We start from the raw sequence: 51,320 nt of genomic DNA, 5'->3' as shown, positions 1-51,320 counted from the left end.
AGAAATAAAAATAGCATTAGCATTCCTGAGGGGATTTTGGTCCTCATAATATGTGAAGACTTCCTACAGAAAGTCTTGTATTGCAACTGTGGCATGCATTTAAAATAGTTATGCATAGTTTTACCATCATTTAAATATATTCAAATTTTTTAATATATTTCTTTTAGTATATTGTTCTCTGTCAGATGACATGATGTCTAGCTGTTGCTCTTGTGTTCCTGACATTCTGAGGAAAAGATTTTCTTGCTTCAGTCCAGTGGAGTAAACGTCCTTCTATGCACCTCTAAAATAATAATTCCATGTACTGATAATTTTATTGTTAACCATTAACATAATACACTCACCTAAAGGATTATTAGGAACACCATGCTAATATGGTGTTTGACCCCTCTTTCGCTTACAGAACTGCCTTAATTCTACGTGGCATTGATTCAACAAGGTGCTGAAAGCATTCTTTAGAAATGTTGGCCCATATTGATAGGATAGCATCTTGCAGTTCATGGAGATTTGTGGGATGCACATCCAGGGCACGAAGCTCCCGTTCCACCACATCCCAAAGATGCTCTATTGGGTTGAGGTCTGGTGACTGTGAGGGCCATTTTAGTACAGTGAACTCATTGTCATGTTCAAGAAACCAATTTGAAATGATTTGAGCTTTGTGACATGGTGCATTATCCTGCTGGATGTAGCCATCAGATGATGGGTACATAGTGGTCATAAAGGGATGGACATGGTCAGAAACAATGCTCAGGTAGCCCGTGGCATTTAAACAATGCCAAATTGGCACTAAGGGGCCTAAAGTGTGCCAAGAAAACATCCCCCACACCATTACACCACCACCACCAGCCTGCACAGTGGTAACAAGGCATGATGGATCCATGTTCTCATTCTGTTTATGCCAAATTCTCACTTTACCATTTAAAGCTCTCAATAGAAATTGAGACTCATCAGACGAGGCAACATTTTTCCAGTCTTCAACTGTCTAATTTTGGTGAGCTTGTGCAAATTGTAGCCTCTTTTTCCTATTTGTAGTGGAGATGAGTGGTACCCGGTGGGGTCTTCTCCTGTTGTAGCCCATCCGCCTAAAGGTTGTGTGTGTTGTGGCTTCACAAATGCTTTGCTGCATACAGTACCTTGATTGTAACAAGTGGTTATTTCAGTCAAAGTTGCTCTTCTATCAGCTTGAATCAGTCGGCCCATTCTCCTGTGACCTCTAGCATCAACAAGGCATTTTCGCCCACAGGACTGCCGCATACTGGATGTTTTCCCCTTTTCACACCATTCTTTGTAAACCCTAGAAATGGTTGTGCGTGAAAATCCCAGTAACTGAGCAGATTGTGAAATACTCAGACCAGCCCGTCTGGCACCAACAACCATGCCACGCTTAAAATTGCTTAAATCACCTTCCTTTCCCATTCTGACATTCAGTTTGGAGTTCAGGAGATTGTCTTGACCAGGACCACACCCGTAAATGCATTGAAGCAACTGCCATGTGATTGGTTGATTAAATAATTGCATTAAAGAGAAATTGAACAAGTGTTCCTAATAATCCTTTAGGTGAGTGTATATTAAAGTTATACTTACATATAACATATTAATATATTAACATAAAACAGGATAAGTGGTATTGAAGATGCATGAATTAATGAGTGAATAAATGAATGAATTACATTTATGGCTTTATTTTAATAGCTTAGATTACTTTTTATGAGGTAATTTCAATCTTAACTACAAAACTGAAAATAAAAAAAGTCAACCCTGGTCTTCTTGTTCTGATTTACCCAATGATTTAAATAAAAGCCTTTGCTAAATTAAAGTAGTTGTGATATAGTAGAGAAAACATTAAAATATGCAGGACCAGGGTTGAGAAACACCGTTTAAAATGACCCTCTCATGACCCACCTGCAGTACCTCCAGGGCCCACTGGGGGAGCACGACACACAGTACAGTCTACAGCAGTGTTTCTCAACTCTAGACTCCCTGTTCTGCACATTAGTCTTTTTTTAAAGCTCTTTCAAGACCCACTTTGACTTAGAAAAGACTGACTCAGCTGATTCTTCACTGTATATTCTTGATATACAGTATGGCTTGTTCTGAGATTTTGTATTATTTGTATCTAACACTAGAGGGCACTATGGATTAACAGCTTTTCAGCTACAGTAAACAAAAACAGCAGAAGAAATGCGCATTGCGTTTATACCGTTGGCGCGAATATGTGAATAGAGAGACGTGTGTATGTAAGTGAGTGTGTGTGTGCGGTTTGGACGACGTTTTAACCGATTGACAGAATCTAATTAGTGATATTTTTACCTCAAAACTGGATAGAGGATGAAGAGAAGTTGATCTAATCATAAACTACCTCATGCTAACTTCAGTCAGCTGTATTACACATAAGCTGTAATATTTCAACTTTAGAGCCATTTTTATTTGAATGTCGACGATGTCGAACATCAAGCCTAAGAAAACAATGGTGAGTACTGATTTAACGACTAAGCTTATTTTTTAAGCATCTAATTGAGGCTATACGAGCTGTGAATATTAACTGTGAGCTGATTGTGCTGCAGGTGAGCAGTGGACTGCAATCACACATTTCTGCATTCTTCTCCAAGGTAAGCTCTTCATCCCTCACACCAGGAAGCAAATTCACTTCATTATAACCATATCAGAAGTGACACACTTCACGGGTTGTAGGTTGATTGGTTGGGTGTAAAGGACTTTCTGTAACTGTACTCACTGAAGTTCAGGGCTGGTGAAGTGTCTTTCTTGTTCATTCATTCATTCATCTTCAGTAATTGCTTTATTATCCTGGTCAGGGTGGCGGAGGATCTGGGTTCTATCCCAGAGACCCTCAGCATGAGGTAAGTCTACGCCATGGATGGGACATCGGTTCATTTCAGATCACAAACACGCACACTTAGACCCACGAATGGTTTCGACTAGTCAGTCTAGCTACCGTCTAACTTTAGAGAGAGGTTACCAGGGGAAAGTTTCCAGCTGAAAAATGTGCGGCATTACGCAGAGCGCTTACATTTTTATCTCATTATACATTTGATCAGTTGAGGGTTAAGGGCCTTGCTCATGGCCCCAACAGTTGCAACATGGTCGTGCTGGGATTTGGATTGGGGCTCTTCCTTAACCACTGAGCTACTGTACCCCCGAGCGGCAAGATTCAAGCTACCAGCATGTTTTACAACATGCCAAACGTTGCAACTTGGTGGACCTTCTGATTAATTGTCCAACTTCTTAACCACCGAGCTACTCCTGCCCTTCTTGTTTTGCTTGGTGGGAATGAGTCTGAGGAGAATGTGGGGAAAAAAAATCCACAAACTTACAGGTTTGAGTTAGGGACCCAGGAGCCGTGGTGGCATTGGTGCACAGTGAACCACAACGCAGACTGCTGACTGGACTCGTGTTTCTAAGTATTAACAATAGCAAAGTTTGTGGTGACTAATGAGGTGTGTATTGTATTTATTTATTTAGCTGCTAGTTAATTTGACTATCACTTGCCTGACAAGGATAGATTAGATGATGGTAAGATTAGAGTGACACCCTTTTTAGCTCTGTGCCAACTAGATTTGATTTACCTGCAGCACTCTGAATGCTGAAAATTTTGTAAATCATATGTTTTTTATTTAATTTAATTGGGCTTGGACAATATGTATATTTGAACAGAAGTCTGATCTATCAAATCCAAATGCCAAAGAAATAATTAAATTGATAATAACTTGGTATTCTTACTTTGTACTTTAATTTTTTTCTTCCCACAGGTGCTACCAAAATCCCCAAAAAGAGGTACTGCTTTGGGGGCAAATGTAGATATCTACAATGCAAAGCAAGAAACAAGGTTCCCGCTCTCCCCCTTCACCATCCCTGAGACACCTGAAAGTGAAAAAGAATATCACTGCCAAACTCCACCCTTTTCTCTTGGTCAATGCTCTCCTGTGTCCCGTAGTCCACGTTCCCGAGCTCTCACCTGCAAGACGAAGCTCTTGTCCAACAGGTCACTGCAGCCACAAAACAAGACGAGCCCAAAATCCGGGGACACTGTTAATGTAGAGAATGTTATTGGTCATTTTAGTTCAGTGAAACGGCCGATGCACGGGTCAGAAACGTATCAGAAATCCAAGCGCCCCAGAACAGGGCAGCTAGTCAAAAGTTCTGAACAGGAATCAAGCTTAGAAGGAGATGACTTGAACAAATTTCTTCAGATTATTCGTGAAACTGGTGATTTGCACACAAAAAAATCGACGATAGACTTCCCGAAGAGCATGCATAAAAAACCTGGGAAAGCTGAGAAGATTTTATCTGAGAAGAACTGTTCAGTATTAACTTTGTCTGATAAGATACTGGGAAATATGACATCACAGAAAAAAAATGGTACTACGGGGTCGGTCACGAAATTACCACAAGTCAGTCATAAAAGCAGCTCCGGTGCAGATGAGAAGGAGAATATTCCTCTCGGTACAGAACAAAGCATGGACTTCAACAAAGTATCCAGTGAGAATCAGTCGGATCTCGTGGTGTCCTACACTTCATGGGTATGCAACAATGATGCTGGTGAAAATGAGAAGGTATCGAAACAGGCTACGAAGCTTGGTGACGATAAAAAGACCATCACAACTGCTGAGGAGAATTTCAGTTTGCTGGACGACAGCTGGTTCAATGACGAAATGGAGCAAAGTCTGGTAGAGCCAGAACATAAAAAGTCCAAACTTGAGTAAGTATTTGCTTATTTTTCTTTGCATTTATAATTACAAGAGTTCTAGTGAGGTAATGCCTCACATTAAAATTCTATCACTTAATGTTATTTATTAAATTAGTTACCATTAACATGTCTAATACTGTAGCCCTTTGTCAGAAGTAATTGAATGGTAGTTCTCTCTATAAGATAAATCACAGGTTTATATTTTATGGTCTTGTTCTCATATGTTTATTTTTTTTCGATAAATAAACGGGAATTGTGTGGTGTATTCTCTACAAAAATGGTTTTACAGCTTTGTGTAGCTGTAGCTTGTCTTGCTTTGATGTGTTGAGGCTTATGTAAGGAAAAACTTATTTAACATTCATGGAAGAAGTCTTCAGTGTCAGCACTTTTGTAAAGGACAGCGGTTAAGTCCTTTGTTTCCCTTAACTGACCCGCATTTATTGCTTATTAACATCAAGAGAGTCTCTTGTGAGTGAACGTCTGTTTATAACTGTTATAAAGGACTTGATAACAAAGTATTGTTGACTTTAAAGTGTTAACTTTAGAGTTTTATAAGAGGAATAATATAACAAATGTCCATAACGCAAGTAACATTAAAAAAAAAAAAAAACTTTGTTAAACAAATGTTTTAATTGAATATTTATGTAAATGAACCACGATGGAATCTGTTTTGTTTGTAGTGCTGCAGGATTTGGGGATAAAAAAAATAAAAATTAAATCATATTGCGATTATTTTAACGTGTATTCTAGAGCTTATTTTGATAGCCGATCCATCTATCGCAGTGTTTTCCACACATAGAGTATACTTGGGCTGGCCTCCCAGGTATATTAATGGCGGGCAAAGTATATTTGCAGACCCTTATTAAAAATCTGTCCAGGAGAACAATAATATCTATAATCTATTAATTAGTAGCAAACAGTAGACCGCTCTCGCCCTAGCAGAGTAAATATGTACATGAGCGGCAGCGCGAGAGAGGTGTACTGTCCACTATTTATTAATCCATCACAGATGGTAAAAAGAGTAAGAAGGGCGTACTAACGGGTGTGTATGTGCCACACAGAGAAACACCAAACACTCAGTAAACGGCTCTTCTTTATAAGACCCAGGAAGATTAATAAAACTCTAGCAGCACCGATCTAAGCGGCAACACAACACTGGCCATTGACCGATTAAAGGGAAAAAAAAAATAGGGTCCTTCACACACTATGAAGGAATAGGGCTGATGTCATAGCTCTTAGGCCTTAAAAACAGCTGTTTGTACTGAAGTCCTGCTGGTGTGTCGACAAAGGAGGATTTATGATGTCATGTAGAACCAAAGTTGTTGTTATTTTTAAAATGTGTACATCGTACTGCTACCATAATATGGGAACGATGTCGCAAAAATGCACAACTCACAAAATGCGCTGATTATTATTATTATTATTATTATTATTATAATTATTATTATTTTTTTTTTAAATTATTATTATTATGTGGTCACAAAGCCTAAAATAAGGCATCTGATCTTTGTTTTAAATCTGTGCTATTTTATTTATTTATTTATTTTTGCTCAGTCATGTGTGTATAACTGGTTAAAATGAAATAAAATTCAATTCACCGTATTGGCTAGATTGTGCTGAAAAAAGAATATATCTAAAGATAACTACATACTACATAATCCTGACAGCATATACTGTATATTTATTAAAACATACAGTAGTAATGCAAGAAAATTCTCTGGTGTTTCAGGACTACATGCTCTGAAACATTACCATCTTTATATACAGTGTTTAATTCTTAATTTTTATTACTTCGTCTCACTCACACTTTTTAGAAGAACTTACAAGAATTTTATTCATTAAAGTGTTTATCGTCACACTTTTACTCACTTCTCTACATGAACCAATCGACAATTAAATTTGTTGCCAACTAATTTGATTATTGATTTTAGTCTCTAGTGTTATACAGCGCTATAGCACACCTAAAGTACATTATTGCTTTTCCCGTGATATGTAACTATTTACATATTTGTTATTTACAGAAGTGCTTTTCCTATTTGCTTTGAATGTAAATAAAATAAGTAAAAGTTCCCTTTGATATTACTAATGATGTATGAGAAGAAACACCATTTTCATTAGTTGAATATTTATTACCCCAATAATTTAGACAATAACAGGGATAGCCCCATATAACAAAAATTGACAATGTCAGTAGCGGGTGTTTGTTCATTTGCCGCAATGACAGCTTGACAGCGACGTCTCATGCTCCTCACTGGCCTCATGATGTTGTCCTGGGGCAATGCGTTCCACTCTTCCACAAGTGCTACACGCAGTTTTGCCATGTCACGTGAGGTGGGGTACGATCATCCAGTCTCTGCTTCAACTGGTCCCGACGTGCTCGGGTTCAGGTCAGGGGACATTGATGGCCATACCATATGAGGCACTCCAACTTCCTGAAATCGAGCTGTGATAATACTTTACCACATCGTGGCAGAATTATCATCCATGAACAAAAAGTTAGGGGTGTGCTGGCGGAATTGGGAGATGATGATGGGTTCTATGATGTCTCTGAGGTAAGAACGTGCAGTGACTGAGCCATGTACAACAACCCAATCTGTTTTGCGCTAACTGTTGCACCTCCTCCACCAAAGCAAACCCTGGGGACCATGTTGACCTCAGCGTGTCGCTCACCTTGCCGTCTCCAGCAACGCTGACTACAATCATTTCTGTGCACAGGGCAGTGTCACTTGGTGTCAGTGGAGTTACCTGCAACGGTCTTCTGCGAATGGTTTGTCTGGAAACCCTAGTACCCCTCGCATCTCGTAAACGGGCCTGAAGCCTTGTGGCAGTTTCATAACAATGTCCGACCATAGGACCTTAGGTACTAGTCATCGTTGCGGTCTGTCACTCGTGGTGCACCACTCCTGGGTCTGTCATGAACTCTGCCAGTAGTTCTGTGTCTTGATGCAAGTCTGCTGATGACACTTTGAGACACACCAAGTTTACGAGCAACATCTGATTGCCTTCCGCCCATGGCCAGGTGGCGCTGCTTGTCCATTAAATGACGTCATGTCGTGTGTTCATAGCTGTTTGAATGATGAACTTACTGACAGTACCAGCTTTTTATACCCACAGAAGCAACGGTCCTAATTAATGCATTATTTAGATTTGCATTGGGTAAAAAAAATTTTTACGCAATATTGCTTTGTGCAGATGTGCAGCTCTTACAGCTTTTACAACCATGTTGCTGTAACTTTCTTTGACTTTTAGGAAGAAGAGAAGCATTCCTGAGCATGTCGTCCTGGCTTCTGGAGTCCATAACCGGTATTGGGTTCTAGATGTGCAGGAAACCACTGGAGCCCATGGCTACGCTGAGAAGCATTTAACCATCACTTGCTCAAAGTCTTCACACCCTACTGAGACCTGCATTTTAAAAGATGGCTGGTAGAAAACCTTACACTGTAGTGACACTGTAGAGGGATGTGGTCTTAAAGTCTGTTTTTTGTTGTTCATCATGTGTTTGTGTTATTTCAGGGAGGACACTCCAGTTGCTCATGGAGACATTATTCATCTGGAAGGGGACTGTGTTTCTGGCCTATGGGAGATTAACAGGAACTCTGGTTTCCTGATACTTATTCCTGACGTGCTTATCTCAGGGACCAGCATAGCTGGCAGTGTCCGCTGTATGAGACGAGGTGTACTTGGAGAGATGTTTAAGGTAAGACGAGTGTTTATAGTTATGAAGGACATAAGCAGTTTGATCTACTGATCTAGAGTATTCCTGGCATTAGATTTCTCAATGCATTTGCTTTGGTGAATTATAGCCAGATTGTTGCATATTATTTTACACTTAATAATCACTTTCTTCACTTTCAGAGTTTGGATGGTGGAAGCAAGCAGATGCTAAATGGGACCATAGTTCATGACATCTTTCAAAAAGCTGCCATGTCCTTAGACTTTTCTCCTGAAAAGTTAGAGAAACTTGCCAGTGAAGCCCTGCTCAGACCAAACTACCTTGGACAAATGTAAGGGGCATTAAACCATATACTGTAATATTATTAAGGGTATATCTTTTGCAGGAGTGGATGTAGTTTTAAATTCTTGCAAGTACTACTACCACGACCGTCGCCGCTTCGGATTGTTCGCTTCTATTTGTTTAGGAAATAAAAGACACTCATGCATAGTTGTGTATCGTTTAGAGAGAATCCCTGTTAGTCACCTTACGCTTAGCTTGTCTGAGATGTTGTTTGTGTTGTTGGAGTAAAACATCACCATGAAGCATCACAGCTTATTCCAATGAACATTTCACTTGGGAGATTTTGCAGTAGACACTAATAGACAATAGAGGAAGTTAATAAAGAGACAAAGTGTTGTTTAAGATGACATGACCTGAGCAGATGTGTTTTTCTGCTGGTTTTGAATGTGGACTTGTAGGTGGCAGGTAGGTGCTCTCCCCCTTCTTTAGTGCTGCATCCCACCATTGAATCTTTTAATGGTGCAGTACTTACTTTCACCCATGATTTTATGAAATTTAATTATATATATTAGGGGTTTGAATCATCAGGGACCATCCATTACGATATTAACATGATACATAGGTGCAATTAAATTTGTATTGAAATTCTTTAATTATCATGATTTTCTCAATAGCCTGTTTTTTTTTTATATATTGTTATATAATTTTTTATATAAAAGTATATGTATGTATTAATTAATGCATATATATATGTTTTCTGGCCAGGTACAGTCTGAAACTGACTCAAGCAGACATGAAGCAGGAGGTGGAGGAATATATTCCTGCGATTGCTGAATGGGCCAAAGATTATCTCTGTACCTCTCAACAGGCCAGGCAGAAACAGCTGAGTCTCAGACTGTAAGCATTATTCTCCTCTTTTATACACTGGATGGCAGATAATGGTTAATAGTGCCTTTCATTGCCTTTGTACATGAACTTGCCCAGTGAAAATAAAGTTGAATCTAATCAAATTTAATAGAACTTAATCAGGGCTGTTCGTTTAAATTGACTACTGATTTAAACCAGTGATAATTTTTTCCTATGTTGTAATGCTTTGAAACATGATTATTATTATTAGATAGATGGATGAATGGATTTTTTATTGTAATTGCATAGAGTTCAATAAAGTTAAGTCCCACTTCTTATAGTGCATGGGATATAATAAAAAGAAAGTTTAATATAAATAGAAGAGTGTACAAGTATTAAACTATTTTTTACAGATAGCTCTATGTACTTGAGACATACAAAGCTGCTGAGAAATTGCACATGTAAAACAATGTAATCCATACAATTTATACACTTTAAATATAAATAAGAATAAAAAAATAAATTAAATAAGCAGTTGCAATGTTGTACTTGAAAATATTTCACATTTGTTTGTTGAATAACAATGATCTCATGTTCCAGTTGGGGAATAAATATGACCGAAACTGCAGTTGAGTATGTAAAGTGTATATATATGTGTGTGTGTGTGTGTGTGGTGCAGGTGGTTGCTTGTTTGTGTTTAGTTCTGATTAGCTACGCTTTTGTCCTCAGTCCCAGTGATGGAGCTCTGAGCCGAGAGGACTCGAACTGCAGCATCACCGTCACTGATTTTGTGGACATTGAGGAGAACATCTGGTCTCCAAGGTTTGGTTTGAAGGGGAAAATTGATGTAACTGCAGGTGTTAGGATCCACCGGCGTGGCAAGAAGCATATAGACAAGATTGTACCATTAGAGCTAAAGACGGGCAAGGAGTCTAACTCCATTGAGCATCGCAGCCAGGTAAGAACATGTTCAACGATATAGACTAGGGCTCTTTTGATTATGATTTTTGGCTTTTAATCATTATGGAAACTCACTCTCAGCCACAACATCTTTTAAATAATGAGTTATGAAGTAATTTGTCCAAAAAGACTACTTGTTTGTCTTTGTTATCCATTACAAGCTTATGTCTTAAACAATTTTTATATTTTAGGTTATCTTATATACTCTTATGAGCACTGAGAGAAGGACAGATGCTGAGGCGGGTTTCCTCGTCTACTTGAAAACTGGCAATCTACACCCTATAGTGGGTAACCACATGGACAGAAGAGGTATTATCTTAACAGCATACACAAACAGATCCCAAATGTTAGAAAACCTAATTGTTTAGAGGTGTCTTACAAAGTCAGCTTTGTATAATCTGATCAGAGGGGAAAGTCTTTGGAAACTGTGGCACCCAAGACACTGTATTAGAGGGAAAACCTGATTAGAACATTGATATGAAACCAAGGTTTCTTTGTTTCATATGTGAATACTGATATTGATGATTTTTCTTGGTCTACACAGAGCTGATCAAGCTGAGGAACACTCTGGTGCATCATCTTAGCAACAGTCTCGTCAAGCTGGAGGGCAAAAATCAAATGGCACGTTTACCCGAAGTCATCTCGGACAAGCAGGCCTGCAAGTACTGCCCACAGAAAAGAAACTGTGCACTTTACAACAGGTACTGCACACCTCTTAGATCAGTTTGTATATATAATATTATATACATATAATCTGGGTAAGAATGGAGTTGCAGTGAGTATTGCTTTTGACCATACAGGAGAAGTATTAGGTTTAGAAACATATTTGTTGGAATATGTATGTTCATGGGCTATGGTATTAAAGGCTGAACTGTAATCAATAAAACAACAGTCTCATGGGCATTGTCTGTGGATCTATTTTTTTAGCTATACAGGAATAATAATGGATCCCTTAAAGTCAAAGACGTCAATTATGTTGATAAGAGCCTCTGCCGAGAATAGATACTTGTAGTTTTTTGGAGGTTTTTCAAGGCTACGCATGTTTTCTGTGTCCAGAGCTGTGGAGAAGGCTCACCGTCCTTCTGGAGACCCCGAGGCTTTCCTACAGCTTGAGAGTGACCATCTAAACCAGCTTCACTTACAGTACTTCAGCCATTGGTTGCTGCTCTGCAGCTTGGAGGCACGCACCATGGAGAGCAAGGGAGGACGCCGCAACATCTGGCTCCTGTCCGCTCAGGAGAGGTCGGCATTGAGACAAAGCGAATTACTATATTATTTGGAACTACATAGACATTTGGGAATGAACAATCAGCTAAATTTCTTTGTGGTCCCTCAGGGAGAAAAATGGTGGATGTGTCGGGAACATGGTATTGACAGGGAGCGTGACTACTCTCTCTGAGGGTGTGTACATACACCGCTTCAAGCGCAAGCAAGGAGACCATACACTCATCACACTGATAGTCGGGGACAGGGTGGTGATCAGCGATCAGGACTCCAGGTTTATCGGTATAGCCACTGGATACATCACCGAGATTACAAACACAGGAGTGATGTGTCATTTAGATAAGTAAGTCCCATTGTAGTTTCCTTATTTTATAGAAATTTAAATCTCATTGTTACATCCTCAGTGGTTTTTATGTTACTTTTTTTATGGAAGAATTTTATTTTAGACTATTCATCTCCATTAGGCAGCATCTTTAAGTAAAAAAACAAAAACAAAACTCTATTGTTTTAGAAATCTCTCTAAGAATTTTGCGGATATGGTATTCCGGCTGGATCAGGATGAGGGGGCTGGAGGATTGAGCACACATCTTGGAAACCTCTCCATGCTGATGGAGAACTCGCCAAACAGGTCTGCATACTAACAGACCGATAAGTGTGTTGGTATTTTTATGAGATAATTGCATTCTTGGCTTGACATATGTGATCTGTAGTGGCTCTGACCCTAAGGTTCTTTTCTGGCAGTGAAAGGCTGAGGCAGCTCATTGTGGAGTTTAAGCCTCCTCAATTCATCGATACCCTTAGCAGTGTACTGCCACGAGATGCCAAGGACACCGTTGCCAACATTCTGAAAGGTGTCTTGGTTTATATTCTTGTTTTATGATTTATGCCTGGGTTCTTACAAGCAGCTTCTGTTTTTCAAAAGCTTCGGGCATTGGGTTGCATGATATTCCTGTACTGTCAGACATTGACACATGTCATATTCTGCTTCTTAGGCCTCAACAAACCTCAGAAACAGGCCATGAAAAAGGTTCTGCTGTCCAAAGACTATACACTTATTGTTGGAATGCCTGGCACTGGAAAAACCACCACCATTTGTACTCTGGTAAGTATAAGACCTGTTTACTTCCGAATAGACCACTATTGCCAGTTACTTGCATATCTATAAATCTGTGAGATTTGTGAGAATAGTGTCCTTATATGATGTCGCTTTCAGTGCCTTTTCTGTATCTGTCTCTTCCTCAGGTGCGTATTCTGCACGCCTGTGGCTTCAGTGTACTCTTGACCAGCTACACGCATTCTGCAGTAGACAACATTTTGCTAAAGCTGAAAAGGTTTAAGGTGGGCTTCCTGCGTCTGGGCCGAGCTCAGAAAGTGCACCGTGACATCTTACCCTTCACTGAGGAGCAGCATCAGTCCAGGGGAATCAAAACCCTTGACCAGCTAGAGGATCTCTATAACAAAGAGGTACGCATACTGGAGGCTAAAAGCAGGCTGTGAAAGTAGTGAGGGAATTACAGTAACAAGTCTCGTGTGCTTATGCCCTTTTAATTAAGTTGCTGGAATACTATATTTGTATAAGTCGAAAAGTTGTAAATGTATGAAAAGTGCATTATGCTTGCAACTATATGACTGCACATAGTTTGTGAATGTGTTACTCAAAAAGCAGACATCTCATCTTTCTGTCCTCAGCTTGTTGTAGCCACTACCTGTATGGGTGTGAAGCATCCGATCTTCACCCGACGACGCTTTGATTTCTGCATTGTGGATGAGGCGTCTCAGATCAGCCAGCCTGTGTGCTTGGGCCCACTCTTCTACGCTCAGCGGTTTGTTCTTGTAGGAGATCACCAACAGCTGCCTCCTATTGTCCAAAACGCTGAGGCCAGGTACTGCTTGTAATTTTCAATAATGACCTGATTTGTATAAAGACGATGTATAGAGACAGTATAATGTATAGTATAGATTGTATAAAAATAATGTATATTTAAGAGGGTATAAAGAAAAGATAACTGAATGACATTAGAATACAACCATAAAATAAAAACAGCTTCATACAGTAGGTCAAGTGTGCTTTCACACACCAGGAATTATTTTCTGGCTTACAGGTGCTTCTGGTACTTATGTATTTTTAGTGCTGCATGCAATTTAATACAATATACTGTATGAGGGGCATTTAAGTCAAACTGGGACTTTTGATTTTGTAGAATAACAGAAAAACGTCCTTCAGTTCTCCATATAATCCCCTCTCACACCAATGCACTGATCCCAGCGTTTCACTAGTGCTTCAATACCATCAAAGTAGTTTTCTCAGTACACCAGAGCCATCTGGGGACGTGGCAATAGCTCCCGGCTGAATTCCTATGATGGGCAAGTGGTGTTTGTGAGTGATTGTGTGTAGGGAGTTCAAGGAGAATATTGTTGTTGTGGATTCTAAAAGGATTTTTCCCGTATGCTTCCTGACCCTGCAGGTGTCAAAGTCCTGGTGAGTGGACTGGGGTGCATCAGTCATCTTCTCAGCAACCTTGACATTTAATTGAACATTCATTTGTTCGATTTGGTGGATAAATGTACTATTTAATAAGAGCTATGATTTGTCAATTCTCCCCAGGGCTTTGGGCATGGATGAGAGCTTGTTCAAGCGTCTTGAGCACCACAGTCAGGCTGTAGTTCAGCTAAATGTCCAGTACAGGATGAACAGGTGGGGCACTACACGTCTGACATTAAACATTTTTGGGGTGTTTATAGTATAGCTCAAATTGACATGTTTTGTCTCTAGTCCAGAGACAAAAACAATGTCATATGCATATTCAAATCTGTGTAAGTTTCCGTAATAAACCATGTTTTAATTTAAAATACAAGTTTAATTGCATTTTAAATCAATTTTAATCATGATTGTGTTAGAGTTTGTTTGATTATACTCAGTTACTCAAGTAATGTATACTGGAATTATACAAGTAATGTATATAGTCAATTATGTATACATCAAGTAATGTAAGCGATGTAACTAAAATATCCTAAATGAAATTAAACAATTTAGCAAACTCATATGAGGGTTCACTATGTGTATGCAATATTTTGCTCAGTAATATAGACTACCCAGGCAATTTGCCATTTGGATTTGAATAAGCAAATATTTAATGTTTTAGCTGCCAAGAGTTCTTTAACACTAATTGGTTCAGTGAGTAAGAAGCTTCTCATTCTTAAACATATATCCTGTGGTCATTAAAATGATTCAGAAGGGTCAAATCATTTACCTGCATCAAGTGAAGAAATAAACAAACGAGAAGGTTGTAATGCATGTAATTAGGTTGGGAAATTACTGGAATAGTGGTCAAGCATAAATTTTGGGGAAGAAATGAGGTCGGAAAAATATCATGAATGAGATTAGAAGTTGGTAATTTCATCATAAAGCAATCTACAGGAATAATTTTCTCATACATTACCACTGAAGGTATTTGGGAAGTGCTGGAGAAGAACTTTTTTTATAGAAGACAGAAGGTTTCTCACTGTGGAAACTGCAAGCTGACAATCTTCTTGTAGCCTTCTCCTGCATTGTGGGCATCAATAACTTTTTTTTTTTTTAAGAGTCCTACACAGCTGCTTAAAGGAACCCATGGTTGTTGAGTGTCTGCAAGGTTTAAAAAGTATTTGAAATTGGCATTTACTAACGACAGCTGTTGTAAAAACAATCTGAGCTTCTTAGGGGGCCCAAACTTCCGTACACTGCCATTATAACATTTTTATTTTGGTTCAATTTATGGCATAATAACTATACTTTTAACTATGCATCAATGTTTGCTGAAAATATATATATTTTTCCATTTCCAAGAGAGACTGAGTTAACATCTTTGCAATTATTTTATTTTTTTACCAATATCTGTTGTTTATCAAGGGGTGCCTAAACTTTTGCATAAGACTGTATATAAATATAAAGATTGGGAAACTCAGTTTACTGCTCTGCTATAAATCCTGTTAATCATTTGCCATTTCTTATTTTCCCTGCAGCATGATTATGTCCCTGAGCAATGCCCTGATGTACGAGGGCAGGCTGGAGTGTGGCTCAGAGCGGACTGCCAATGCTCAGCTGCAGCTGCCCAGCATCGCCACACTAGAAAGTGAGCTGCATGTGTGTCCGCCTCAGTACACTGCCTGGATCTACACTGCACTCGAACCGCAAAAATCTGTCTGCTTTCTGGACACGTCTCAGGTCTGCTTGACAACTTCTGTTCTAACCTCATGATGTATTAAACAGTCAGGGAAGACCATTTTTACATTTTTAAAGCCCTTACTATGTTTAGGACACCACTCATGCAAAGAAATGTTGTGTAGTCTAATTGTTGCCTTTATTTTTGTTTGAAGTCTAATTAATTATGTCATTACAGGTTCCAGCTTTAGAGAGTGTGGAGAAAGGTGGAGTCAGTAATCACACAGAGGCCGTCCTGGTGCATGCTCTCATTAGCCTGCTGCTTAAGGTGATCTAGTACTAAATTTTATTGTAAATTATTCATCTAATATTACGGAACAGAAAAGCCATTTAGTCATTCAGTCTTTTGTAGGATCCCTCATCTATGTCATAACTTTAACCGAATCAGATTTTTAAGTCCTTCGCCAAGCACCCTGTATAACGTACATTTGTAACGTGGAAAGACTAAATAAAGCAGTTTATCTGGTGTTTGGTTTGGTGGAATCCTGAGAAAATAAATAGATGAAGTTATGAACCGTATAATGAATGTGGAAGAGCTTGCAGAGAAAAAGAGAGGCAGAAAGAAACCTGGGAAATTTTACACGGTCTCGGTGAAATGTAAGAATGCACCAACAAAAACAGTTGCACAGAAATTATTACAGAGCAGTCAAATGTTAAAAAATCTATCTAATACAGAATCAAATGTGTAGGTGTAGGTTCAGCTGTGAGAAGAGATGCCCCCTTGTGGAGTGTCTTCAGAATGTATTTTGGTCTGTTACCTACTTCGGTGTGGGTTAAGAGATCTTGTGAGGTAGTGTTGGGTTGTCTGTTAGTCAAAGCTATCGGTGATGTTTTCTTCAAATTCAATGGATCCACTGTGGCTGTGAGTTAGTCTAAAGGATACTGTAATTTACACCGAAATGTGTGACTCGGAATATACATCTCAAATTCAAATTTTATTGGTCACATACACAGTCATACTGTGTATACTGTGTGTACTGTGTAACATCTTACCTTGTTCCTGAGACACACTCAAGAAATTGGAATCCATCATTGTGAATACGTGGCAAAACTCACAAATCAAATGTGTATAACTGTGTATATAAGGAATGAGGAAGATCTTACAGAGAATAGAGAGAGGAAGAGAGAGACCTGGGACATTTAACACTGTCTAGGGGGAATATAAGACACTAACAAAACCTAACACTAAAAGGCAAATTTTTAGTTCTGTATCGCACGTTTAAAAATTTAACAGAAACTATAGGGAAGTTTTATTGATGTTTTAGGCTGGCTGCAGAGCAAGTGATATCGGGGTCATCGCTCCATACCGGCAGCAGCTCAAAGCTATCTCCACTTTATTGGAAGAGGATTCTTTCAGAGCTGTGGAGGTGAACACCGTGGACAAGTATCAGGGTCGGGACAAGAGCGTCATTATCGTGTCCTTTGTCAGAAGCCAGACAGATGGCAATGTAAGTAGTAAAAAAAACTCAATTATGAATTGCGTTTCCTTTGTCTGGGGATTCATGTATCAGAACATTAATTCATAAATCTTTTTAATATATATATATATATATATATATATATATATATATATATATATATATATATATATTTATTATTAATATTATTATTATTTTTTTTTTATATATAATTTTTTTTACATTTATAATGGAGAATGGTCAATCAGCCAGTGAATTTTTCAGCTTGATCAGCCATGACCTGTCAGTCTTGGTCATAACCGAGTCTGTTTCAAGTGCACAAACTTCTGAGTGCTGCAACAGAAACTCGTTTTTAAAATGTAAAACATTACCGTTTCTTTTTAATCCTACACAACGGCATCCAGTGTCAAAGATACGTGCTACTCAGTAAAGATGTAGCTTTTTCTTAAATTCAGTTAAATGTTCTTGTATGTCTATAAGTTAATTTATTGTTTAAATGTCACCCTTGATTTTTAAATGTGAAAACTATTGTTCCCGATCTCATAAGGAATTTACCACCCTTAAATACTCATGTTCAATTCAGTTGTAAAGCTGTTGAATACAGCTAAGATAAGAAACTTTAGTGTTATGAAAAGTAGTATAGAAATGGGATGTTTATAAAAATTGTGTTACTTACAGAATCGCAATATAAATCGAATAGACACCTGGGTATCATGATAAAATCATATCTTGTGGTAACTGGTGATTCCCAGAGGCACGTCACTCAGCGTCACTCACAATGTTCTTCTCAAGGCTGTGGTGATGGGGCTCTTGAAGGCATGCATGCACTCTTGCATACAAAGAACCTTTTAAACTCGCACATCAAACTCACAATAAAGAAAGTTAAACTACCAAATGATACAGAAGCATAGTGATCAATAATATTAGACTACAATAAAATCATATTTTCTAATACACTCACCCCCTCCCTGTGTGTTTGTGTTTTAGCTGGGAGAACTGCTTAAAGACTGGCGAAGGCTGAATGTGGCCATCACCAGAGCCAAACATAAACTGCTGATGCTGGGCTCGGCTCCGGCAATGCGTCTCTACGCTCCACTGGAGAAACTTCTCACTCATATGCAGCAGGAGAACATGATATCCTTTATATATATATCTGCTTTGGTTTTAGTGCTATGGAAACAAGGTTTACTTACACTGTGCTTTTTATTTTTTTTCCCTGTATAAGCTGGTAGTCCCTGATTTACGAAAGTTTGAGTTCTGCAAATACAAACGAACGCGGTTCTACCTTCGGTTCAATCACAGAAGTAGCTTGTGTATTATCCAAAAAAATAGACACTGCAATGCACTGGATACCAATATTTACAATAATTTCAATGTGGAAGTAAATGTATAAAATGTCCAATGTCCGGTATATTGTATGTGTGGGGGAGCGGAAGAAATGAGTCGTCCTTCCTGGTTTTATCCAATCAGTCCGGAGGCACAATGATGGAAAATGGCTGTCCTGTGAAGCTGTCCTGATGGTGAATAATCCCAATTTTAGAAAATCCTTAACAAAACAAAGTTTACAGTCTAATACAGTGGAAAACAGCTCTGAGACAAAATGGCATCCGGGATTCCCCTCACGATTTAAAGGCGCAGAGACAACACTGTTAGATTTGTATGAGATTCATTTCCTTAGGTGCAATTATGTTTTTTGGCTAAAAAAAACGTAATTGTTGGGAAAGGGTCCAGATTTAGTCAAATGGATTGGTATGCATTGTATATTTGTGCTAAAGGCGTAGAAGACTCACTTTGTCCGACTTAAGAACATGCTCGCGGAATGGAACTAGTTCGTAAGTCATGGACTACCTGTATATATGACTCATAAGTCGTCTTTGCAATTTAATAGATTGTAATAGATATATTTAGGTTAAAATAGAGAAGTGATAGCTTCCACTGTTATTTAGTCTAACTTTTAGCGAGGTGGTGGTTAAAGTACTTATAATTTTTAAAATGGTTCTGGAATGGTTTCATCAAAATGACTAACCTTCATCTTCCATCCAGCTGATGCCACCACTCATTGAAATCTGCCTAAGATGCACCAGAGCTAATGTCCAGCCCAGAAAAAAAGTGAAGACAGTCAGTAAATGAAGAAGCGTTTTGTAGATCATATTTTCATACTTTATTTTAAAAACTACAGGATTATTGTAGGCCTAGAAGGACAATTAAACATGTTTTAAAAATTACTGATAACATTATACTCCTTAACTTGAACTACATCTGCCAGCTGCCACCTGCTGCTCATGAAGCACTACCTCGCATCAAATTGTGACGTTTATTGGATCCAAACACTTCTGTAGCTTTTTATTGCTAACTCCTAATGCAGGCTTATAATGTTAGAAGTTTCTTTATACCTGAATGGGAGTTCTGAATATAAGTACATATACCTCATGTTTAATGACCGACTGTTTTTGCTGTGATGTAATTCTTACCTCATTTTACAAAGTTTACAATGTTTTATATTCCGTTGTGATTTTTTATATGCTTTTAATGGAGATAATTTTTTAAAACAAATATACTTAATGTATTTTGTATGTAAATAGTCTTTTGAGATTTTGTGTTTTCCTGTAATAAAGTTATTTAAGTATTTATTTTCTAGCTTTGTCATAAATTGTTTTTTTTTAACAATAAATTTTTATGAAATGTAAATTTTTACCAAACACATTTCCTATAATTAGTTACTAAATTATTCTGCTGGCCTAAAATGTATCATTAAAATTATCAATGAGTAAAATTAGTTTTACATTCCTATCAGTAATCAGTGAAATATTGATAGGGCTATATCATTTTCTACAGTTTGAGGATTCCTCGAAGTAAGACAACTGCTTGTCCAGCGATGTCAACTCTGTCTCCTCGCAGTTCCAGCTCGAGTTCACCACCACGTCTAGAGCACTGGTAGGCTGTCACACAAACAAAAACCAAGGCTGTGAATTAAGTCGGTTTTAAAAAATTGATCATCCTTTTCTGGATGTCTAAAATGAGTTATCATTCCAAAATTTGTATTGTGTTCAAACTTAAGTATAATCTGGATTTTTCTGAATTGATTTATTATATTTGTCTTTTCATAGGACCTCATTTCTATTAATGTAATAGCAGGTAATATGTAAGGGTTACCCGCATGTTTATAAAATGTATTTTTAAAACTAGGATTTAAAGACCAGTGTTTTGTACAGGGAGATGATGGCCAACCATGTCCCTGATCAACCATGACCCTGATCAGAATAAAGCAATTACTGCTGGTCAATAAATTGATCCATATTATTTAAGTGAGGAGCCTAAATATTTTTTTAAAATATTTGAAATTTATTATTTGTACATAGTGGTGCATAATTTGTGCCCTACCCTGTTAATATTTTTGAAAATCAAACCGATCATCATAAAAAAAGAAATTTAAGTTCTAAACCGAAAAGAAGGTTTTGAAAAATGTCTCAATTTCTGGCAAACCAAAAGAGAGGGAAGATTTTAATAGGCTTCATTACCTAACATTTTCTTCTTTCCCAGTTTCTCAGACCAGTAAGCAGCAAGAACTGTATGTGCAGAGCCTTAAGGGGGGAAAAACGAAAGAAAAAAATGTGAGGTTGAAAAAAAGACGTTTAGTCAAAGTAGACCTATAATGTATAGCATAAGAAAAGTTTATTATGCAACTTCAATTTTAAAGTGTTTAAAAATTTTTAAGTATCATTAACCCAGTAGTATTACTAGCATTACCACGGTAATAGTACAAACCCGATTCCAAAAAAGTTGGGACACTGTACAAATTGCAAATAAAAACAATGCAATGAAATGGAAGTTTCAAATTTCAATATTTTATTCAGAATAGAATATGGATAAAATATCATATAATATCATCCAAAGATTCAATTAATTTGGAAAATCTCTGTGCATAAGGGTCAAGCCCGGAAGACCATACTGGATGCCCATGATCTTCGGGCACTTAGACGGCACTGTATCACGTACAGGAATGCTACTGTAATGGAAATCACAAAAACATGGGCTCAGGAATACTTCCAGAAAAAACACAATCCATCTTGCCATTTGTCGTTGCCGGTTAAAACTGTATAGGTTAAAAAAAAAGCTATATCTAATCATGATCCAGAAGCGCAGGTGTTATCTCTGAGCCAAGGCTCATTTAAAATGGACTGTGGCAAAGTGCTTACACATCTGGAAAGGCACCATCAACGCTAAAAGGTATATCCAAGTTCTAAAACAGCATATGCTCCCATCCAGACGTCGTCTCTTTCAGGGAAGACCTTGCATTTTCCAACATGACAATGCCGGATTACATACTGCATCAATTACAACATCATGGCTGTGTAGGAGAAGGATCCGGCTACCGAAATGGCCAGGCTGCAGAGCTTTCACCCATAGAAAAACATTTGGTGCATTATGAAGAGGAAGATGCGACAAAGAAGACCTAAGACAGTTGAACAACTAGAAGCCTGTATTAGAGGCTGTCCTAAACTTGAGCAACTTGTCTCCTCAGTTCCCAGATGTTTGCAGACTGTTATAAAAAGAAGAGTGGATTCCACACAGTGATAAACATGGCCTTCTCCCAACTGATGTGTTGATGCCATGAAATTTAAAATCAACTTATTTTTTCCTTAAAATGATAAATTTTCTCAGTTTAAACATTTAATGTGTCATCAATGTTGTATTCTGAATAAAATATTGAAATTTAAAACTTCCACTTCATTGCATTCTGTTTTTATTCACAATTTTGTGTCCCAACTTTTTCGGAATCAGGTTTGTGCATTTCAGTGTAGGCTGCTACTTTTCATGATACACGGTACTGTGCGTACGTTGTAATATTATATAATGTAGATTAAATGTGTAAAAATGGAACAAATGTTTTACGGTGACTTGCTGCAATTTAAAAAATTGGATGTTCATGTAACAACCTCATCAGCAACCTCATTTCCCTTCTCATCTGCTCCAACCACTCAGCATTCAGCATCACCAGTAGACTAATTACCTGCCTGATCTGCACCCGTTTCAGACTGGTTCATGAATTGAAGTTAAATGTGTTTTTATGGTTTAGTGATTTATACAGTAGGTTACTGTGTAGCTTAATAAACAGAAAACATTTATCTGAAGCTGGTCAGGTATAGGAACTGGACTGAAATGAGATTTAAAAGTGAGAAACAAAAATTCTTCAGGAAGCCTGGAGAACTATTTCTCAAAACTACATTAAAATGCAAGAAGGTCTCACTGTTGGAAAGTAAAATCTGAAGAAATGAGGGGTGGATTAAGAACACACATGACCTGCAGTAATGTTTTGGTTTTACATGATGAGTAATGAGATTATTATAATGAAGTGCCTGACATGCCTGTAACTGCTGTAACATGCATTGGACACAATGTTATCAACCCTGTTATACAGGGTTAACCCCAGCACATTATCAATTGTTATAATATTTAAGATCCAGTAATGAAAGTGATGTTCCTAGGTGACCCCAATGCATTATCTCTGGTACAAATTCAATGTTTTGTGCTTGGCAAGAATGTTGGAAATGCTACTTTTATGCAAGGGGTGGCACCCTTGACAGAATAGACTAACATGAACATCTGTATTTGTAGGCACAGGGACAATTATTTGTAACTCCCTACTAGGAGTGGTTTAAGAGTTAGAAGCTTACCAGTAACAGGATCTTCAGGAACTCCAACCCACGGTGCAAAGTTACGGGAGTAGAAGTCATATCCTGGCTGTGAGTTTGGTGCTGCTTTCACGGTGATGATGAGACTCTTAACCCTTCCACAATCTTCACTTTTCAGCAGAGACTCAGAGACCGGACTCAAGGAAGTAAGTACAGACCTTCAGCCAAAGGTCAGCTATTATTCTCATTGTGTATGAAGCGTTTACAAATGATTAACTTGTGAAGTCTGGACATTTTAGGAAACAGGATAGCCTACTTTTCGAAGAACAAACATTTTTTAGCTTGAAAGTAAACATTTCACTGCAAGCATTTCCCTGCTAATCATACTGTATGTGGTTGTAATGAATAGAAAAAAATAATTTAATAAGAAATAAGAGAAAATAATTTAAATTGTATGATTTATTAAATTAAAAAGAAACTTGATTCTTAATTTTCATTCTTGAAATGTCTGATTCTCCTGTACCTGTCACATGTATCCAGCAAACGCACTAGCAGCTTCTTTGTTGTTTTACAGTGACACACCTCCTGAATTGGCAGGTCTCCAACAGCAGCCTATACATTTTGAGAAAATAATTATAGCAGTCTATGCTGTTTTTTTAGGTAAACAAAACAGCTTTTGAACAAGATCTTTAAAAAAATTATAAAAATCTAATCTTACCTTAAGAATGTCATTAAATTTCTTTTTGTCCTACATGAAAAATATAGACAAATATATCACATACATGCACACACACACACACACACTGAACAACCATAACCGTATAACTACCGACAGGTGAAATAAATAACATTGGTTTTTCTTATTGTAAAGGCAATTGTGAAAGCAAGTGAAACGACAGTTCTCAAGGTCTTTGTGTTTAAAGCGGGGAAAAAAAGCATTAAAATGGCTTAATGGGCCAAATTTTAAGCACCTCCAAAATAGCAGGTCTTGTGGAGTGTTCTTGAAATGCAATCCCTAATCCCTTATCAAAGGTGGTCTGAGGAATGGGTGAGAACGATCTCGCAGAAAAGGTACTAATTTCTGAAAAAGTGAATTGAACCTGTGATAGAAAGGTGTCAGAATACACTGCAAATTTAAAACATGCTGTGTATGCCCATGCTAAGGGGCAGGGTTGGCTCAGAGGGATAAGGCACTGAGTTACTGATTAGAAGATCGGCGGTTCGACCCCCAGCTCCAGCAGGTTGCCACTGTTGGGCCCTTGAGCAAGGTCCTTAACCCTAACTGCTCCAGGGGCGCCGTATCATGGCTGACCCTGCGCTCTGACCCCAGTTACGCTGGGATATGTGAAGAAGGAATTTTACTGTGCTTTAATGTATATGTGACAAATAAATGCTTAACTTAACTGAACCATTTCCACTGCTGAACACACCTACAAGGGGTATATGTGTATTAGAACCGTTCCATGGAGCAATGGAAGCATTTACTCCATGTGGATGGCTGGGTTCCTGCACACCGCTTGTCTGTTTTTGCTATACCGCTCTAAAAAGTTTTCTTGATTTCATTTCTTTTGAAATAATCCATTCTGACTGCTAACTTTATATTTTTTTCTTTTGCTCTGACAATGTTATTCAGTAAATTACTTCGCATGTATAGTTATAGACGGGAGAAAAACTCTGGTTTGCTTAACTGTGTGCATGTTCATGTCTTCTGCCACTGTGAGGTAAATGGAAACATTGCAAATTTGGCCACTGGTTCTCACAGTTAATATTTTTCCACTGATTACATTTGGTTATGGAGCTTGATTTTGAACACCCGTGGAGACCATGATCTCAGTGCTTTACAGTAACCATAGTGCATCTGGTTGGAATTCTTCTCCAAGCTTTTTCTACACAGTGTCTACCATCAGATTTATCTAGGTTAAATCTAAAGTCATTTAAAATTATTTGGACTTAACCTTCTATACCTGGAATTTCTCATTGATGATCTCTAAGTGGATCTGTTATTCTTACTGCCGCCTTCTTTGTCTTTCGGCTGTTCCCTTTCAGGGGTCGCCACAGCGAATCATCTGCCTCCATCTAACCCTATCCTCTGCATCCTTTTCTCTCGCACCAACTAACTTCATGTCCTCTCTCACTGCATCCATAAATCTCCTCTTTGGTCTTCCTCTAGACCTCCTGCCTGGCAGTTCCAACCTCAGCATCCTTCTACCGATATATCCACCATCTCTCCTCTGAACATGTCCAAACCACCTCAATCTGGCCTCTCTGACTTTATCTCCAAAACATCTAACGTGGGTTGTCCCTCTGATGAACTCATTCTTGATCCTATCCATTCTTGTCACCACCAAGGAGAACCTCAACATCTTCAGCTCTGCTACCTCCAACTCTGCCTCCTGTCTTTTCTTCAGCGCCACTGTCTCTAAGCCGTAGAGCATTGCTGGTCTCACCACTGTACATCTTCCCTTACATTCTCGCTGATACTCTTTTGTCACATAACACTCCTGAGACTTTTTTCCACCCATTCCAACCTGCCTGTACCCGCCTATTCACCTCCTTTCCACACTCTCCGTTGCTCTGGACCGTTGACCCTAAGTACTTAAAGTCCTGCACCTTCTTTACCTCTGCTCCCTGTAGCCTCACCGTTCCTCTTGGGTTCCTCTCATTCTCACACACACATGTATTTCATCTTACTGCGGCTAACCTTCATTCCTCTGCTTTCCAGAGCGTACCTCCACCTCTCCAAATATTATATATACGTATGTATGTGTGTATATGTGTATATATATGTATACACTTATGGAGACTACTTGTGGAGACTATTTTAAAATCTAAATATTTTTAGATATTTAGTGAAATGTGTACAGTAGGCTTTTTTTTATCAATCATTTACATTTACATTTAGGCATTTGGCAGACGCTCTTATCTCATTACACATCTGAGCAGTTGAGGGTTAAGGGCCTTGCTCAAGGGCCCACCAGTGGCAACTTGGTGGTTGTGGGGTTTGAACCTGGGATCTTCTGAACCGTAGTCCAATGCCTTAACCACTGAGCTACCCCTGGCCCAATCATCATCCTTAAAATCATATTTATTGGTTTTAATAATGTGGTGTCCTAGTATCTTTGTGGCATATATGTTTGTGTGTCTGTACCTGGACTTCTGGCTTATTAAGAGGAAAGTCCATCACTAATGAGTCACCCCGCTGATGCACCAGCAGCTCTCCACTCAGAGTCTCAAAGGCCAGCACAGAGTTGGTGTTTTCTAAGAAATTCTATAGCTTTAATATAGTTGTATTTATCATTCCTGAGCATTACTGCAAAATTATACAAATAAACTCCTTTTACTTTTCTCGTAAAAGAGCACAGCTGCTGAAGCCAGTGTTGCATGACCGCAAAGTCTGATCTCATTTGTAGGGGTGAACCAACGTAAGCCAAACCTTGCTCCTGTAAAAGTCCATTTATTAAAACAGCAGCATCATACCTGTTTAGATGTTGTAAATGCAGTGACAAAGAGATCACATTGCACAACAATGCCTGTTCAAGTATAGTTGAATTTGGATTAACTATGCACTAGGTAAATACTATTGCAAGAAAATGTTTGTACAGCATGTCATTATAATTTTGAATATGGATCTGAAAAATGCTGGTAATGGATGTAATTTTGCTGAAGTTGCACATAGTAGATGTCTCTTTGCATCAACAACTACTCATAAACTTTAACCTAAAGAACAACTGAGGTTGGAACTTGTCCTTAATAATCACACACACTTCAGATGTGGTGACTTGATTAAAAATTAAAATGTATAGGGTTACAACTGGAAAAAGCAGCCACAAACCCAGCAGTAAAATGTGCGACAAACATGACATCTTAAATGCATATAATTAACTGCATTGTCTTGCAGCGGTGAGTACCTGAACAAAAATCTTCTGTTGGTTTCAGACAGGTGATGAATGCAGTCTCAGACAAGTTCATTTCAGCTGCTATTTTCTGATAAAGCTCCTCTTTCAGTTCCTGGATATGTTAAAAACAATGCATGGTAAAACCCACTGCCCATATTGACTGTAGATAAATTTGTTTATTCTGTTTTACTAAAGACTTACATTCTCTAAAAGACAGATCGCAGCAGGGTTTCCTTTAAAAGGCAAATTAGTAAAGGCATCAACAGTATATACTGGAATCTCCATTAGTGATCCTTAGACGTCCCTAATATTCCTATATTAGAATTTGTAGGTGGACTGGATATCAACACCAGTACAACATGGATTTTGTGCTGCAGAATATTACACAACATGGAGTTTGACCTTGGGGTGTTGCGTAATTTTAAAGAGACAGCTCCCTGTAATTTCAATGACTTTTGTTTTGGAATGAGCTTTTGGTTTATACTCTTTCTGCAGCCTGATTATAATTTCTGTATTTCTAAAGAAAAGAGTGATTTTAGAGCAAGAATGAAGACTGTTATTGTGTTTTTGCAAAAAAAAAAACATTTTGATAAAAAAACAAAAACAAAGAAGGTGACCCCTTTATATTTCTGACTGCTGCCCATGCCGCTGAAAAATTGAGGAAACCAAGAGTGCTAACTTAAGTGTGTGTGTGTGTGTGTTTGTGTGTGTCTGAATGTAATTGATGTTCTACAATGTGCCATAGGATTGACTCTAGACCCATCAAGAACAATAAAGTAAAATGACTTAAGTTGAATAAAGTCAGGTCTTCTAATTTTGGATTTGCTTTATACACACACCATACAGTATATTAATATATTTATATTTCTTATAGGAGAAGGATCTCTTGCCGATCATAATCACACATGAACAATGGTGTGTCAGAAGGTTTTTTGGTTTATTAACGGAATGAAAAGATATTTAAACCAATCAGCCGTAACATGAACACACTGACAACAACAACAACAATAATAATAATAATAATAATATATGTACCAGTAAGCTGGTGAAACTGGAATAGCCAATCTAGCCAAAGGCATGTTTATTAATGCTACTGTCTATAATTAAACACATTTGCTATGTACTAGTATGTGTTATTCTAACCGCTTGTGCTTTTTATTTTAATCCATCTGGTTGGTGGCCTTTTTAAATTTTTCTTTATATTAATAATTTCTTTTTATGAATTTTATGACTAATAAATTTTATTTTATTATGCAAAAGCAATAAAATTTCAGCATAAACAATTAATGACATAAATAGTTTTAAACCATGATAAAGACATGCAGAAACAGGGTACCTGTAAAAGCCTGCTCATGCATTCGTCAAGCTGCATGTTTGTGTTTTGTTTAGTAAAATGCAACAAATAGTTCATACATAATACCGCTGCTCTTTTACTTACCAAGAGCTGAAGTTCCTGGTGAAGTTGACAAACTTTCTTCCATTAAGCTTTTGCTTGTTCCAACCTGGCAACTACAAGTCCGTTATGAACTGAACTAAATAATTTTTTAATTGGTAAATGTTTTTCTTGATAAAAGCCACAGGTATGCCTTGTTGAAAGAAATTGGCATAATAAAGTTTTGTGGAGTCATGTCCTAAGGAGCCAGAGCCACCAAGGTGGCACAATGGTCACCTACATGATATTGGCATAATGTTATGCATTGTAATGTTATGCCTGATTGGTGTAAGTTTTAAGCCAAATGCTCTGAGTAAACACAAAGTATGTATGCGTCACGTATATCTGCCACTACATCAAAGAGCATGAGCCATTTGCATGTTTTATACAGTAGGAATGCAGGAAAACTCATTCCTATAGGGGAAGATTTTATTGGCATTCAGCAGCAAACCATAAAAAGCAATTCCATGTAAGGAATGAAGAAGATTCTTGGAAAAGGAGACACAAAAGTCAACAAATTCGAGTAAAAATATCCAGAAACACTAACATTGTGGCTCGTGCTTTTAGTTATAGTGTCACTAGTTTTGCTGGAGTCCCTGCTTGCACTCTGCACACACTGTACATTGTCCTCAACCATTACGTGACAATAAGTACACCTAATAATCTGTGTTTCTCTTTCTATGTCTCCATCTCCTTCTGTCCTCCTCTTTCCCTTTCTCACTCTGTTGAGTTATTCTTCTTCTCTCTGGGCATCCCGGCTTGATCATGATGCTTTACTTCTCATCAGTTGAATGGAACTATTCATAATTTCACTATCCAGTATCATTGGGGAATTGATTCCATTATAAATCTGGTTTTTCTCAAGCTTCTTTCCTCGTTTTGTCTTGGTAAGTTTTCCCTCGCCACAGTTGCATCAAGCTTTCTCATTAGGGAGAAATTCAAAGATTTTATCTATAATCTTTTTCACACCAGTTAAGACAATATCTGTACAATATTTTCATGGATAAAATGCATGCTCCCTGTATATGTAAAATGTAAAGCACTAATTGTAAAGCGTAAATGTTGAACACTTTGCTGATGATGCTGTGTGTGTTGCCATTTTTAATTCATTTGCTAAAGGAGCATTAACAGTCACGTGGTTAACATACGAGCTTTGAACCCACGTCTGTGTTTGTAGTCCTTCATGCATTTCCACATCAGCTCATCTGCCTGAACAAACTTATAACTTACGGGGAGCTGGCATTCTTCGTACTTTTCTTATCTTACTTACTATTAGTATGCTCCAACAGGTGGTGGCTGTCTACTGATACACCAAGTTCTTTTCTGCGGTAAAAGTAATCTGTATCAACATGGACCACTCAAGTCAGAAGAATAAATCAGCCACCAAGAAAAAAATAGCTGTAGTAGGAGGTGGCTTGGTAAGATATTTTTGTCATGTTTCATTGAATAGTAAGTAGTATTTTATAAAGATACATTGGAGTTCTGATTGACCTATTTACTAGAAGATTTTAGTTTTAAAAATTGTTTGCATTTATAAAGAATACATATGCATATGTAAAAATATTGGGTAATTTAACCTATATATACTGGTATTGATATTGATAATAATGATAATAATAATAATCTCTATGTATACATTGCTGCATAATTAGTCCTTGTCCAGATTTTTTTTTTGTAGATTTAAAATACTTATTAATAAAAAATACAATTAATATTGTAAGTATAAACTAGATGTACTAATACAAAATGTGATGTACATAAAGTGTGAAACCGTGGACTACTGTATGTAAAATGTTTTAAAAAATATTATATTATTAATAATTAACTACTATAATTAACATTATAATAGATGTAAAGGAACTTAATGATGATGTCTTTTGAGACATATGACCAACCTGCCTACTTTCTGATTTAGGTTGGTGGCTTAAATGCATGCTTCTTGGCAAAAAGAGGATTTGAGGTTGCAGTTTATGAATCTCGAGAAGGTATTTTTACAGATGTAATTGTTACAAGCAAATAATTTTATAAGTTTAAATAAGTTTATACACATTTGAGTTAGAATGCATTTGTTAACAATTGAGATTTACTGATTAAATACTGTTATTATAATAAAATAATGAAAAGAAATTTCAACGATAATGATTAATTATTATAATTAATATTTTTATTATACTTAATATATAGATTAGTATGGTAAAAGTGTGTTGAATAGTAATGTTTGACTAATTTTAATTCATCAACAGATATTCGCTCTGCCGAAACCGTTAAGGGAAGAAGTATAAATCTAGCCCTCTCCTATAGAGGACGCCAAGCTTTAAAACATGTTGGAATGGAAGACAAGGTATTTCCATACTGACTGTGATAAATATAATACATAGTTTTTTGTTTTTTTATTAAACTGCATACAAATTTTATTATGTTTAAACCTGATAAACAATAAATTGAGCGTCTCTTCCACTCCCAGTAGAAGAAATACTTTTATAATCTGTTAATGTGAACTAAATGTAATCAATAGGTGGTAGAATAAAATAGTTTACATCCATACTTGTTAGATTAAGATCAAAGTTCAATCAAGTATAAATTTCATTCCTTTTATTCCCGTCTTTCTGCAGATTGTTTCCGAAGGTATTCCAATGCGTGCTCGTATGATCCACAACATGAATGGAAAACGTTCTCCTATACCATATGGAAAGAAAGGTCAGGTAGGCCAGCGCCAATATTACTTTGTCACAGTGCAGATTTATCAATCTTCGCATTTATTTGCATTAGGGCATGGTTGATTTCTTAGGGGAAAAAGACTCAGCTAGGGGTGATTTAAAAAAAACAATAAACTAAAGAAACTTCTATTAACAACATTAGTCTTCTCTTATTGATTGGAAAACCTGTCTCTATGTAGCTTAAAAGTCATTAACCTACAGGTAAACCAAGTGAATAAATTTCACATTTTGCAGGCCAGAGTCCAGCAAAGTTTAGTGATTTCACTCATTTAACAAAGAAAATAGTAAACCCTGATGATAACTGCTGAGTTGAATCATTTGGTATTTTTAAGCAGACACTGTTTGTAATCACCCCTGCTTCAAACAGTAGGTTCTGTATTAACAAAGATGTATTCCAGCCAGTTTTGGTCAATTTATGTATTACAGGTTTGTTTTACTTCTTTAATAACATTATAAGTGGCAAGCAAGACCATGGACATGAAAGTAAAATATGTTCTGTTTTGGCATAAAGCGATTTTATTTCATCAAAATGTTTTACCATCCAGATTCTATATGCAATACTATTATATTTATTATGTGCGGATATTAAATGTCAAATTGTTTTTTTTCAGTACATCCTTTCTGTCAGCAGAGCCAACCTCAATAAGGAGCTGCTAATAGGTAATCACACTTATCTGGCAAATCTGTTTTACTGGTGTTATACATTTGTAAAGTAACAAAATTTTTATAAAGGTAAAAAGAAATTACAAATTAAAAAGTGGCAAGTAACACCTTTCTTACCAAAATAAAACTTTGGTACTTACAGTGCCAGTACTTACAGAGGATAACAATAAGCTAACTTGGTGATATATTGTAATAGTAAAAAAGTTTGTGTGACTTATATACCATGATGCAAGGTTATGTTCCTGAAACTTTTGTGGACCTTATTGTCTTTGAATATTGTCTTACTCCAGCGGCTGAAGCATATCCAAACACACAACTGAACTTTAACCACAAACTGCTTGACTGGAGTCCAGAAACCGGGACCATGACCTTTCTTGGGTAAACAGTTTAGAATCAATTCAGAAATCAATGCCATTTAAACATATTATTTGAAGTATTACTGAACATGTATTGGGTCATATCAGTAAAAGAAAAGAAACGAAGGAAAGAACATCAAGACAAACAATATATAAATCTATAAAAACAATATTTTGAAAAGAATGGCTGATTAGGTAAGCTGAATAAAACTGAACAGGTAAGCTGAAATAAAATCAGTAGCAGCATTATATGACCATAATATGACCCAATATATGTTAAGTAATACTTATTTTTGTATTGTGTTATATTTTTATACTAGTTAGTAGTTTTAAAAATGAATCTCCACTTTAATAAGTCAATGTATTATGATGTGGGATGTGGTGGGCTGCTGGATCCAGCCTCACTGTCCTTGACCAGTTATAGGCAGAATCTGTTCATTTGAAGCGTTTTACAACATTTACCTCTAAAGCTTTTTCTTATTTTTTCGTAACTTTCAGCTCCACCTTTTCTTTTTCTCCCTTTTAATTCATGGAAATTGTTATTAATTTGCTCGGAGAAATTTGCTGTATCGAGAAAGGATCAATATCTCTCCCTCCGTAAAATAAAAGTGAAGAGGTGAAGAGGGCGTGTTTCAGAACACAGATGGAATAGACCAAACTAATTAATATTGAGGAAGGGCAATACATCCGCATGCGCGGTAACATAAAACACAAGCTCTTTGTCGGCGGCGCCCGTGCGATCGACGCACTCATTCATATGCGTAAAAAAGAGATGCAATATTATGGTTTCCGTCATTTTTTAAAATATATTTGCGTACTGACTGAGCCGGCCCACATTTGGCAGCGACCCACCGGGAAAACTCCTGGTGCTCCAGATGGCCAGTCCACCACTGCACACACACAAACACAGCGCCTGCGCGCATAAACGGAAACACTTATCTGTCAGGATTCATTTTTACTTTTTTTTGCATGCAAAAGAAAAATCCACTTTTTTCCTTAGCCTGTCGTTATGTGTGCGCGCGCGTAATTTGCTGGTTTACACTCTCTCTCGCCTTTAGTGTGTGTGCGCGTGCGTGTGTGTGTGTTTGTGAACCGGCACGGTATCAAATTATGTGCGCGCACACACACATAACGACAGACCCAAACACACGCACACAGCGCCTGTGCGCATACATGGAAACACTTATCTGTCTGGATTTTTTTCTTCTTTTTTTAAAGGTAAAGTGCAGGTTAATTTGTTTTATTTTTACTTTCAATTTTGTGTTAATTATTTTTATGTATTTATTTTTTGGGCTGTGGAACGCATAATTTCTTATGGGAAAATTAAATTTGGTTTACGAGTGTTTTGGAATATGAGCCCACTTCTGAAATAAATTATGCTCGTAATCCAAGGCTCCACTGTATAGTGTATATAGGTGTTATATATACTGTAGGTGATATAGTGTCTGAAAACTTTTGGCCACTACTGTAAATCTGCTTTGTTTTAAAAGGTGCCCACTCATGCAGAAATTTTATCACATGTTGTAATCTTCAACTGCATTTACTCTGTGTAATAAGTATAACTTCAGTGGAGCTGATGAAACTATTATGCTGTCTGCTTGTTGTAGCCCTGACGGTACTGAAAAGGAGGTCCAGGCAGATCTCATAGTGGGCTGCGATGGTGCCTTCTCCGCCACGAGGAAACAGTTTTTACGGCGCAATCGCTTTGATTACAGCCAGACCTACATTCCACATGGATACCTTGAGCTCACTATGCCTCCAAAAAATGGTGATGTAAGTAACGGAAACCCTCTCAGACCTGTAAAATTTTTAGTCATTGGAAATGAAAAGTAATTTCTACGTAGCTAGGTTTTTATTTATGACTAGCGTTAGTACCCGTTGTTGATGGGTAAAGAGTTTGTAGAAATAGTTAAAAGGTTCAAGCTAAAAATCAGCTCAAATGTTATCAGTGACATTATTATTTCAGGTTGAAGCCCACATACCTGTACATGTCTGCCTGTCTTTCTGTATGACAGAACTCTCTGTATAACTTATTAACACAAAGAAATAAAATTTTTGTAAGCTTTGGTATCTTACGCCTTGTTTTATGCTAAGTTGTAATTATTTTGTCATCAACCAAATACACCCCCTGTTCAGTAATTGGAGAGTGAATCACAGATAAAAAAATCGAATAAGGTTTAAGTTTGGTTTTAATACAACTTCAGGATGTTAAAATTTACTTGTATCACTTCAGCACTGTTATTTCAGCTTTAAAAATATTTAATTAATATTAATTAAAATATCTGTTCTAATATTTAATGTTTGTTTACTTTGAGCAAGGAGTTTATTTTTAAAGTAGATTATTAAATCTGGCACATAACTATGCATAACATCACTTTTACTCAACATTTTTTATTTCACTTTTTTATGCAAGTTAAAATTCAGGCAGATATCTGCAAAAGTTGCATAAAATTCTGTCCAGCGGTTGATTTAAGACGTGCCCACTGTTTGACACACGCACAGTATACTGTGAAAACTTGCGGTTTATAATCTGTCACAAAATTGCTCATTTAATTACGTTTATGGTGCAGGTTTAACTTTTGACAAATACTTAAGGAATGGCAACGTTTCATTCAATTCTGTACAACCGGTTTTGCGTGATGCTGTGACAAAATCTTTCTGGACAGACATACAGACCGAAATTTTACAGACTGGTTTTGGGTCCTCCAAGATATGAAATTATGTAGAGATAGAAAGAGCGAGTTAGGACCAACTTAAATATGGCGTTATATTCCTGCCACAATTCTGAGCGCGTGGTTTGACATTTTGAAAGCAAACAATGCACTCTATGCGCGTGCAATCTCTCCACTGCGCACTCAACAGCTTGATTCTGCGCGTGCAATGTCTCCCCTCCTCGCTCAACATTTCCTCCGCGCACGCGCGATTTCTCGATTCTGTGTACGCTCGTTCAACTTTGTGTTACAAAACTGCCACAAAACTAGCCAATCAGAGACTTCCACACACTACTTCTGATTGGCTGTTCCTTCTCTATCAGCTGGCAATATCGACCGCATAACGCATACTATAATTTATATAGTGCTTTTAAAATGCTCATTGTCTCAAAGCAGCTTTACAAAATCAAAAGAAAGAAAAAAAAAATAGATATAATTATATACAAATGAAAAGAAATTATATAAGGGAAGCAATGTAAATAAAGTTGTTTTGGTTATAAATATTATAAACAAATATTATAGTATTCATTTTTTTATTTGATGAAGTATTAGTAAATGCCAGTTTTGTTTGCCCATTGTGCGTTTTTATTTACGTATCTAATTATTCATATAGCTTATTGTTAGACTACATCGACTAAAATTCAAATCGGACAACTTGGTAGCTTTACTTATACACCTTTATTTACAACGCTTCCGTTAAGCGGGCGATAGTAGTGCCACTTGATTGGAGGAGAAACAACCAATCAGTAGTAGTGTGTGGAAGTCTGTGATTGGCTGGTTTTGTGGCAGTTTCGTAACACTGGACAATGTTGAGTAAGCGTACAGGCAGAGTCGAGTGCGCACAGAAAATAAATGTTGCCCGCGCGTGAAGGCAGAGTCGAGCGCGCGCGGAGAACATGTTGAGCGAGCAGGAGAGACACTGCACGCGCAGAATCGAGCTGTTGAGCGCGCCGTGGAGACATTGCACGCGCATAAAGTGCATTGTCTGCTCTCAAAATGTCAAACCACGCGCTCAGAATTGTGGCAGGAATATAACGCCATACCTAAACAGAAATTAAACAAAACCTTTCCTTTATTTATATAAATGGCTTAAATAACACTTGTGTGGTCCTTTACAACTTCAACTGACATCATAAAAAACATTAGATTTTAATATGGGGTTGTTTATTCCTAAAAGGTAAGCTAAACCATGTGGGGTAAAATATGAATATCCTATAAGTCAGCAACAGTGAGAACCACCTTTAGGAACAATAACATGAAAGTAAAAAATATATCTTTACTCATTAATCAGTCTCGTATCATTTTTGGCAAATCTTTATGACATTACTTCAGTTCACTGATGTTTGAGGGCACTTAAACTTACACCACTATTAAGGCCCTGCCTTCATCTCATTGGGTTTTTGGTCTGAGTTTTGACCTGTCCATTCCAAAACCCTAATTTGATCTCAGAGTAAAACACTTTCGAAGAGAGCCTCAAATAAGCTCAAGGTTTGCTATTAATCAATGCTAACAAACAAAACTTTGACAGAAATCTCAAAGCAATCAGGTGAACTACAAATCATGCAATCTTAATACATGGTCATCCATCTTTATGATAAGTACTGGATATCGATAACTTCTGACACCAAATGTAGTTATAAAATTATCACTGTTATACAGTTTATCCTACTTATTTTTGCTTTTATTTTCAGTTTGCAATGGAACCCAATTTTCTTCATATCTGGCCCAGGAACACATTTATGATGATTGCTCTCCCAAACATGGTAAGTGTTAATTATATTAATCACATTTGGAAAATTTTACACTCTTTCATATAAAGTGACTTCATGTTTCATAACTTTTCAACTTTTATTATTAGTTGAATAAGGGTTTCTAAAAGAAGGTAGATGTTTAAGTAGCATAGACAAAGATTTGTGAAGGAAATGTCATTGTTATAGAGGTTTTTAACTTAATCCTGATAATCAGATGATGTCATGAATAAGTTTGAGCAATATTAAAAATACTCTTTATATAGAACATTTATTACATAAGAAAATATATGCTTGTCATAAACCAACATTCTTGCTGAAGGGTTCTTGGTTTCTCAAGTGATCAACATCATTATACAATGATAGGTATTTATGATAATTCTGTCGATAGTGTTACAAACCTGCAAGATTAATTAATTCATTCACTATAGTAATAGTTTATCATTTTTGGTTATGACGTTTTCTTTACAGTTACATGTATATCATTTGGCAGAATCCCCTATTCAGAGCAACTTATAGATAATACAGTTAAGGACTTTAATTAAGGGCCCAGCAGGGGTAGCTTGGTGGTGCTGGGGTTTAAATCTATGATCAGTTGTCCAACATCTTAAGCTCTGAGCTACAGCACCCCAGCCCCAAAAGGGCCCACATTTTAATTTGTTTTATCAACAAATCTTAAATAAAAAAAAACAATATAATGCATTGGTCTAGCTTCTTGATTCTACATTATCTAGTTATTTTTTTGAAAGACCATGTTTCTTCTATTTGTTTTTTTTTGTAAACATGCACTTAAGAGTCTGGGTTCAACTCTCTTCTTGGGGTCTGTGCTCTCCTCCTTGTACTCCGGTTTCCTCCCACAATCCAAATACAAGCAGATTACTCAAATTTGTGTGCCCGTAGTGTATGAATGCATGTGTGAATGTTGACCAGAGATCCTACCACAATCATAAAAAATGGAAATTAACACAATGGTCACCATTTACATTCACGGTCCCTAGTTGGACTACAAATGTTTCAAGATGGATGAATGAATAGATGAACTTTTTTGGAGTTCCTTTTCATTTTGAGATAAGATCTTATCAAGATCACATTAATATGTATGCACAACAAACTAGACATCCCTGTGTATGAACTGGAGAAACAATAACGCATTAGGGCGAGCACATTGACATTTATCAAAATAAAACAAAAATAATACATATCAGTTTATATAATGCGAACAGTTTTGAGCATCCAACTGCAATGTGCAATAAATTTAGAACAGGACATGCTGTGTATGCTACAGTATATTTATAGTCTTTACCGCAATCTAAGATCTCAGAGTGTTAATTTGTGTTTTAAAGGACAAGACCTTTACCTGCACACTCTTCATGCCATTTGAGAAATATGACACGATTACCACGGGCGATGAGCTAATGAACTTCTTTCAGAAATATTTCCCAGATTCCATCGCACTCTTCGGAGCGTAAGAAATGTTCACTCTCTCTTCTTTATTCCCGGTCTGAATTGTGATTCTGTACTGTATATCAGGCTGTAATTCCAAGCATGCTGTCTAAAAAGTGTGAAATTGCTGGTGAGAAAATGTACAGCCTGCAGTTATGAGATTTTAATTGGCAAAGAACAGGGTGCTTCAGGTGCATTTGAAGATATGGAAGGTGTTGATGTTTAGGTTTTTTTCAATTTCCTCCTGAAATGCAAGGTTTGAATTCTGGCCATTAAAGCCAGGTAGTTTTAAACCCATCACAAGTAACTACTCTCTGTTTGAAAAAAGAAATTATTAAAGGCAAGATGCTGTATTTTACATTGAAATCATCATTTACAATTTGTATCAGAATATGGCATTGGAAGTTTGTTAAAATACATTTTTGTGCTAATATTATAAATGTATTGTTTTTAAATAATTACAGGTAAAAGAAATTCCACCCAATTTTTTTAATTGTATGTTCTTTAATTCAATATTGACTCATAGCTCATAGGAGCTGCGCACAGTGGGCTTCACTCAAGAATATTTTGGTAGAGCTGTGTGTAAAAAGTCTTTGTTGTCCAAACTAAATTAAACATTACTGCCAGATTTATAAAAGTTTCAGTAACTTTGATTTTCTTGGCACTCATGTGTATATTTATAAATGCCAGTCATCAATATGTGACGTATTTACATCACAAATGATTTGCATAATTTCAATGATTCTAAGACAATTCTATAAAACAATGAAATACTGATACTTTTAGGTCATTAGTATGAAATGACCATGTTTATTTTGTTTATATAATTTGTGTGCATTTACTATAAAAACATGTTAAAATATTAAAATTTTTATGAAAAATACATATATAATTAAACCAGTTTTTTAAGAGCCAGAGTGATAGAGTATAACCACACACTTGCTCTTTTTTATACAATGTATGAAACGTCTCAGTGCAGTTATATTAATTATAAGCAGTCTTGCAGTGCTGAAGCAGTGAGAGCTCATGCAGTTGTGGCTTTTCGTTGCTGGACAGGTGTTCAAGACCCACTACTGTTGAGTCCTTTGGCAAGACCCTGAATCCTGAACCCCATACAACCCAGCCACTGCCTACAATGCAATCCCAAGCCCATTTAGAAAATGAGAAAGGGGATCCAGCATAAAAGAAGTGCTGGATCTTGCAGATTCAATGATCTAATTTGGTAACCCATAGGATAAAAAGCGACAAGGGACAAAGCCCAAGAGAATAAAATGTTAATATTTGAAGCATGTCTTATGGAAATGTATACATGGAGATTTTATTGGTTACATGGATAGGACACCACATTTCTTATGTAAATGTTCCTGCAAATGACTTTTAAGGCCTAAATAAGGCCACATTTTATTAAAAGAAGAAAACTAACAAATTAACTCCTAATATGTTTTGAATTTGTCACTTATGGCACCATATTAATTTATAATGATGTTTCTCTGTAGAAGTGACATTTAAAACTTGTCCAAATTATAGAAGCAATGCAAATTTGGCCAACAAGCAGTGTGCAACCTTTAAAGTGTTTCTTAAAACTGTGTTTTCATGCGCATTATTAAAATAAATTTGATTAGAACATAGAAGTCCTAGAACACCTCTAACTGCTGTTTATTGTATGTTTCAGTGATGCTCTAAAGAGGGACTATTTCCGACTGCCTCCTCAGGCCTTGGTATCAGTAAAGTGCTCTCCTTACCATTTGGATAATAAATGTGTCTTAATGGGGGATGCCGCTCATGCTGTGGTGCCATTTTATGGCCAGGGCATGAATGCAGTGAGTATAAATTAGAATAGTGAGACATATGAGGCCATAATTATGGATTTATGATACTTCATCATCTACTATACATAAAACATGCAATTGTTCATTGTACAGTGTAAAAGTTGTTTAAATTATGAACCATAGTCTGAAAAAGCATTTTATTCTACATATAGATTTTCTGTGCTTATATTTTTTTACATAGTTTTTTCAGAATTTTATCAAAATGTTATAATAGTGCCAAAACAAAAACATAAAAATACAGTAGAACCTTCTTTCCTGTCAACAGGCCATATACAACACAAAATTAACATGACAAAAAAGTCTCAAATAGCTACTTTAAGTAACACGAATGGCTATCATTCTACAACAGAGACACCAGTAAGCTCTTACTGTCCGAGTTATTCTTTATTTTTCTCCTTTGTGTCTTAGGGCTTTGAGGACTGTCTTGTTTTTGATGAACTTCTGGATCAGTTTAATGAAGACATTTGTAAGTCTGTTTTGCTGTGTGATTTAATGCTTGCTAATGATTACAAATAACAATAAATAACCCTTAGTTAGCATTATTAGTATATTTAATAATGAATAATAATAATTAATGATTAATGTTAATTAGCATTTTAACCATAGGTGTAAATGACATCACCTGTTGACAGGAATAAAATGCAATGTTGTTTAAATATGCTTTTTATTTATTTATTTTTTAAAGCTGCTGTTCTCCCGGAGTACTCACGGGTCCGTGTACCTGATGACCAAGCCATAGCTGATTTGGCAATGTACAACTATATAGAGGTAATTTCTTTTATCCAAACATACCCATAGTGAAACCCATAAACACAGGTAGTACAGATTGGTCTTATTATTATTATTATTTATAATAAAAATTATATTAATAATTAATTTGTTCTGGTTCTGGGTGTACATATTCTTCTACTAAAATGGACAGTAATTGGAATATCAATTTGTTTTTTTTACGTCTTAGATGCGAGCACATGTGAATTCCAAGTACTTTCTGTTCCGTAAATATCTGGACAACGCACTCCATTTCATCATGCCGAGGACAATAATCCCATTGTACACAATGGTATCCCCTTGTTGCTTATTTTTCTCTTTTTTGAAAATGATAGGTCGGTTTTAATGAAGAACCTTAGAGTTGATTTACTTTCAGGTGACCTTCACCCGAACCCGCTATCATGAAGCAGTGATCCGTTGGCAGTGGCAGAACAAGGTGAACTCCGAACCATTCCCGTGTGTGTGTGTGTGTGTTGTTTGCTTGTTTGTTTCTTTATTTGGGTTGAGGAGAGAGGACAGGGGAGATGGAGAGGCAGGTAGTGTTGACACAGCTTTTGTTGCTACAGCCACAAATTCTCATTATCACTGTGGGATTCTCAAACACTATTTCTGAGAAATATGTAGACGGTGAACTGAACCTGTCAGCACCTGTGTCTACGCAATTAGAAAGTCTGAGAGGAAAACCTTCTTTTAACTTGTTCTTCAGCTGCCATTTGCCTTAGATGAACAAACTTCTCTGCCCTCTTTACTAAACCCAAGTACAATTTACAAAAGTCCATTAAAAAACAAAAGAAAACATTTGCTTAAAACGACGAGCCAATAGAACAAAGCCTTTATCTCATATAATTGAATTGTAATCTCATAATGAAAAAAAAAATTATACATCATAAAAAAAAGAATGGCATACTTTATGGCATAAAGATGGTTCTTGTTTTATGCAGGTAATCACTCGGGGCCTGGTGCTTTTTGGGACGGGGTCTGCATTGGGAGTGACTTATCTGCTAATCAGATACATTCCCAAAAAGCCAAGCATTACTGTGGAGCAGCTGTGGAGCCGATTTGTTAACCACAACTGGTTTCATAAAGTAAGCTTCCATAAATGGATGTAGAAGATATTTCAGGATGCCCTAGTCATTCTCAACACATTTTTTGGTCATCCCAGTTACAGTGAATGCTTTCAAATGCTGTGACAACCTTAACCTCATTAAAGTTGACTTGAAGCAATTCACTGGTGCTAAGCCTGTGATTAAAGTCAAGAGGGCCAGCTTGGGTTTAATTTGACTAAGGAAAAGTTATTCTAATTACAAAAGGTAATTATAAATCATTATTAAACATAATTAAAGAAATAAAGGCATAATGTTTAAACCTCACATCTTCAGAACGTAAAAAAGATTAAAGTTCTTATTCTAAGGTAAAATTCATATTACAGACCTGCTCAATGTCATTGTAAAATTACTTGCAATTACTCATGCATTGCTCAGGTTCTAGAGCAATGCTTGAGTAATATGCCTGATCAGTTAGACTATATTGCCAATATCATTCACTCGTCTGTTTTGACATGCATTTGAACTTGGGAAACATCGAATTCTTAATCCATAGAGTTTCAGTCAAGTTCCTTTACACCAAACTCGCTTATCCATGTCATTATGGATCTTGTTTTGTGCACTGGTGCGCAGTCATGTTGCAACTGGTGTGGGGTTGTTTTTTAGTCATTGGGCTCGGCCCCTTAGTTCCAATGAAAGGAACTCTTAATGCTTTAGCATACCAAGACATTTTGGACAATTTCATACTCCTGTTGCACCAGTACACAACATCATATTAAATCCTATAGAGTAATAATTGGATGTTACTCAAGTTCAAATGCATTTGAAGGCAGATGAGCGAATATTTTTGTCAATATAGTATATACACTGGAATTTAATTAAGGAATTACTTTTTGCATAAAAGTCATGCCAATTAAAATATATTTTAAAGGTTACACTATCCATTTCAATCTAAACAACAGATTCTATCATTTTCATCAATTTATTATAGTATTTCTGTTGTTTTTCACTGTCTGAAATACATTTTACAGAATTTAGTAGGTGCCCTTATCCAAAATGACTTTCAGGAGTGAGACTGTTATATGTTAAATGAACAATACATTTCCTAATGCCCAAATAGTTTATATATATGTTTGCTGCATACTGTATGATCTGTATTGTATTCCCCTCATGGACTAAAAATGAAACACCTTAACATCTCTGCCTGATCATTTTTACTTTTGCATGGTCATTCTGTAAGCAACAATTTAGCCAGATCTCAGATTTCCTTACATCTAAATTTCTCCTTTTTCTTCTACGGATATCTCATTGTAGGTAAATGGAAGGTCATTTCATGATTTCTGCACATGACCTGAGAATCCAGCAAATAAATTGTATTGGTCTGTGCAGCCTAGTAAAATTGTACTTTTTCTATTGAAAAATAATTTCTACGTTTTCCACCACCAATACCATATATTCCGCTAATCTAATGTGCTGGTGAAGAAATCACTGACCTTTTTTTTGGTGCTTTTTAATAAGTCACATTAGTAAGTCCTCTTGCAAAATGTAACAGTATCCTATAATTAAATTAGGAATTAAATAATTCAATATATGATTTGAAAAAAAAAAACAGAGCTGTGAATCATATACAGTACTGACTAAAAAAACCAATTAAGTATGAGAAGTGTTGAGTACTGTGGTTCTTTAAGGCCATAATGAAGCTACATATAAATACTCAGTCAATAAAATACTCAACAGTTATACAAGCAGTATTAATGTTGAATGTGAATACATTTTTACCATAACACTCAGTTGACAGGGGAACTTTCACACATGTAGCGGCACAGGGCTTCACTGTGTATATAAGGCAAAACAAGAAAGTATGACAGCATGGCAAAAAATCTGAATTTTTTGCATCACTGCGATTTTGTGAAACTACATAAACACCTCCCTAAAAGTACAGCAAATCTGAGGTGGGATTTTATATATATACATACACACGTGTATGTGTGTATATATATATATATATATATATATATATATATATATATATATATATATATTAAAAAATTGGGCACTGGTGGCTCAGTGGTAGGTATTTCGCCTGCCATGCGGAAGGACTGGGTGCTCTAGGATTAGTGGACTTTTTGTTTCAAAGCTCTTCCAACATGAAGACCAGAGAGCTGAGAAAAGAGGAAACATTGCACAAGCATACCCAATATAACAATATAAAAAAAGTCATGAAAAAGATAGTATAGTATAAGCATAGTATAAGATTTGAAGAGAACTCAAAAACAACAGTGTCTACAACTTCCACATGGCAGAGGTGATGGTATCACAAGCCACTGTTTAAAAATTTCAGGGCCAGAAATCTAAAAGCCATACCACCAGATGCAATCCACTTAACAGCAGTAAGAATCAAAAGGCCAACCTTCACTTTTATCAAAGTAACCTAAAGATCAAAGTGTTGGAGAAAGAATCTACGTGACTTTTAATCACTTTCAAATATTAAACTGCAAATGAAATCGAGGGTACTGGACAGAGATTTTTCTTGTAAAATCTGACTGAAAACAAGGTGATAGCAAACAACCAGGCAGGTCATGTGTTTCCTCTGAAATGCGATGACAGCCTGCTGAACGTACCATCAGGTGGCTGATTGAAACACTTAGAGTGCTATCCACAGGTATTAATACATCTTGCACTCTAATAGATGTGAAAATGCAAGTTTGTCATCCCACCTCTTGAGAGCATGAACTGTCCGCTCTCTAGACTCACCCCGGATGACTACTCGTAATCTCTGCATGATAAGGCAGACACTTTTCTCTTACTTCACTCAGCCCATGCATGTAAATTTCACTAACAATGAATCAGATATGTCTGGGACTGATTGTCAGGTTACCGGTCATGGCCGATCAAGCTGACACCTGGCTGATTCTAGGTATTTGATGTTTGATGGGTGCAACTTTAATATTCATAAATTGATCTCAAACCCACATGTTTTTAAAGTTTGGCAAAAAAACTACAAAAAAGCCTTTTCGTACCAATACTTTGTGGTGGACTCAAAGGGGTTTTACTTGAATCACGTTGATCTCTGATGACTCACGACATTTGTGGTCCAAAGGATCTGTGTCATTGCTGCCAATGATGAAAACGATGGAAGAGGAGTTGAAGGTCACTCTTTTCTTAGGCCTGTCGTCACGGCTTTGTGACATCATGATTGGGCGTACAGGGTGGCTGGAGTAGGTCAGCGGGTGGTCCTTAATGATGCACTGAAGGTGGGCCAGACGGGAGCAAAGCAACTTTAAAACACAACGCCGAAACTAGGAAACAATACAAATACACAAGCAGAGGGTGAAGAGATGTTACACACGTCTGCACAACTCTCTTTTTTATTCAGTGAATCATGATATACTAGTGTAGATACTAAATATACTATATTTACTGTGTGTATCATTGTATTTTACCATGCTGTGAGTGCTAACTCAATATCTCAAGAACTGATCTAACGTGTAGTGTCTATTCTCTTCACCTTCTTGCTCATGAAGCCATATATAATGGGGTTATAAACGATGCTGGACTTGGCAAAGAATGAGGGGATGATGGCAGCAGTGGGCGAGACGGCATTCTGCTTGCCAAAAGCTACCAGCATGGAGACCACGGCATAAGGTGTCCAGCACACAAGATAACAGGATATCATCAGCAGGAACATGGCTGCTAACTTCTTCTCATAGCGCAGGACCTTAATGATTTGCACCGTTTGCATATCCTCAATGGAGCGCAACTAGAGGGGAAAAAATGGAGAGAAAGCAGAACCATTTAATTTTATAAATAACTGTTTCACTGAAAGTACACAAGACTATACAATGTTTAACATTTTCCCTGAAGTAGCTTGATGACATTGAGGCCTGTCTTGGAAATTTGGAAAATATGCTTAAAAAATGTAACAAATGTTTCTGATTACTCATATAGTGCAAAGCAAACATAACTTACAATATTTGATATCTAAAATTGTCAAAATATAGACACAGCTTACAGAAAAGGTAGATTAGCTATGAAGTGACATGAGGAGAAAAGATGTAGACATTATTACATTATTCCCAGGTGATCACCCACATTCCTAACAGTGCATTTTTAAATGGCAGAAGTGCTTGTAGAGTACCATCTAGCAAAATTATTTAATTTTTGTGTCACACTTCCATTTTGAATTAACTAACCACTGCACTAGGAAACACACATTAATGATTAGAGTTGATTCCTAGAGGTGAATTGTAAAAAACAAACAAACAAAATAATACTTAGGTCAAACAAAGTTCTGGATAGGAGACCAGCAGCCTTTAAGTACCTCCAAAACTGACTGCAAAACTCAGTGCCCATTTAAAAAAAAAAAAAAGTGGCTTGGAGCAGCTTTGCTGGAGGTTTTAAAAAGCTGAAAACTAACTGGTGTTGGTTAAAATGTCTCGGTGTCTCGCAAGATCATATCTTAGATGCTCATCTTTATAAATTTAAAGTGAACAAGAGAGCATACTTAACGGGGCAAGATGAGCTATCACCAGGATGTACTGTTCTTTGAACTCCTTTATCCAGGACAACATAACGAGAACATTACAGTGCATCATCAAAGTGATTAATGAATATACAGTAAATATAAAAAAAGTATGAACTTCTAAATCTTTTGTATTTGCATTTTTGTTTAACTTTGGCATATATATGCTTATTTTAATTCACATTCATTCTAATGACTTTATGTAAAACAAAAATAAAATTCTGGTCACAAAAACAAAGTTTAAGAGGGGGGAAATCTAGGCCACCAGTAGGTGGCATTATAGTATTATATAAAAGAGTAGGTCAAAGTTTAGTAGGGCGAATGTCACTTTATTTCTGTCTGCAGGGAAAAAGGATGCATTAATTAATGTACACTAAGAATGAATTTTCCTGTGCACAAGTGTATTTTTAATAGTTGCTATTTGCTCCTGTATTCACTCATGCTTGGTGATACGTTTTTCCTCTTATGTGGCTCACGTTCAGCTTCAGAGACCATTTGGATCCTGACATTTTCTGTAAGCTATTAAGACATTTTCTAAGTGCACTTTAATCAGGCAGACAAACTCTTCAGCTCAGTGAGAATTGCTGAGTGTCTATGCTTGGATAATCTGTGAAATGTCAGAATAACTGAAACTATGCATGGAGTGAGCAGGATTGCTTTTAAATATGACCTGCTATCTCGTGTTCATGAGTACACAAGGGCATGGGTGCAAGAATGGCTCTGACCCAGTGGAAGATCTGCACTGACATAAATACAGCTGAAGGGGGGTTTAGAATCAATATAAATTCAGTAAAATTAGATGTAAAGCTTCAACTTCAAAACATATCAAAATTAATAGATTTAGATCTGAATAAAACTGATTCTGTCTATAGCATACACATTATTAATGTAAATAGGGACATTCTCTGCAATAAGCAGAATACTAATTAGTCACAATGCAGTGTTTCTACCCAAGTTACAGTATACCTTAAATATACTTTTTTTATGGCATATTATTTTTTTCTCCAGGAATATATAAGAAAACATGTATTTTTTAGGTCTCACAGTTTCTATTCCTGCTTACAATGTAAAAGGTCTTTGTGGACACAATGCACATACTTTGTGGAAGTATGTGCACACCTGAGCATCAAGTCCATGTATGGGCCTTCTCCAAACATTTGCCAAAAAGGTGGGCAAACACAATTGTCTAAGTATCTTATTACACTGTAACATTAAACAAACCTGTCCTATCATGGGCACAATGCGAGATCAATAAAAGCATGCTTTGCCAATGTTGAGGTGACTGTTGAGTTATGAAGAAACATATGACCAATTAAATAGATTAAACAATATGCCATTCATAATGTATATCAAAGAAAAACAGATCATTTCACTCCACTGGAGCTTTTTTCTTACCTTGTGCACAGTAAACAGAATGTTCCCATAGCAGTAGGCCATGACCCCCACAGGAACGAAGAAGCAGGCAAGGAGAAAGAAAATGATGAAGGAGGCATCATTGGGGTCTTTAGAGGCCCAGTCCAAAGAGCAGCCCAGTTGGTGGATCTCTAGTGTGTACCTGTTCCAGCCCAGGAGAGGAGCACCAGTCCATGCAAGTGAATAGAGCCAGATATGCGTGATGGCTCTCCAGGCCCAGGGGAAGTCAATGACCTTGGCATGCACCACTCGAATGTAGCGTTCATATGCCAGGGCGCATAAAGTCATCATGGACACGATGCCTGAAAGTAACAAAGAAAGGCCAGAAGAGGTTCAGCAAAAAACTGATGCCTGATCAGATGCTGAAAGCCTTTGTGTTGCATGCAAGACTTCAATTGTTTGCTTGATCTCTAATTTTGCAATAAAACTCATGAACAGCATTTATGGTCCTTTTGGTTTGGATTACCATTGAAAGTTCTATACAGGCAGGCCCTAGCTAAAAAAAATCAAGAGAGGTTGATTTCAATTTCCTTAAGCATTTTAGGAACATGTAACTGTATTCTTAAAAAATACGGCTAATGAAGACTCCACTGTCATCGGCATTGTTTGGAAAGTCTATTCTAAGAACTCTCAAGGAACCCTGCATTGTATACTGCACTGGGTCCCAGTAATCCATCCATAAATCTAATGACCTATAAAACACCAAAACGTTTGGATACAGTACTTGCAACTGTCACTGGCATGCTTATTAAGGATCTATATTTACATCCAGATTTCTCTATTCCTGTCTAAAGACAATATCAGATGTTAAACGCTGTATATGCTAAAACTAAAAAGAATGCGTCTGAGCTTTCTAACTTTCTATTGTTGTCATGGTGTTTAGATTGCTTTTCCTGGCCAATCAATAAATGGAAAAAGTTTTTTTTTTGTTGTTGTTTGTCTGTTTTTGTTAGCTCATAATTCAAATTTTCTAGAGCGTTTCAATTTTGAAAATTTTTTGAGTGATTGGTTTAAGAATAACATTAAAGCTTCTACTGAGATCTAGCAGTGGCATGTTTACATGTGCCACTGCTATAAGACTAAGTGCAAATCCTTGCCTTCCATTAATGCAGCCGTGACCCAAATCTAGGTTATTCACAGACGGTCTCCTGTCTGTGAATCTCCTTCCATAGCTATTACCATGATATGCTGGATTCGGTCTCCTACACAGTTCTTCAAGAACATCAACTGATTTGCAGAGGCAGATTTAAAATTTACAGTTAAGACAGTGAGATATTTTTCTACATGCACCTTTTTACAATGACCTATTTACCCAGATATGTATAAATCGTATGTGGACGAGACAGTAAACATGCTCTTTTAGTAAATAGAGCATTGTGTATGTATGGTTGGTTAAACTATATATATATATATATATATATATATATATATATATATATATGGAAGCCAGTGTGGCAATGCATGAATTGCCACATGAAAGGATCACGATACATACAGTAATTCAAACAAATTTTCTTGTTCATGAGAGTGATTAGAAGACGACCAGACTGGTATGTGCTGACAGTCTACAGTCAGATAAGCACTCTACAACAGTCAGCACATACCAGTGACAACTGGTCATGATAGTACACAGGAGGCTAAAATATTTATCTGTCAATAGCTCAATAAGTAAACTATTAGAGCTTTGCAATGTATTGTATCACAAGGTCATCAGCGTCATAATAAGAATGATGTTGACACATTATCCTGGTCATCCTGCTACATGTTGAGTGTAGCTAAACATACACTGCCATGTCTGGGTCAAGTTATATTTGCTCAGCAGTGGTCCTGTGGTGGCGTTCGCTGACAGTACTCACTGGCATCATTTGGACTAAATGAATTTAATTTAAATCCTTAGTTGTATACATGACACATACATATACGACTGACCTGTACACTCTTTGAAAATATGAATTTTCAGAGAGTACCAACCTGAAATATTCCTTGTTGCAGTTGTACCTTTAGTATGTTTATTTCAGTTTAAAGCTTTGAAAACAATTACAGTCCAATTATGTTCCTTTACTAGATCATTCACTTACTTACATTATCTATACCACTTTATCATGTATACAGGGTAGTAGAGGGAGTGGAGCCTATCCCAGGTGACTTAGGGCAGGAGGTAGGGTACACCCTGGACGGGGTGGCAAAAGCTCACACGCAGTTTAGTCATGTCAGTTGATCCCTGAGTTGTACACATAGTAATATTTAGTTTAACCACCTTTAGCTTTGATGGTGGCCAATTCATGTGTAAAAAAGATTCCTCATGCCACCAGAACCACAATTTTATCATTTGATTCTTGGAATATTCTCAATCACTGACTCACTCATCGTATATACCATTTTATCCTGCGCTGAGGGGGCAAGGTGGTCCAGGAACCTACAGTAAGGGCACAAGCGGGTGTATGTCTTAGACAGGGTGCCAATCCATCGAAGGGTTACAAGCAATTTGGGAATGCCAATTAGCCTAATCTGCCTGTCTTTGGACAGTGGAAGGAAACCGGAGCACCCAGGGGAAACGCACTAAAAACATGCAAACCAGAGACAGAAATCGAACCCGGATCCTGGAGGGGCGAGGCGACAGTGCGAACCACATTGCCACCCTGTCGCCTCCTGTGCTGTGATAAAGTAAAGAAACGTATCCACATGTCCAGGTCAGAAATCCAGAAAGACATAAAGAGTTTAGCAATTTGACATTTTTTCTTTATGGTTTTTGGTTCTGACATGCTCTGACCTGTGAGTAGATCTCATCACAGTGTATCCTCCAAAATCGAACTAAACACCACATGCTAGACGAAGACTGACCGAACAGATTGTTGCTGAAGCCGTCCCAGACACATATAGTGGTGTCCCACACCCATCCCCGCTCCAGACACGAGACCAGGGTGAAGTTGGTCCCGAACGCCGACACCAGCAGGTCGCTCACACTGATGTTCACCAGCAGCAAGTTACTGGGCGTCCGCAGCTTCTTAAACTTGTAGTAAAGTGCGACGACGAGAAGATTGCTGCAGAAACCCAACACGCCGATGGTCCCGATGGTGAAGGCGAGAAGTTTGTACGTTCCGACCGGGAACATCGAGGCGTCTGAGCGCAGCCGAGTCCCGGTGTCGTTTAGAGGAGACATCGCATGAATACTTCAGCATCTGCCATTCTAATGGACGCATAACCTAGCACTGTGTGTGTGTGTGTGTGTGTGTGTGTGAAACTGTCCTTCATCGCGGGCTCAGTGTCTTCTGGTTATAGTGCAGTTGCGCGCGACCTGCACGTGCTGATGCACGCGCGCGGCTCATTTACACGACCTACCCTACACACCACACGCGCGCGCGCGCGAGCGACAGCGCGACCACGACTTATTTGCATTATTATTTTGCATTGTTATTTTCACACCTGGACACTACAGTCATCAATCAATCATAAGCTTAAATTAACAACAGTATGCATTGAAGGTAATTTCAGGTAATGTAGGACACTTTTTTGGTAAACCCTCTTTACTTGACCCAGAAATTGTATTTATTTATTTTAATATAATTTCATGTGTTAATATAATTATAATGTTTTATAAGCTGGCAGCACAGTGGCACTTCAAGGTTCAGGGATCGAATCCTGTGCGCGTGGACTTTGCATGTTCTCCCCAGTGCTGGTGGGTTTACTCCCACATGCAGTCCAAAGATTAGGTTATTGGCATTTCCAAATTCCCTGTACTGTGTGTGTGTGTGTGTGTGTGTGTGCCCAGTGATAGATTGGCACCTTGTGCTCTAAGACGTGCCCATGACCCTGTATACAGGATAAAGCGATATAGAC

At 37.2% G+C, this 51,320-nt stretch overlaps 4 protein-coding genes across 4 annotated transcripts; 2 read left to right on the top strand and 2 right to left on the bottom strand.

Annotated features, from left to right (window-relative positions):
• Positions 1-2,440: 2,440 nt before the first annotated feature.
• On the top strand, positions 2,441-19,670 carry dna2 (DNA replication helicase/nuclease 2). The gene is made up of 24 exons (XM_053501984.1): positions 2,441-2,470; positions 2,565-2,609; positions 2,814-2,858; positions 3,768-4,717; positions 7,955-8,128; positions 8,219-8,402; positions 8,561-8,709; positions 9,426-9,557; positions 10,236-10,464; positions 10,658-10,775; positions 11,011-11,167; positions 11,523-11,708; positions 11,803-12,033; positions 12,202-12,318; positions 12,432-12,541; positions 12,683-12,792; positions 12,933-13,154; positions 13,380-13,573; positions 14,296-14,385; positions 15,693-15,894; positions 16,070-16,159; positions 17,157-17,339; positions 18,297-18,445; positions 19,569-19,670. Exons 1-24 carry the CDS (start codon positions 2,441-2,443, stop codon positions 19,618-19,620), a joined length of 4,149 nt encoding a protein of 1,382 aa, XP_053357959.1. The 3' UTR covers positions 19,621-19,670.
• On the bottom strand, positions 19,320-27,209 carry pbld (phenazine biosynthesis like protein domain containing). The gene is made up of 9 exons (XM_053502461.1): positions 27,040-27,209; positions 26,851-26,950; positions 26,284-26,382; positions 26,091-26,200; positions 23,661-23,690; positions 23,466-23,554; positions 22,985-23,160; positions 20,828-20,890; positions 19,320-20,248 (listed from the first exon to the last, which is right to left on the bottom strand). Exons 1-9 carry the CDS (start codon positions 27,121-27,123, stop codon positions 20,139-20,141), a joined length of 861 nt encoding a protein of 286 aa, XP_053358436.1. The 5' UTR covers positions 27,124-27,209; the 3' UTR covers positions 19,320-20,138.
• A 2,245-nt stretch (positions 27,210-29,454) lies between these two features.
• Positions 29,455-42,745, top strand: LOC128529105 (kynurenine 3-monooxygenase). Its single transcript, XM_053502441.1, has 15 exons — positions 29,455-29,688; positions 30,186-30,255; positions 30,514-30,611; positions 30,883-30,972; positions 31,599-31,647; positions 31,941-32,028; positions 33,614-33,779; positions 36,409-36,480; positions 37,809-37,930; positions 39,581-39,728; positions 40,146-40,203; positions 40,423-40,505; positions 40,696-40,797; positions 40,882-40,941; positions 41,447-42,745. Exons 1-15 carry the CDS (start codon positions 29,620-29,622, stop codon positions 41,612-41,614), a joined length of 1,443 nt encoding a protein of 480 aa, XP_053358416.1. The 5' UTR covers positions 29,455-29,619; the 3' UTR covers positions 41,615-42,745.
• Positions 42,746-44,538: 1,793 nt separating this feature from the next.
• Positions 44,539-50,653, bottom strand: opn3 (opsin 3). Its single transcript, XM_053502436.1, has 4 exons — positions 50,325-50,653; positions 47,466-47,785; positions 45,057-45,308; positions 44,539-44,847 (listed from the first exon to the last, which is right to left on the bottom strand). Exons 1-4 carry the CDS (start codon positions 50,641-50,643, stop codon positions 44,587-44,589), a joined length of 1,152 nt encoding a protein of 383 aa, XP_053358411.1. The 5' UTR covers positions 50,644-50,653; the 3' UTR covers positions 44,539-44,586.
• Between the last annotated feature and the right edge of the window lie 667 nt (positions 50,654-51,320).

The sequence above is a fragment of the Clarias gariepinus genome, chromosome 8 (genome assembly GCF_024256425.1).
Source record: "Clarias gariepinus isolate MV-2021 ecotype Netherlands chromosome 8, CGAR_prim_01v2, whole genome shotgun sequence".
Taxonomy (NCBI): Eukaryota; Metazoa; Chordata; class Actinopteri; order Siluriformes; family Clariidae; genus Clarias; species Clarias gariepinus.
Note: the sequence above shows the minus strand (reverse complement) of the source record. Positions and strands in the feature narration are given on the sequence as shown.

Bases quoted from the DNA above. Each gene is read 5' to 3' on its own strand.
- dna2 (XM_053501984.1), top strand. From the start codon at position 2,441: ATGTCGAACATCAAGCCTAAGAAAACAATG. The intron at 11,709-11,802 runs GTCGGCATTGAG...GTGGTCCCTCAG, and splicing joins CTCCTGTCCGCTCAGGAGAG to GGAGAAAAATGGTGGATGTG. The intron at 13,155-13,379 runs GTACGCATACTG...TTCTGTCCTCAG, and splicing joins AGGATCTCTATAACAAAGAG to CTTGTTGTAGCCACTACCTG.
- pbld (XM_053502461.1), bottom strand. From the start codon at position 27,123: ATGGAGATTCCAGTATATACTGTTGATGCCTTTACTAATTTGCCTTTT. The intron at 26,951-27,039 runs GTAAGTCTTTAG...TAACATATCCAG, and splicing joins CGATCTGTCTTTTAGAGAAT to GAACTGAAAGAGGAGCTTTA. The intron at 26,383-26,850 runs GTACTCACCGCT...GGACTTTTACAG, and splicing joins AACAGAAGATTTTTGTTCAG to GAGCAAGGTTTGGCTTACGT.
- LOC128529105 (XM_053502441.1), top strand. From the start codon at position 29,620: ATGGACCACTCAAGTCAGAAGAATAAATCAGCCACCAAGAAAAAAATA. The intron at 30,612-30,882 runs GTATTTCCATAC...GTCTTTCTGCAG, and splicing joins ATGTTGGAATGGAAGACAAG to ATTGTTTCCGAAGGTATTCC. The intron at 40,204-40,422 runs GTAAGTCTGTTT...TATTTTTTAAAG, and splicing joins TCAGTTTAATGAAGACATTT to CTGCTGTTCTCCCGGAGTAC.
- opn3 (XM_053502436.1), bottom strand. From the start codon at position 50,643: ATGTCTCCTCTAAACGACACCGGGACTCGGCTGCGCTCAGACGCCTCG. The intron at 47,786-50,324 runs GTCAGTCTTCGT...TGTTACTTTCAG, and splicing joins CTTCAGCAACAATCTGTTCG to GCATCGTGTCCATGATGACT. The intron at 45,309-47,465 runs GTAAGAAAAAAG...TTTCCCCTCTAG, and splicing joins TTCTGTTTACTGTGCACAAG to TTGCGCTCCATTGAGGATAT.